Here is a 72,089-nt window from a genome sequence, read left to right as displayed (position 1 = left end):
TGATAGAAAAGGCTGCACATGAGGAAGTTTCGAAACTCTCTCTGGAGGATCAAATCTTTTAGAGTGTAATTCTTCATGTGAGCGTATTAAAACCGCGTCCCAAACACTGGGTGTCATTTGTTGTAGTCGTTTTCTGCTAAAGCTTGCAGTATTCCGAAGAAATTGCAGGCCATTTTATGTAGAGCTCTGCAGGCAGATCGCCAAGAGGTTCGAAAGCGAAGATTAAACGCGCAAGAGCATTGAGTGCATCGATCCTGCCGTTGCTTTGTGTGGTTCGGTAAGACCACTATTACAACTCATGTTTCGATTTCCAAATTGGTTGGGGAATGTTGATTGGAAAGTAGAGGGGAAAAGAGACATCCTTGATATGCAGTGGTCAGAATTAGAGTCTGGGGCAGACTTTGTGAAAAATAGATTTAGTGACATTTTCAAACCTGATATGTTATGGAAAAACTTACGGCTGGAGAAAGACGATAGGGAGGGGGGCGAAGTTTGATGATTTTTGCGAAGTTGTATTGCATCTATGCTGTTTATTAGTCTGCCAAATCAGAACAGCAGTTCTCAGCTTCTTCAAACATGAAGACAAAGCTGGGGAATAGGCTAAAGACGAAAACTGTTGATGCGACGATAGACACAAAACAAATGGTGAGCAGAGAAAATAAAAATGGAGCGGTAGCGACTTGGTCCATATCACCGCAGTAAGTGTCAAGAATCTTAAGGCGGAAACAAGTATTGTCTTCACGGCAGTTTCTTGTCTGTTAGGTACTAAAAACAACGAATAAAAATAAACTACAGTCGACTCAGATAATAAATTACTGTGCATTTTACGGACCTGCACAAAGCAACAGAAGGATCGATGCATTCGAAGTTCTTGAGTGCCTCATCGGTGCCAGGACATTATCCTGTAAGGAGATGGCAATGCCGTCAAGTACAGTCAAGGCTGACTAGGCAGGGTGTCGCTCGCAATCCGTTTTTGGTAGAGTCTTTTCTCCCAACAAGATTATAGTCTATAGTCTTTTCTATAGTGACCTCCTCATATGAGGTCTGTGGATTATCATCAGAGGTTCCCACTATAGGAGTAGTATGTCCCACTATAGAAGTAGTGGGACAACTATTGCCCTTTTGAATCCACTTCTCGCAGGCGCAAATAGACAACCGTTGTCCGACTCATTCAAGTCTGCAAGAAGTGATTTGAACAAACAGGACAGTAGTTTACTGACTGAAGAAGAAGGCTGCTATTTCTCCTTCTCCGACAGCCATGACCGACCGCAATGGAACGAAAATAGTCTAGTGAAATACTTACGAAGGAGTCATAAAAACAACCTTCAAGTTGGAGCTTGCCACTGTACTGTGCAAGGCCGCTCCTACCCTCAGCAAATCAGAAGTAGCTCCACACTTTTTGGGAAAAGGAATATTCTGCTTCCCATAACTCCAACTAATCGATTTTGAAAGCCTATGCAGCGACATCTGTAGTTTTAATTATAAGAAATTCGAGTGACAAGCAACAGCAGTAGGCTTATTTCAATGAAAAAGAAGGGAAATAGTAATAGACAGAAAAAAGGCAAAAAGAAAAAAGACAAAAATGAAAGTCCAATTATTCTATTATAGTAAAATTCGGTGGCTGACGATGTGCATGCAGCGGTAGCCGCGGGCGCAGAAAAAAAATTTATGAGCGAACAGATGTGATTTCTCCTCTCATATTTGGTAAATTCTTCAAGGTCAGGGTGGCAACACTGCTTATAATTAACCGAAGAAGCAACTTTGACAGTGAATATTAAATAATTTAATATTCTCGTTACTTAGCCGCTAAAGACCCACAAAAATATCCAATAGGAATTTTTGAGGAAATATTGAGCAAAACATTTAACTATGTATGGTAAAACAATTGTCACTACTTATAACTCACTATTTATAATTTCCCGCTGGTTTCTCATGCAACTGAACCCCATTTAACCCTTGCCCTTGTGCATACCAGCCCCTATGTAATTGAACCTCCACAAAACTCACCCTGATTCAACTCAACCTCCATTGAACTCAACCCTCATTCATCTTAACACCTATGCAATCCAAACCTCATTTAACTGAACTGCTATTGAATTCAATTCCCATTAAATTTGACACTCATTCAACTAGCCTGACATCAAAAACCTAGCCTAAGATAAGGTTAGATTGAGTTACATGTAGTTGAATCACATGGGTGTTGAGTTAAGTGAGGGTCGAGTTGTGAGGTGTTTGAATTAAAATAGGGTTGAGTTAAATATAGGGTAAGTTGCATGAGGGTTGAGTTGCACGAGGGTTGAGTGAAACACCCACGTTTCCCACTATATAGACACTCATATTATCCTGAGTGATTCTTTATGATCTCACTAGTGGCCCTTCAAATGAAACTTTGCTGCAGTGACGAATATAAGTTGGCATAAAAAAAAATTATTAAAGCCAGTAACTCTTTTTTAAAACCATATAATATTTTCTACCAGTGGAATTGCCAATTTTTACTCATCTGTGCTTTTATGGTGCTTTGAATTATTCCAATGCATTGGCCCCTCCTTCTGACAAAAAGTGTATGGTCCCTCTAATAGCTCCATATACTTTTCAGATAGCTATTCATGTTCGTGAATAGTGAATAGTCGTGAAATTTGGAATAATTTCGTGAATAGTGAGTTACTTGACTGAATTTCAGTAATTTCTTTTTAATGATAGTAATGAAAATGAAGTAGCTATTTAGGAATTATTTTAAGATGATGAAGGGGTAGAGTAAATTTGGAAAAACTGCAAAACTAAATAAAAATTTTAGAAAATAAAAAAAGCTCTAAAGATATAAAAAGCTACACCAATCATGAAAATACAAGGGAGGAAAGATTTTTTTTTTAAACAAAAATATATTTTCCAAAATCTAGGAGAAAGGCTACTGTTGATTTTTTATTTTTCACAGTGAATGGGTCAGGGAATCTTAGAAGTGTCATTAGTGGCTATTAAACTAGGGCTTGGCTCGTAAATCACAAACAGTCCCAACTGGTAACTCTGAAAAACAAATATTTAAATAAAATTTTACAAAAACAATGATGAGTGGCCACTTAAAAACCAAAAGAAAAAGAAGAAATATAGGAACAAAATTCAAGAGCACCTTATATTTCGAAAATTTGGCTAATTACATAAAAAGAAAACACACAAATTTACCAAACCACCGTTTTTAACTGAGAGTAGACACAGTATATTGCTTATACATATTTTGATATTTTTTACACAAAGTAATAGCACTGACATCATTCTCCTCTAAAGCCATAAAATAGCTCAATACAGTTCGGCTGTCCCCTGCCAAACACTAGCATCTAAAAACAAAAGATAAATTTGAGTTAAGTTTCGAGGAAAGTTTGAGATTGAGTTATACTTTTTTAAATACGACTATGCATTCACCTTGGCATAAAAATAGATTTCATGGTTTTTTAAGCCAAAACATACAAGAATGACTACAAAATACTAGAATAACAACATAATACAAACATACTAGAATGTACAAACATACTAGAAGGACTAAACGTAGTACCCATGTCCAGAACAGAATTCGTGGCGAAGACGAGAAGAAAGCGGATGGAAAACCTAGCCATGAGGTTCAGATATTTTTTTTTAATCAAAATTTTTCCAAATTTCAAAATTTAGATTCTTGACTTTGGCAAAGAACATCGAATTTACCAACTATGTTTTTTGTTTGAACCTAATTAAACACAAAATGTTTTGCTGAAGTTTTGTTAAAATTTCATTAGCTGTTACATGGGAAATAATACTATTCGATGCATGACAACTGATTGCTTCAAAACAAAAAACTACATACCATTAATTTTCCTTCGTGTACTTTTTAAATATTGATTAACTTTCTTATTTTTTTAATTATAAATTTAGAACTTATATACCAGAGTTAGTTTTTTACTAATTTAATAACTTAATTATTTTAATTTAATCTCTCTCACTTCTTATAGTAGCTATTCCTTTTTTATTTGATTATTTTAATTGTCATCACAGTCTCAGATGCCTATATATCCTATTTTATGCTGTATATAACCCTATATAGCCTATTATAAGTCTATTTTGTAATTGACAATTCTTATTATATTTTTTAGACGAAAGAGGTAAAAGAAGCTAAACTAAAAGAATTTTTCCTACTAAAGGCGTTAAACGGTTAAAATCTATTTAACTCTTTTTGGCCCAGGATTCTTATTACCTGAAAATACATTTTTTTTTTAAACACCATGACAAAGACAAAACATAAAAAAAATGAAGAGCAGCACCCAAATTTGAATTAAAACAAATATTTTAGAGGCAATATTGCTTTTATAAGCACATGTTAACACAAAAAAGCAAAACACCGTTGAAGTGTTACAGAATTCAATTACTGTTAATGATAATTAATTATTTTTTGTCTTATAAAAATAAAAAAATTGTTTCGTTGTCCGTTTTGCCCTCATAGTGCTACAAATTGCTCTTAAATCTGTGTTAGCCATTCTTGGAGAACAAATAAAAAATATATATAATTGTATTAATGCTAATAATGAATAATAATTTTAATAATAACTATATCTGAAAATAATACTAAAACAAATTAATGTTAAAACAATACAAATATGATGCATATATTATTATAATGTAATATTATATACATATTTTCATAAATGAATTATACTATACGTTATTATATTGTTGTTAGGCTATATTGTGCATATTATTATTATATTGATATTATATTATAATAATATAGCATTGTAACATACATTTTTAAAGAAAATAACATTTAAAAAGATATTAGTAATAGTAATAATATTAATAATAATTGAGTTCTGAAGCAAAATCTATGGGAAAGATTTCTAAATTACATAAAGCAGGTATCTTCAGTAAATGCACCACAAATTCTAACTTCATTGGCCTTCAAAGAGCAGTACATCCTCTGAGGGCCAGGACTGGAATTCAAAGCTGGTCGTGAAATATGAGCACGTAGAATATATTCTCTCTCTTCGCACTTCCCGAAAACTTCATCGGCAGGGGTGCTACCTGGCACCATAGCTCCATCTTGCTCCTAGGTAGGCAAGTATTTTGAACAAAAATAATGTATTAGGGGGTAATAGAGACGAAAAGTTAGAACTACGATGATTATAATGTAGAAGGTACCATAGTTACATTTAATAAATTTTAAAGAGTGTATCTTATTATACTTTATTTAACCTTATAATAATAAAAAAAAATCTGTATCTGCGTCAAAATTGACAGTGTCAGTTATAAAGAACGAAAAAACGTTGGATTTGTGTAAGATTTGATATAAAATACCAAAATTAGGCTAAATATAGATTTTAAGTTTTATATAGCTGCCAAAAAAAGTAATCTAGCATAAAAGAAATAATCCATCATATTCGTGGTTGGTTCTGTCTCCTGGCGCTATTAACTTCTTCTCAGATATTATGAATATGCACGGAGCAAGCCTTGACCAGAAAACCATTCCTTAGTAGGAGTAAGGCCACAATGACAGACCTTGAGCTGCCTCTTAAAAGTTGTTTAACATTTTGCACCAATGTACTGCCTAAGTGATCCAGTGGAGGGATAATAAGGATGCTGAGGTAGAGATACGATGAAAACAATTTGGAAGATGTAGTACTTAAGTTACTTGGATTTTAGAGACTGTAAGCTACAGCGATGACCGTAGTCAAGTATGACTCTGAAACATGGGCGCTTCGAAAGACCAAGGGTAGAGCATTAGATGTTCTCAAGAGTAATGGTCCGCTGATTGTTTTTGTTACTCGTCTGACCTGCCGTATTTCAACCAATAAGCTGTGAGAAAAGTGGTATTCTATCCCCCTTTCTAGAGCTAAAATGAAAAAGAGATTGAGATGGCTAGGTCACGTTTTGTGGATGATCACCCAGGTCACCCTAGGTCACGTTTTGTGGATGATCCATCTGGCGTCGAAGAAAACGCCAGTCGTCCCTAGATGGGGCGGCAAGAGGTTACAAGAAAGGATTGGAAGGACATTGGAGCTTCTGATGAGGGCTTTAAGAGGGAACCTTAAAATTTTCGGTGGATTTTTGCTTCTTGAAGGTCTTATTGCTTACCTTTGCTGACCAAGTGCAAGAATTGAAACATTCTTCTCTCAATTTTACAGATTTGCGAATTTTAAACGTTATATAAAAAAAGATCTACCCTCTTATTGTGTTGCGAGAGAAACACTTTGGTTTTGTCCCGTTTTTTTTTTCCTATGTGTCCTATCTCAGCTTATTCCTGGAAACTGTTATGGGTCTAAGCTTTGCGGTTTTTACGGAAAGCGTGGACCTCAGGCCGGATTGATGAATATGACATTACATTTTGGAAAGCTCCGCAGAACTCTTGCCTGGGGCCAAAAAGGATGGTTTTTGCTTGTCCACGAGCCAGAGCCTATGGTGTGCAAAGTGAAGTGGAGTTATATAGCCTATGTCAGAGAGGAGTATCTGAAGTTGTGCAGCCAAGCTTTCGTTTCATCAAAGCATGTTTCTGCCTCCGAGTGGAAAGCTCCGTTCTAGCAGGCAAGCAGGCAAGCACCACTTTCAATTTGAAGACTAAAATCTACAAGTGTTAAATATATGCGGCAGTTACCCGGCCCCACAGCCAATATATCTTCTTTGATTGATAAATAGAAAAATTTACAGAAGCAAAAATGTGGCATTTTCCCACGGGTTCGAAAGTGCTGCAATCTATTGTTTCTATCCATTTCTGTTCGTGATTTCAGCTGAGTTTATCATTCGGTTTTTCGGACTTGGGATTGTGGTAGAGAAATGGAATCAGAAGTGCCTAATGAAAGTTCTCTCATTGCTAAAGAAATTGGAGCTTATCCTTTGCTCCTTTCTAAGTGGTGATGTAAGAAGGTTGGCCACGGAAAAAAAAAAATCAACTTTTGAACTAGGACAGATAATTTTTTTTCGACGGCAATCGATAGCTCTTGATGAGCTGATCAAAGTATATGGCATCAATTTTTTGGTACAAAAATTCCTTCATGAGGTATACCAGTTTGAAAGTTTCAAGGGGTTGACAACTTCAGTAGTAAGGTTAGTAAGGTACACGCTGAAATGAAATCTAGGCCGATACAAATTGTGAGACATATAGAGGACTTGTAAGCAACAGTTGGCTACTAGGTAACAATCACCTTAAGCAATGACGGGTTAGCATATTTTGCTAGTTAGTATATCTATTAATTTTTTCCAGTGTATTTGATGGTAAAACCAATTTGGTTCCAGTGGTAAGATATATAGGGGACTTGTAAGTAATAATCTGCTGTTAGGCTACAATCAACTTCAGCGATGAGGGATTTGCAACTATGCTAGTTGGTGTACCCGTTTATTTGTTTCCGGTGAACTTGATGCCTATCACGGGAGAGGGACTTATAAGTAAGAATCGGTTCACTTTGGGCGAGAAACGGCTGTTAGCTCATAATCATCTTCGGTAATGAGGGGTTTGCCACTTTTACTAGTTGGTGTACCCATTATTTGTTTCCGGTGTATTTGATGGTTAAACCAATTTGGTTCCAGTGGTAAGACATGTAGGGGACTAATTAATAATCGGCTGTTGGGCTACAATCATCTTCAGCGATGAGGGGTTTGCAACTTTTGCTAGTTGGTGTACCCATTTATTTGTTTCCGGTGAACTTGATGTCTATCACGGGAGAGGGACTTGTAAATAAGAATCTGTTCGCTTTTGGATTTACGCAATTAAGTGTTTTTTAAGTGTTTAACACTTAAGAATTAAGTGTTTACGCAACGGGTACTAACAGTAACGTAAGACAATGAGGTAGTTTCGCAATAATTGGTGTCACCTATGGTATTTTAATCCTGAAAAGTTACGGATAGCTTAATAATACCAACTAGATTATATAAGATATTGTTACAAGTTTTCATCCGTTAAAGTTCAACTGGCTGCAAAGTCAATTTAGTCCCTTCTTTCGATACTATTTTGCTGTTTTTTTTTTTTTTTCAACGCTGAGGAATAGCCTTTGATCATATGATTACTGATCGATAGCGAAGAAAAAAAAACAAAGTGTTGCTCTCGCAACACTTTAGCTGGCGAAGCCAGACAAAGGTCGCCGCAACACTTCACGTTGCCCGGGCAACGTAGGTCTAGTATGATACTGTTTTCAAGTTCTGATTTTGTTAATAATCTCTCTCTCTGATACAGAAAGATACAATCACCAATTTAAATCTTTACAAGATAAGGATACCATTCCTTATAAAGTGCTTTCTATTATTCGTTATTAATGATAATCAAGATTTTACAAATAAAAGTATTTCTGGGATACTCACTCTCTTTTAAACCCTTCAATCATTTTTACTCCTTTTTATAAATCTGTAAAAGAGTAAGTATTTTAATTTCAGTAAAGTACAAAGGTCTCTTATGACTCTTATCCTTTTTACTCTAATTTCAAAATATAGCTAATGCTCCCAAAAGCCATAATTTAGCTGTTTGCGGTTTTTCATTATTTAATCAAAAATTTTTTATAGATTAATTATAAATCATCCTAGTAATAAGGTGAAACAGCCCAGTCCCCCCATACCATTAGTCTAATTACCTCCTATCATTATTTGTCTTTGTCTTATAATAATATACATATTCCCATAGAAGTTCAATTTTATAATGCCGTAGTAATAATGACATTGACAGCGATCGATCTATGCATATCCCTGCTACCCAACATTATGTTACCCAAACAGTATGAAAAATATAGGGCGCTTAGTTTGCCTGCGACTCCAGGAGACTTTACTTTTTTTAAAACAGTAAAAAACTTTAACGTAAAGAGCGGGGCGTTGACGAGGAAGCAGCCCCTTTCATATACGAAGTAATTTCTGTTCGTTTTAAGTTTTAATGTCGCTCCTTACTTTCAGTTAAAAAACTTGTTTTTTATTTAATTTCTGAATGTTTTTGAATCAATGCATGTTTTGATTTTGGCTCTCCGCAGAGGAATAATTAAAACAAAATTTGCATTTTTTTTTTGGCTAAATGGCTTTCTCATAATTTTGATCGAATGATTTTGAGAAAAAAAGAGCAGGGGAGGAAGCCTAGTTGCCCTCCGATTTTTTGGTTAATTAAAAAGGCAATTAGAACTTTTAATTTTCTACGAATCTTTTTATTAGTAAATATACATAACTTATAACTTATTAGGGTAATAATTTCTGTTCGTTTTAAGTTTTGATGCTGCTGCTTACTTCCAGCTAAAAAAACTTTTTCATATTTATCTTTTCATTGTTTTTTTTTTCAAATAATGCTAATAAATCCTACACTCCCTTCATGGAAATTTTCTCCCCCCATGACTAATTCCTCGATGGAAAGTTCCCCAGCATATCTTCCTCTTCTCAACCTTTCCCCCAACTAAAAAATCCTCCTGAAAACGCCTGTACACTTCCCAATAGCCATTACTATATGTAAGCACTGGTCAAAGTTTGTAACTTGTAGCCCCTCCTACGGGGACTATGGGGGAGTAAGTCGTCCCCAAAGACATATTTATAAGGCTTTTCGACTAAGTTGAATAAAACGGCTATCTCAGAATTCTGATCCGTCGACTTTGGAAAAATAATTAGCGTGGGAGGGGGCCTAGGTGCCCTCCAATTTTTTGGTCACTTAAAAAGGGCACTAGAACATTTCATTTCCGTTAGAATGAGCCCTCTCACAACATTCTAGGACAACTGGGTCGATACGATCACCCCTGGGAAAAAAAAAAAACAAAAAAAAAAAACGTGATCTGCCTTCTGGCAAAAAATACAAGATTCCACATTTGTGTAGATAGGAGCTTGAAACTTCTACAGTAGGGTTCTCTGATACGATGAATTTGACGGTGTGATTTTCATTAAGATTCTATGAATCTAGGGGGTGTTTCCCCCTATTTTCTAAAATAACGCAAATTTTCTCAGGCTCGTAACTTTTGATGGGTAAGACTAAACTTAATGAAACTTATATATTTAAAATCAGCATTAAAATGCGATTCTTTTGATGTAGCTATTGGTATCAAAATTCCATTTTTTAGAGTTTTGGTTACTATTGAGCCGGGTCGCTCCTTACTACAGTTCGTTACCACGAACTGTTTGATAAACGCAATACCGCTCAAGTTGTTCATTCATTAACGCATTATAGAAGCGTTTTTGTTGTTTTTTTTGTTAGTTTCTTTTAGTTTAGTGTGGCACAAAACAAAGAGGAGTGACAGAATAGATGGAAAATATACAGTTTGGGCTGAACATTTGCACATTAGGGGTGGGTGTGGGGGTAAATTATTTGCACAATGTGAAGTTAGAAAACAATTCTTACTACATAATATGCAGAATAATTGTACCTAACACATTCGGCATGCATACCCTCTATACTTTATCCCCCCTAATGTGGAAATACAAAGCCCAAATTTGTTTCTAAAGCATTATTCTTTCATCATACTTTGGTATTTTTCGTTAGGATTGAGTGTCAGAGAAACATATTAAAAGAACATTAGGTAGGGTGTATATCATACAAGTACCAAACTATCTTCCTTTTCAAGTATTATTTTAAGTGGCAAATTATGCTTCAAATCCCAAAAGTTCAACACACTGAATCTCTCCAGAGCTTTTTAACCAACTTCTAATATGTTAAATTATTTTTTACTTTAGTTTTAAATAGTTCTAAACAGGACCAAATCTTTCCGAAAATCCTAACACCCTTCGGAACATCTTACCCATCGTAAAATTGTCTAATAAACTGCAATGATTTTTCTCTTGACTCTTATTTTGAATAATAATTATACCTTAAACTTAAAACACTCCTGACACAACTATGCACCCTCCCAATATTTTTTTCAATTGAGTTTTAATTAGTGTTTTCACTTCATTTAAAATACTAAGAACACTGGCTTACCCAATCAGACTACCTCAAAATAGTTAAATAAATTCCAATGAATAGATATCTTTCTTTTACAGACTAATTTTAAACAATAACAATACCTAAATATACCTCGACCCCTAATATATTTAACCATGACCCTTCTCCTTCTCTTTAATCCCACTTCGAAGTTTTATCTTTTCAAGTTTAATTTAAAATAATAACAAAATGCTTTTGCCCATCACCAACCGATATTAATTTAACTTGAATAATAACAATAGCTCATCCCTCCAAGGGCCACCACACCCACGTACATCCTCCTGTAGCAGTTTTCCATCTTTTTGATTCAAGTAGAAATTCTATTTATACGTAATTCTACTAAGAAGACTTACACGGATAGTCATGCCACTCCTCTCCCGACTTCATCCCACAACATTTAATCTCCTCATCTTTTCATTTTTATTTTTTGACTTTAATCTTAAATTTTAACTCATGATAACACATTCTTCCAAGGCCTCATACACATTAATCCAAGCTCCTAATCCCCCATCACTTTTATCAACTTCAATGTTTTTCATTTTTTTTTAAATTAAAATGAGAAATAGTGATACTACTTAGACCAACAGAGGCTAAGTTAATACATCACAAATTCAAACCAAGTATTTTCACATCTGAACTTTTAAGATAAGATAATATTTATTTTCAAAAGACTATCACAAGCTCTATAGAGCCGAATTCGCTTTATATGTCGGTAAAAGTTAAGAAAAAAAAATTCAAATCAGTACATTAAGTCAAACACTTAAAATTAAAAAGAAATTAAAAAGGCAAAATCATCAAAGATATAGGGCAAATTAGTGAACTTGACAATTCAATTACAGAAACATTACAGTAAAACAAAAATAAAACGGCAATAGAGGAAAAGGGGAATTTGGCAAGTACATAATAACGGATTATTATTATTAAGGTGTTCCAGAATAAAGGGGATAAAACTTTTACGAAACCTTTCTGTAACAGCATGGATCGGAGAGTAAGTTTGGATTGCTAAGGAGGCTGACCGGGGGAGTCGGAGTCTAATGGGATTGTGAATATCAGGGAGTAAGTCCTCAGTACGGGGATTGGAAATGACTGATTTAGCGAAAAGCAGGCAAATTTTTCCCTCCTTTCTTTTAAGGTGGTAATGCGCGCTGCTTTAAGGAGGAAGGAGTATGGAATTTTGCCTTCTTTGTAAATGATCCTGAGCGTACGCTCTTAGACCGACTCGATTTTGTCACTAAGTTCATTTGAAAGTTGCGAATGCCAGACCGGACATGCATATTCCAATAACGGCCTGATAAAGGATAAGTAAACACGGAGGGAATGTATCTTAGGACAATTAAATTTGCTTATCAGCTTAAACATGGATAGTGAAATGTTTGCTTGTTTATCAATGTCTGGAAACATGTGTGTTCCATTTAAGATCATCAGTAATTGTGACACCAAGGAGCTTAACATGTTTCACTAGCATTTCACTTGGGATCGGATCGCCAAAAACAGGAGTAGATTTCAAGAAGTTGATCGTCATTATCTGTGATTTAGTGGAATTTACTGTCATATTTAAATTCTTAGATTCATCCGCACATTGGGTTAGGATTTCAACGGGATCACTTTTAATATTCCTATGACGTACTTCAAGGATCGACAAGTCATCCACATATTTCCATCTTTGGGGGAATTCTTTGCCAATTTCGTTAATTATGACAAGAAATAAGAGTGGTCCCAATAAGGTTCCTTGAGGTATTCCACAGTACCTAGGGAGGGGGTTATAATAAGTATTTTTTGTATTTTACAACTTGTGATCTGTTTGGAAGGAACGATATAACAATATTTACTAATAGTGGGTCAATTTCAAAGTTATCCTGTAGTAAACGGATTAGGATATTGTGGTCAACTAAGTCAAACGCTTTTTTGAAATCGACTAAAACCAGGTTAAGCCAAACATTTGGTTTCTCTAGTTACTTAGAATGGTGTGAATCAAGCATACAAGGTAATGGGTGGTGGAGGTTTCTCTTAAATTACCAAACTGTCGGATGTTAATGCGTGGTATAATTTTAATTTTAAGCCAGTCACAAAGGAACCCTTCGTAAAGCTTAGAAAAAACTGGAGTGAGTGTAATAGGACGCATGTTGGTTATCGTCAGACTGGAAGATTTCTTTGGGATGGGTGTTATAAAACCTAGTTTCCAGCAACTTGGGAATTTACCAGATTTTGTAATTTGGTTAAAAATATTAGATAAAGGTCCAGCAATTATGTCTGAAAAGATTATAATCAAGTCAATTGGGATGTCTAATGGGCAAGTACTTGATTTTTTGAGCTTTCGGATTTTATTTATAACATCAGAGGGAGAAATTTGGGGGAAAGAGGTGGAGGGAGGAATAGTTTGACCTGAGCAAGTGAAAGGGGGGAGACTTTGTACTATGGACGCAAGATGCAGGTTCAAATCGTTGGCTATCTTGTAAGGGGGCTCAGGGAGATGAAAATTAGCTTCAACAGAGTTTTTTCCGCAAATCTCTTTAATTTTCCTGTACCATTGTTTGGGCTTGTTAGAATACAGATCCTTAACTTTACTATTGTCATACTCAGAAGCTGCTTTTCTCAATTTTCTCTTCAGGAACTTTCTTAGATTATTAGCCTGTTTGATATGTCCTTGCTTGAACAAATTGATTTTTTTCCTTATTAGTTTTTTAAAAATCGCAGTAATGTAAGGTTTATCGGTAGAGCATATTTTAATTTTTTCACCGGAAAATGGGCTTCATAATTACTCCCAATAAATTTTGGAGGGACAAAGCCTTGAAGTTGACATCATTTGTTTGGTACACAGGGGACCTACTTTCACTACTGATCCAAGAGCCAAAATTGTAGAGTCCTGAGTCAATTACAGGTCTAAAAACGGTTTCAGTAATAATAAACGAATTTTTAACAGTAGCTAGTGGAGATAGAAGTAGGCTAAAGTGGTAACTACCTCCGAGAGGGCGAAGAATGGTGACGGGTCTGTAGAAATTTGACATATTGGTGCATATTAAATCAAAAGTAGAATTGCCTTTGGTAGTAGGGACTTTTACAATTTGTTTTAGACTAAAAGTATTACATGTAGACTCAAGTTTTAATTCATTTGCATCACCCAAGAGGAAAATTCCAGCATTTGGGCATTTAGATAGTACATAGTCGGCACTGCTATGCAATTTTTCAATAAAATTAATTTTTTCAGCCGCTCTCTGCCCAGGAGAGTAGTAAAAACATCACAGGACAATCAAATTGAAAGGACGTGGTAAGACCTTAGGTCGAACACAAACCCACAAAATTTGATCAAAGGGAGTAAGACAAGGAACTAATATTTCTGAAAGATAAAAATCATTATGGACAAAGAAAAGAATTCCACCCCCTTTCTTACCCAGAGGATAGGTTTCGATCTGAGTTTAATAAACTGGGAGAAATTATTCATTTTTAACATGTGTGTATTTTGAGCGTGTACTTCAGTAATAGTGATTATGTCTGATCTATATATTTTAGAAAAGGAGTCTAATTAATTAAGTTTTTCAAAATTAAGACTTTCAGCGTTGCTTAACAAAGTGTAGGAAATTTAAAACGACCAGCAAAGGTACCATTTTTACACTTAACTTTATTTAAATTACAAATGGGTACAGGGTGTGTGGCTGGATTCGTAGCGGGGGCCAGATTAATGTAGTCAGAACAAGGGACTGAGGGAGCAAATTTGACCTTTTGGGAATGACTATTGGAGTCAACATCGATAGATGAATTATTAGAGTAAGAGAAGGATTTGCCTTGGGGAATTTTATCGTAATAATAAACGGTTAACACAAGGTTCACTTAACTCGCCAAAACTAATCTACACCTGACACCTCATCCACATCCTAGATAAAATCATAAAATGGATAAGCAAATCCACTTGAGTCAATACAAGTAATCATCACAGCCATTATGAATACCGTAATGCACCACTGATTTTATCACCTTGATTGAATACAAAAACAATCCAAAGCACTTAATGATGAAAAATGAAACTTATCAAGTTTGTGAGGGTCAAAAATAACGAAGTTTTTGGAAACACAAACTACTCAAGAAAAATACCTTTCCAGAGAGAAGTTTGATACCAATAGCTACCTCAAAAGAATTGCATTTTAATGCTGATTTTAAATATATAAGTTTCATCAAGTTTAGTCTTGCCCATCAAAAGCTAAGAGCCTGAAAAAATTTGACTTATTTTAGAAAATAGGGGTAAACACTCCCTAAAAGTCATAGAATCTTATCAAAAATCACACCATCAGATTCAGCGTATCTTAGAATCCTAAAGTAGAAGTTTGAAGCTCCTATCTACAACAATCTGGAATTTTGTGTTTTTTGCCAGAAGACAGATTACATTTTTTCCCCCCCAGGGGTGATCGTATCAACCCAGTGGTCCTGAAATGTCACAAAAGGATTCATTCTAGAAGAAATTAAAAGTTTTAGTGCCATTTTAAGTGATAAAAAGTATTGGAGAGCCTCTAGGCCCCTCCCGCGCACAATTTTCCCCCAAAATCACTGGATCAATATTTTGAGATAGGCTTCCTTTTAAGCTTAATGTCTTAGGGAACGACTTAATCCCCCACAGTCCACAGGGGAGGGGCTGTAAGTTACAAACCTTGCCTAGTGTTTACATACAGTAATGGTTATTGGGAAGTGTACAGACGTTTTAATGGGGATATTAAAACGTCGTCAGTACCTCGTCAGTACCTCTCTCTTTACACTAAATCTTAAATTTTGTCCCAATTCGTTAAGAATGACCCCTAAATCACAAATCCGTAGAATAAATAGTTGACATTACTAAAAATACTTTAGCGTAAAGAGCGAGGTATTAGAGGAGGTGAGCCCCTCATATGGGTAATAGTTTCTGTTCGTTTTAAGTTTTAATGCTGCTCCTTACTTCCAGCTGAAAAATCTTTTTCATATTTATTTTTTTCATTTTTTTTAAATAGTGCTAGTGAATCCTGCGCTCCCTTCATGGAAATTTTTTTCCCCCATGACAAATTCCTCGATGGAAAGCTCCCCCAGTATATCCCCCTCTTCTCAACCCCTCCCCCAAACCAAAAAATCCTCCTGAAAACGCCTTTACACTTCCCAATAACCATTACTATATGTAAGCACCGGTCAAAGTTTGTAATTTGTAGCCCCTCCCACGGGGACTGTGGAGGGGTAAGTTGTCTCCAAAGACATAGTTATAAGGTTTTTCGACTACGTTGAATAAAATGGCTATCTCAGAATTTTGATCCGTTGACTTTGGGAAAATAATTAGCGTGGGAGGGGGCCTAGGTGCCCTCCAATTTTTTTGGTTACTTAAAAAGAGCACTAGAACTTTTCATTTTCGTTAGAATGAGCCCACTTGCAACATTCTAGCACAACTGGGTCAATACGATCACCCCTGGAAAAAAAAGCAAAAAACAAACAAATAAACACGCATCCCTGATCTGCCCTCTGGCAAAAAATACAAAATTTCACATTTTTATAGATAGGAGCTTGAAACTACTACAGTAGGGTTCTCTGACACGCTGAATCTGATGCTGTAATTTCGTTAAGATTCTATGACTTTTAGGGTGTGTTTCTCCCTATTTTCTAAAATAACGCAAATTTTCTCAGGCTCGCAACTTTTGATGTGTAAGACTAAACGTGACGAAATTTATATATTTAAAATCAGCATTAAAACGCGATTCTTTTGCTGTAGCTATTGGTATCAAATTTTCCATATTTTAAAGTTTTGGTTTGTATTGAGCCGGGTCGCTCCTTACTACAGTTCGTTACCACGAACTTTGATAGTGGAGAAAGCTTTCTCGTAGTGACCCTGAGAGTACTAGTCACAAAAAAGGGGCCTACTGCTTCGTTCACAATCTACCCACTAGCCATCCTCCCTAGTATATGACCATAAATCAGGGTATTTGAAAAATGTACTACCAAGAGTGGACGGAGCTATGCCAACAATTGCTGCTAAAGCAATACCCAAGGGGGATTCAATCCTCCTGTATATTTAAAGTGCCGCCAGTGGCGCAAGAAAATATACCCTGAGGACACCCTGAAGATCAAAAGTTACATTCTCTAATGGCTGGTCAGAGGAGGTGATTCTCGCCTCTTTTTAAGGGTTCTCAGAATGGATAAGTAAATTGGTGGAAACATTGACACTGCCAAGGAAAAATCTAAGTAAGGAGTGACGAGGGTCGACAGTAAACGTAACTTCAAAAGCAGAACTTTGATAACAATACAAACATAAAAAGAATTCTATTTTCATACTGATTCTAAATATAAAAAATTTATTAAATTTAACATTACCTGTCAATTTGACGAGCCAGAGAAAATATGCCTTATTTTCTAAAAAGGGGATACACTGACAAAAAAAGCAATCCCTCTTAATGAAAGTCACCTTCAGATTTATTATATCCGAGAACGCTACTGTAGTTTCAAGCTCTATTTATAAAAATATGGAATTTTGCTTCTTTTTTTTTGTTATAAAGAAGATCATACATGCGTGTTTATTTGTTTGAATTATTCTTTTTGGTTGCTATGGCTGCTGTTTTTTTCTTCAGGGTAATAACATCAAACCAGTGATTTTAAAAGGTTGGTAGAGGGATCATTTGATAAAAAAAAAATCAAATTCCTATTGTCCTTTTTAAGTGGTCATAATAATTGGAGTACAATTAACCCCCCCCCTCCTTGCCCATTTTCCCCAAAGATGCCTGATCAAATTTTTAGATAGCCATTCTGTTCAACAAAGTTGAAATGCCAAAAAACTATGCCTTTGAAGATGACTGACCCCCATAGGGCCTAGGAAAGGGCTGTAGGTTGTGCAATTTGCACATTGTTCACATATAGTATTAGTTGCTGGAAAATATACAGATTTTTTTGGAGGGGGGGTACTTTTTGCTTGGGGACCTTCCACGGGGAGAAGATTCCGCAGGAGAGTGTCCAGAGGAAATTTTACGCAGAGTGAGGAAAGGGAGGATAGCAGCATTAAAACTTAAAGCAAAAAACATTATTTTGTATATGAGAGGAGGGGCTTCCTCTTCCTCAACACTCCCTCTTTACACTAAAGTTTGACTTTTTATCACAATTCTATATGAAAGGTTACTCTAAAGCAACTTCTGGTGAATTTGAATGAAAAGTATTTTCAAAGAATTTTAATACTGTATCGTAAAGGGTGAGGGCTGACGAAGGCAGAGCCCCCTCATATATGGAATAGTTTCAGCTCGTTTTAAGTTTTAGTATTGTACAATATTTGTATGCATGAATATATAATGAGTCTGAGGTGATAGACTTGAAATTTCTTGTGCAGGATTTCGGCTCTTGTTGATAGAAGAGCTTCGCCAAGTTGAAAACCATGTTGTGGGTGACCTAGATGGGCCTAGATTTCCACGAAGCCTCCATCCAACTGGAGGTCCTTGGAATTTCTTGCTGGTCAGTTCTAAGCCGGCTTAAGACCTCTATGTAGACTTGTAAAGATGAATTAGTTCCTGTCCTGCACTAGTTGGTACCCATTGCTCTTCCTGAGGCCAAAATAGTTTTTTATGCGTGAATATATAGTGAGTTAGACGTAATAGGCTCGAGATTACCTGTGCAGAATTTCAACTTCACACTTGGCTTTCCAAAGGTGGGAAGTCTTTTTTTTGGCCAAGATAGGCCCAGGATCCCATAAAGCATCCATTCAATTGGACGTCTCAGGGGCTTCTTGCTGTCTGAGGCTTTACTTTTCCTGAGGCTTTAATAATTTTAAGATTTATATAACACTAAAATTGCAACTTTAATGTTGCAACGTTAAAAAACAACTATTGTATTGACATTTTCACTGACAAATAGAGACTTGGGTGAATACACACTCAACCCTATGTATACAAAATTGATTATAGAAAATAATCTAATTCAAAATAAAACAAAAATAGGAACCAATAAAAACAAGCCCAATCCCAAAAGAACTACAAGATTAGCTGCAGAGAAGGCAAACATCGCAATAAGAAATTATTCCAATTTTTAATATATACAGTTAGTGAAATGAATGAACCTTTTTAGCTTGTAAAATATTAGCTTTTATCTCATAGTCTTGGCTGAACTTTTCGCTAAGAAGTAATGATGCCTAGGCTATTTAAAAACGATGGATTTTTAACCAAGAACTTTTATTGTAAGTGTGTTATTGTTTATTATTTTCTTTGCTGAAGACGGCCCTTAGATATAGGGCCGAAATATTCAAATAGGTTTTGTTGATTCACTGTCTTGGGGAAAAAAGTCTTCATTATTCTCTTCTGTATTTGTATTATGGAATGGCAATTTGGCCTTCGTCATTATTTAAGGTTAATTTATAGCTAAAATTTAGGAAGATTATCGGCATTCCAAGTTTTATGATATTGGTATGACTCTAGAATAAGAATGCGAGAAACTTTTCGGGTATAGTTGAATATTAAGCTAGAGAGTCTAAAATTTGGCAGTGCAGAAGATGGATGGAATGATTTTAGGAAAATTGTGAAGCAGCAGGTTGTGTCATAGGAAGGAAACTAATAAACGTAGATAGGAATAAAAACACTTTAAGTATATTAGAAAAGAGGAAGGGTTTATATAAAAAATATTTGAATGATTGATCATATGATAATAAGAGAAATATAAGGAACTTAGAGAAAGCATTAAAATCTGAATTAAGGAGGTGTGAAGCGGAGACCATGGAGAAAATATGTGAAGATGTGGCCAGACGTCATTTAGTAAAATATTACATTGGCATGTTTAGAAATTTTGAGGAATAGTGAATCTTGACTAGTCTCAGTTAAAAATAGTGGCAGTTTCCCTATTAATGATTAAGAAAGTGTTAAAGAGAAACGGGCTAAATATTTTGAGAATGTGCTAAACTGTGATAAAGATACAGAAAATGAAATAAAAAAGAATGGGAGGAAGGATTCCTTCAATTCCTTCCTTCTAAGGGATTGAAGGAAGATTTATATTGCTAGGAAATATTAGACACACACTAAAAGGATTAAAAGATAGTAATGCCGTAGGTGTTGATACTAGATAGTGAGGTTAATAATTTTAATGTGGTCGCTGTGAAGTCAGAAACAAAATTACCAAAGACTGAATAGGATTTAAAAAAAGGAAGTGCCTAGCGATTTAAGGAAAACTCCAATTAAAACCCTCTATAAGAAAGGTGGTAGGAGTGAATGTGGTAACTATTGAGACATTAGCTTGGTTTTCGTAGGAAGTAAATTATTTAGTATGATGGTATCTTTTTACTTAGATATGCTATAGATAAAGTCTTAATAGAATAAGAGTGTGAAAAGGACAGGTAATCTGACTCCTTTAGTCCTCGGTTTTATGGATTATGAACAAGCGAGATTAAAATCGGGAATGAGGCTAGTAGCTGGTTTTGGATTGAATCAGAAGTTAGTAGGGCTGTGTTCTATCCCAATTTATTTGGATCATTTTGGTGAATTTTGCCTAAGGAGCATTGAAAAGGTTGGAGAGCATGGAATCAAATAAGAAAGTTTAACCTTCTTAGAGTTAGACTATGCTGATTATGATTATTTGAAGGTCTTTGATAAAAAAAGAAAATGAATGATTTTTTTTTTTGGTTTTAAGGGTGCTGAGTGCAGGACTAGGTTGAAAATTAATGTTAAGAAGACTACGTTGCTTAGATTCAGAATAAGTTATGGCGAAGATATGGTGTCTAGTAACGAGAGGATCGATTAGATGCCTATCTTCAGCTATCCAATTGGATAGTAATTCATGTAGGAAATAAGGTTGATAGCTGGTTTGGTATTAAAACAGTAGTTAAGCAGGGCTGTGTCCTATCCTCGTGTGTACGGATCATTTGGATAGACTTTGTCCTAAAGAGCACTGCAAAGGCAATGGGAGAACACGGAATCAATTGGGGAAGTAAAACTTTCGTAGACTTAGATTATGCTGATGGTTATGTTAGCAAAATGAAAGAATTTTTGGGGTTTCAGGGTGCAAGAAATGGTTTGAAAATTAATGTTAAAAAGACTGAGTTGCTAAGGCTAGGAATAAGTGCAGAGAAAAAGGTGACGTTTGGTAACCAAAAGATTGATCTGATGGACAGATTCAGTTTCCTTGGTAGTATCATTAGTAAAGACGGTGTGGGTAGTGAAGACGTTAAAAGTGGAATAGTCAAAAGCTCAATCAAGCTCGATGATTGGAACATAAAAGATTAGATCTTTAGAAGATTGTCGAGGTTAGATTAGAGCATTGGGAACAACATTGATGAGTATAGTCAGAAATGGTTCTGAAACTTGAGTGCTCTTGTGATTTTGTTTGTAATAAATTATGGCTTGTGGAAGATTATGGTCTGCAAATGGATAAGATTACTAGTTCAATATGGGACAAGAAATTTATTTCTCTATTCAGTAGAGAAAAGATTAAAAACCGAAAACAACGCATATATTTTGCCTGCACAAAACGAGGTGCCATCAGCAAAAAAGAAACAAAGAAAAAAAATAATAAAACACATAAAAACCACTACCAATATTAATAAGCGTTTTTCAAGGTGACGGGGCTGCAAACGTTTAGTCAATGGATTTACGAAGACGCTGTTTTCAATGGTGCATTTTGGTTAAACGTAGTGTTTGATAGGCTTCCGGCAGGGGTTTAATTGGGATAGGTTTAGATTAGTGGTAATTGCGACAACAATTTGGCAGGCGTATCAGGGACCGGACCAGATTAAATTAGAAATAGTCGTTTTCCCAATTTGACCATCTGGAGGGAGGAGTGGGGGGTCGATTAATTTAGAAAAAATAGAAAAAATGAAGTATTTTTAACTTACGAACGGTTAATGGGATCTTAATAAAATTTGATGTTTAGAAGGATATCGTGTCTCAGAACTCTTATTTTAAATCCCGACCAGATCCGGTGACATTGGGGGGAGTAGGAGGGGGAACCTAAAATCTTGGAAAACGCTTAGATTGGAGGGATTGGGATAAAACTTGTTGGGAAAAATAATCAGAAGTCTTAGATACGTGATTGACATAACTGTAACGGATCCGCTCTATTTGAGGAGTTGGGGGGGAGGGTTAATTCTGACAAAATAGAAAAAATGAGGTTTCTTTTTAAATTACGAAGGAGTGATCGTATCTTAATGAAATTTCACATTTAGAAGGACCTCGCAACTCAGATCTCTCATTTTGAATCCCGACCCAATCCAGCGTCATTGGGGGGAGGGCGGAAATCTTGGAATACACTTAAAGCGGAGAGATTAGGATGAAACTTAATGGGAGGAATAAAAACATATCCAAGATTTGTGGCTGACATAACCGGACTAGATCCGCCCTCTTTGGTGGAGTTGGGGGGGGGGGGTAATTCGGAAAAATTAGAAAAAATGAGGTATTTGTAACTTACGAACGGGTGATCACATCTTAAGGAAATTTGATATTTAAAAGGATCTTGTGCTTTAGAGCTCTTATTTTAAATTCCGACCAGATCCGGTGACATTGGGGGGAGTTATGGGGGTAAACAGAAATTCTTGGAAAACGTGAAAATTGAGGTATATTTATCTTACGAATGGGTGATCGGATCTTAATGAAACTTGATATACAGAAGGATCATATGTCTCTGATGCTCCATTTTCAATTTAAATCGGATCCGGGGACATAGGGGGTTGGAGGGGGATAGAGAAATCTTGTAAAACGCTTAAAGTGGAGAGATCGGGATGAAACTTGATGGGAAGAGTAAGCACGAGTTATAGATATGTGATTGACATAATTGGAATGGATCTGTTCACTTTGGAGGAGCTGGGGGGTGTTGATTTGGAAAAATTAAAAAAAAATTGAGGAATTTTTAACCCAAGAATGGGTGACCGGATCTTAATGAAATTTGGAAATTTGGACATTCGGGGGAGTTGGAGGGGGAAACCGGAAATCTTGGAAAATGCTTAGAGTAGAGAAATCGGGATGAAACTTGGTGGGTAGAATAAGCAAATTCACTTTGGAGGAGCTGGGGGGTGTTGATTTGGAAAAATAAAAAAAATTGAGGAATTTTTAACCCAAGAACGGGTGACCGGATCTTAATGAAATTTGGAAATTTGGACATTCGGGGGAGTTGGAGGGGGAAACCGGAAATCTTGGAAAACGCTTAGAGTAGAGAAATCGGGATGAAACTTGGTGGGTAGAATAAGCAAATGTCGTAGATACGTGGTTGACATAACCGTACTGGATCCACTCTGTTCGGGGGAGTTTAAAGGTGGGGTTCAGTGCTTTGGCGAGTTTGGTGCTTCTGGGCGTGCTTGGACGATGGAAATTGGTAGGAGTGTCTGGGAGCTGCAGAAATTGACTTGATAAAGTTGTTTTCCCCGTTTCGACTATCTGGAGGGCTGAAGGCAGAGGAAAAATTAGGTATTTATAACTTACAACTGGGTGATCGGATCTTAATGAATTTTAATATTTAGAAGGATATCGTGACTCAGAGCCTTTATTTTAAATCCCGACCGTCACTCCGCCACCGATTTTCCTTTTGAATCAATATATTGATTCTTAGATATTTGCTAGAGCTCATACCATATGAACTCTCGGCTCTTCCGGCCTCGTCACAAGTGCCATATGGGCTCTTAGCTCTTGTTAATATTTGGTATATGACGAATTTTACTTACTTACGACACGACCGCCTGTCCGTAGATTATTCTTTACGGTTGATTGTGCATGGTTATGCTGTTTGACCTATGTAATTGGATGGATGAGTAGGGTTAAGGCCTCATTCAAGTACTGATCTATATTAATTACAAAAGTAGGGAAACAGTCTTCCTTTCTCCTTATGTCTTTCTATATATATATATATATATATATATATATATATATATATATATATATATATATATATATATATATATATATATATATATATATATATATATATATATATATATATATTCTGTATTTGTAATTCTATGTATACGTCTTTATGAATGAAAGGTCTAAAGCCGAACTGGCTTGCAATGGCAAAACTAAAGAAGAAAATAGACATTTCTTTCAAGATTTTTTTTTCTTTGTTTTTATGCGGTTTTAGGGATCGATTCTATCCTTTGCTTTCAATAATTTTTTTTTCTATTAGATGTACGACGTATGAATATTAATAAACTGAGTAAAAGCCACTACTAAACGCGTTTTGGATTTCACTAGCATAAAATTTTTTTGGGTTTGTAAAATAATTCAAAAGTTAGTCCTTTTTTTAGTAATTTGAAGAAATTTTACCTGATTATGCCGAGCATCCTAAGGGTATAGGTCATTTGTATATAATTGCTAGAATTCTTTTAGATGTAGATGACAAGGATCCATTGTCACCTGAGGATGCAGCTGGCCAAAATGTCAAAGATTCCGTTTTGGAGTGTGGACCCAACTCTTCTGCCACAGATCGCATATCTGGTTGCAAAACTGAATTGGATGTTGTAATCCAGCAGCCTGTGGCTATGTCTGAGCAATCTTTAATGATTGGACCAAGTGTTGATGGTAAAGATCTTCCTTATCATATTCTTTTGGCTCTCATTTTATTTTTGAGAAACCCAATATTGACAATAGTCAGGGTCCTAGGGCGGGATTTGTAAGTTATTTCTATTGCTAGTAATTTTAAGCGACTTATATTTATTAGAGAACGATGAAAAATAGGGAATTTATTCTCGTATTCATTCGTTAAAGTACAAGATAATGTTATTCTCTTAGTTGTTTTAGTGCATAGGGTATAACGCTAAGACATTATGGTATTAAGTATTTTGAAAGAAATTGGCTTTTGACATCTTTTTAGGCTAATATATGTTAATGCTGATAAATGGACAGCGAATCCTCCATGGCATTAAATCAATAAAAATCACTTGTCTAGAAGTTGGTTTAATTCGTTTTCAGTTCCTTTTTTCCATATTTTGCATTAACTTGAGAGATAGGTTACACAAAGTCTACTATTTAGACTTTTCTAACTATTGATGTTTCTATGCAACGAATGTAGATATCAGTTATTTGTGGGTCAGGTAGTTGCGAAAAGGAGAAACAACGAACAACGAGCAGATTTTTAATTGGTCGATTTTTGCGACGATTTTCTGAAATGAATTGATATGTAAGATAGGGCTACTAAATAGGCATGTGATAGGAGAGTAGGATCCGATGGAATGGCCTAAATATAATAGGAGATTAGCAAGTTGACCTACTGAGCTTCCAAGTTCTGGGAGCGGGACAAGCTCGCAGTTCGAATAGAACAGACCAATTCTAGACCTCTTCGAGGTAACTTCTAGCCCAGTCTTCAGGTATTTGTCCTAAAAGACGCCCAAAACTTCACTTTTTTCTACAGCTTACAACTGAGATTCAAGATACCGTCCGCGAAAGACACTGATGACAGATTTGTAGGTTCCAATATCAAGGAAGAAGGACGTATCGTCAGCCTCCAAAACACAGATGTTCAAAAAATCAGGCAATGAAAAGTGTACCTTGCCGGAACCTTTTAGACTGCCATGAGGCTGTTTCCCTAAAATGAGTGGAATACATTTTTTATTCTGTCGGAAGTTTCAGACCGATGAATGGTCATAAATTAGGATCGCTGAGTTTTCGAATGAGGTTCGAGTTCAAGCCTCGTTTGCCACTTTTAAGAAGCATTGCAAAGTTTGTAATGGAACCAAACGGACATGTAACATAATGAAAGAGCATTTGCTGCTACACTAAGTGCCTCAATACTGCTAGTTCTTCGTATGAAGCCAATTGTCTTTAGGTGTATTGTGGCTGCAGATCCTTCAAAAGGGTCTCGAAAAGTTTACTGAGAGGAGTCGCAACGGTTATGGGTCGAAAACCCTTCTAAGGAATTATAAATCGGGCTCAGTTAATCATGTTGTTCAGTTGCATGGGTTCAGTTGCGCGGTGGTTCAGCTGCATGGTGTTCAGTTACACGGTGGTTCAGTTGCAATGGAACCGTTTTTTCCTAAGGAATTATCTACGGACTGTTTTGAGCACCTGTCTGACTGGCCGTATTTCAAACAGTAAGCTGTACCAAAAAATTGGGTCCATCCACATTCTAGAGCTACTTTCTAGGAAAAGTTTACTGAGAGGAGTCGCATTGGTTATGGGTCGAAAACCCTTCTAAGGAACCATTAATCATAGATCGGAGATAATTAAAAAAAAAATACATTGGAAAAATGGGTTTTTCAAAGGCAAGTAAAGAGTCCTATGAAATCCTTTGACGTGGAGAAACAAAGTTCAACGATAATTCAAGGGTAAAGTAAAAAAAACAAAAAACTATCTATGATTTAATGGGACCCAAAACCAACAGAAATTAAAATATTTAACGGGATCAAACGTAAGGGTAAAAATTACTGATTAAGTTGAATAAGTAAAACCTGAAAGACGTACAAAACATGATGAATTATTAGGTTAAATTTAAAGACGATGCAAACTACTACCAGCAGGAGCAGGTTTCCTCTCCCTCCCCCACTCAAACCTTCTAAAGGCGGTTCTTGTGCAGCTCAGCCCAAGTTTAACTCAGTCTTTGCGCGATTCAGCTCTCATTTAGCTCAGTTGTCATGCAACTCAACCTCCATTTACCCCAACTCTGTAAAACTCAACCCCCATTCAAATAAGCCCTATTCAGCTCAATCCTCCTCAAATCAATAATAGAACTAAAAAACACAATTCAGCTCATTTCGTTGTAAGTTATAAAAGTTGACTCGAATGAAATGGTCTTCATTCAATAGTTTGTCCTCATGTAATGTTTTATGTTGCTTGAATGCTAAACTATTCCTCCCCTTCCCCTCTGAAAATCTAGAATTTATCCTTTTATATTATATATTTGGCAATAGCAAAGCTTTTCGGTCCGAATACACTTGAGTCTCATGGCACTTAGTCTACTATAGCGTAGCAATAGTTGCAACTTAGTAGAGAGAAAACCACGGTCCATAGTAGTCCGATGCTTACAAAGACGTCTAAAAAAAAACAACTCTAAATTAATACTGATTCAGGAATGATAGCTATTATTTAAATTGTTCTTAATAGTAAGAGTTTATTGCGGAAACAAACTTTATGGGAATTTTTAAAAAGAGCTTGAAATGCTGATAAGTCTTCTTTTTCCCCTTTTTTTCTCTAGTTATAATGGCGAACTAGAACATGGTAGAGAGCTGTTTTGCGTCATTTGAAAGCTAACATTCATATTTAGGTGCTTTTCATTATTTCGTATTGACAACGTCTTCATAAAATGACTTATGTCACCAAAATATGATTGTAGTATGATTTGTGGTGTCTAAAGGCTCGAGACTATAAAAGATCTACCACTGAAATCTCTACGTTCCAAAACATTTTATTTGGTGTGTAAAATCCCTCTCTTGAATACTCCCCTTCCCAGTCCCATTGCGGGGAATAAAAAAGTTTTGAAAAAATCCTTCAAATAGCAAACCGATTTGTTGGTAGCTGCTATTTATTTTCTTCTCAACAACAAAATCCCTTTTTGTCTGGCTCGTAAAGCTAGCTACAGAATGGGGTAAATTGAAGGACTTGCTGAAGATGTTTCTGTGAAAGAGGAATTTTCGGCCTAACAAATCCTTTAGTATTTTCTTGATAGGTAGAATTAAATTAAAAAATGATCATTATTATCAAAATAAACATAAGAGGCAGATTGTTGGTTCCTACAATAGTTTTACTTGACTGTGTCAATAATCAGCACAAATAATAATCCAGTATAAATCTTTTCCAACAGAATGGGGTAAATTCTTCGGTTATCCTTTAAAAATAAATTGTAAAAATTAAACGAAAGAGGCTAGTTTCTATTTCCTACAGTATTTTCACTTGACTGTGTCAATAATCAGCACAAATAATAATCCAGTATAATTCTTTTCAAGAGTAGCTGTAGAGTAGTAAGTAAAGCTAGCTACCCTATTGAAGGACTTGCTGAAGATGTTTCTTGTGCTATACACTGTGTGCAAAGCTGCCTTCTTTTACTTTACTCACAAGTTACTGGTTAGTTCCAGAGCGATCACTTTTTGTCTGGCTCGTTAAGCTAGCTATCCTATTGAAGGACTTGATCACTTTTTGTCTGGCTCGTTAAGCTAGCTATCCTATTGAAGGACTTGCTGAAGATGTTTCGTATTCGTATTCGCTTATTGAAATAGCTATCGTAGCACTCAAAAGTGAACGCTAAATTACGCTACTTTTACAATCACAAAATGGTCACTAATTAGATACACTTACAAAATATGGTGCTACTTTCAATTTACTTGTTAAATGCACTTACGAAATACGGTACAAAGGAGTTTGCGAATCTGTTCGTAAGGCACTTGACTGGTTTCCCAGTCATCAGTAACAGTCAGTATTACAAATTAGTAATAAAACTTGTAATCAGTATTACAACTTGTAATCAGTATTACAAGTATTACAAATCAGTAATAGTAATTTCCCGAATTTCTTTATTAGCTCATATCTTCGATCGAATAAGGTGGGCGAATTCAAGAGCTCAAGGGCACTTTCGTAGCTGCTGAAACTGGGTCCAAGTATTATCCTAGTAGCGCGTTTGTGAGCATGCTCTAGATCATCTGCCATGTAAGCTGTGTTCTGAGTTTGGGGATCCCAACGGAGCAGCAATACCCGAGAAAAGACCTGATGTAGGTTGTATATGCTAGCAGGAGCTGACGTTCAGAGAAGCCTAACCTGCGCATGCTTGTTAAACTCTGGATTGATTAGTGACCTTTGTGCACAATATTGTCTACATGCAGCTTAAACGAGCAGTCACTTGTAAATGTTACGCGTAGGATTGTTGTAGAGGAAACAATTGGAAACAGAGCATCTGGGGTAGTGATATCTCGCTTGAGTGGATCAAATCGTAAAACTTTTTATTTCTGTCCATTCACTTGTAGACTATTCGACTTACACTGGTTGAGTTCTGTGCGAAGGAAATTTTCGGCCTAACAAATCTTTTAGAATTTTCTTAATGGGTAGAATTAAATTAAAAACTGATCATTCGTATCAAAATAAACGAAAGAGGCAGATTTGTAGTTCCTTCAATAGTTTTACTTGACTGTGTCAATAATCAGCACAAATAATATACCAGTATAATTCTTTTCAAACAGAATGGGGTAGATTCTTCGGTTATCCTTTAAAAATAAATTGTAAAAATTAAACGAAAGAGGCAGATTTGTAGTTCCTACAATATTTTTACTTAACAGTGTCAATATTCGGCACATATAATAATCCTTTTCAAACAGATTGGGGTAAATTCGTTGGTTATCCTTTAAAAGTGCGGTAAAATCAAAGTCGTTCAAAGCACAAATTATAACCCAGTATAATCCTTTTCAAACAGGTTGGCGTAAATTCTTTGGTTATACTTTAAAAGTGTGGCCAAACCAAAGTCGCTCAACTGTTTTCTTCTTCTATCCATTCTGCTCCAGGGCTAATATGATTTATCTGATGTTGGAAAATTCATAAAAATGAGTTGAGACTCCAGCCACAAAAGCCAATACCTCCCTCCCGTTAAAAAAAAAGAACTAGCGCTGCTGGGCTATTGATACCATCGTGCGTGGTATTTTGAGACAGAGCTTCCGTATTTCTTTTTTTCTTCTTTTTGTCCATCATTCTTTTCCCTCATTCCGAAGCCACCACTACCGGTTTCAGACTGGTTTAGGTAGGCAGCACTCATTCCACAAAAGAAACGGGAGAGTCGCCCATAACTTGCCAGCTATTAGTGGTTAAGGCATTCCACATAAATACGTTAAAAGTCAAGATTGCTAGGAATTGAAACTTATTTCTTAAGCTGTAGTACATATCTTGCACAAAAAATTAACCGATATCAGAAGTAAAGCTTATATTTATTGCCCTTTCTCTTTATGCCCTTAATGAATTTCTTTAGTTACATTGTCTTAGTTAAACAAAATTTTCTTGTAAAGTTTATTCCACATTAAACACGAACAACAAGCAAAATTCTTTAAGATTTTCTTAGGGAAGTAAAGAGTAAAGTTGAAACTTAAGATTGAAAAAAATATTGCCTGGCAGATTATGGAAGATGTAATCAGAAAACTGCATCAAATAAACTGACTTGACATATTTTCTATTATCTGTAAAAATCTAAATACTAGTCTTGCACTGAAAACACAAAATAGACCCCTTCCCCCCTTGCCCAATAAACGTTACCTGGATCTACAACTCGGCTTCGTTTCTTCACCTTGATCCAGTCATATAGTTCGTATTGTCCTTCCCATGCAACATCGTCTTCTCAGTCGAATACGCGGAGTATAGTGTTGCTTAGTGAGAAGAACTGACCAACTGTAATGTTTACACCTCTATCTGCTGTTGAACACCTCTTAAACCTTCTTTCATTTTACGGTCTTGCATTTGGTTTTACACGGGGGCAGGGAGAACTTCCTGTTATTTTCCAGCCTCCTATTTGTGTATCTGACAGCTCGTCGTATTCGTTTGTTCCAGTTTTAGCCTTTTGGTGACATCAATATTATGGAATGCACTTTCAGCTATGGTATGGCCTATTTTTCCTCTCGCCTCTTCAAACGTCTGGCAGTGGATTTTTTATAAGTTAACTTTAATCTGTAACTTTTTACATATGCATATTTTTATGACCTTTCTGGATCTGTAGATTCTCGCATTGCTTGATTTGGGTCTTATGTTCGTTATACTTAATGAACCCCTTCTCTCTTCTTTTTTATGAATAATTTTTAATTGTACGTGCTTAAATGTTCTTATAGCTTAATGTTTAGAAATTTGTTTCACATTCCCTTTTCTTACCATTTGAATTTTTGTGTGGATTATAGCTTTTCTTTTATATCTTGATTACTGGTACTAGCAAGTGAACTGTATTCTCCCACCTTTAGTTGCACCTCAAGCGATCTTTCATATGATCGAATATGTTCTTATAGCTTAATGTTTAGAAACTTGTTTCGCAATCCCTTTTCTTGTTATTGAGCCTTTGAGGAAATTTAGTTATTACTTAGGGAATTTAGTGATTTTATTTTTGAAGGATTTTTGTTTAAGGATAGCTTTTCTCTTATATCTTGATTACTGGTACTAGCAAGTGAACTGCATTCTCCCACATATAGTTGCACCTCAAGCGATCTTTCATATGATCGAATATGTTCTTATAGCTTAGTGTTTAGAAACTTGTTTCGCAATCCCTTTTCTTGTTATTGAGCCTTTGAGGGAATTTAGAATTATTACTTAGGGAATTTAGTGATTTTATTTTTGAAGGATTTTTGTTTAAAGTATAGCTTTTCTCTTATATCTTGATTACTGGTACTAGCAAGTGAACTGCATTCTCCCACCTTTAGTTGCACCTCAAGCGATCTTTCCCAGTGCCAAGGTTAGCAATTCATATGTCAAGAGGAGTTGACTCCCTGAATATGATGTATCTTCCCAATAAAGGGGGGGAAAATAATTTATCTTCTCAATTTACCTTTCTTTAACTAATTTCTGTTGAGCACCATAAGCATTATTCGGGCTAAATTCTTTTTTAATCACAACCCTGTTTTTTTTTGCGATTTTTCATGTTTAACTACTTGACAAAAAGCGGCACACGTGGATATCTCGAAAATATTGTTTTTGTTTCCATTAAAACTACAAAAATACGACATAAAAGGTGGACCCTCAGCTTTTGAAATTTGAAGTTCTGAGTATTTTGATATCCGAAATATGGACAGAAATTTAGTTGCGTTTAAAATTTATTCATAACATGACAAAATGACAATAACGTTACGATATTTACAGTGACGACATTTTCGAAGTGCATTTACATCAGAAAATCATGTTTGTCGATGAACTATGTTTCCATCTCAGATCCTATGTAAATAAGCAGAATCGTCACATTTTGAGATCGGTGAATCCACAGATGAATATTGAAAAGTCGATGCATCATAAATGGGTAATTTTTTGTTTTGATTTTTGGCCCAGCAGCATCATAGAGCTACAGTAAGCTGTCACCGTTACTGTCAATAACAGACTTTACCATGCTATACCAGACGATTTTTGTTTCCAACAATGGAAGAGTCACATTTATGTCTGATTTTAAGAAGAAGGGACCACTTGCCACTTAGCTAACATAAAATATCGTTTCCACACTACTTTTGGATTTCAAATTATTATTACCAAAAAATATTAGCCAAAATACAGATTTCAACTGGTTGTTTTGGAAATTTTGATTTGACCCGTTGGATTTTTTCTTTGGGGAGCCCCTAAGGAAATGGGTCTTACTAACCATCCAGAAGCGACTGATGCCTCGAAACACAAAATGATAAAAATAATGATAAAAAGGGTTGATCCGAATGACAGCTATGGAAAAACGTCATTTCGATGACTCCGCATTTTATTTTTAAATGAAAATGTCCAAGATTTCTTACAAATTTATAATTTTGAATTAGAAATAGTTCATTAGCCCAACCTATAGTCATGTTACTGCCTGAAACACACTCAAGTCCATTTCAAAATGTATAACAACTTTTATGGTCGTCATTAATATATATCTGGCACGTACGCAGGGGGGGGGCCTTCGGGGCCGGACCCCCTGAAATTTTGTGAAATATTTAATTTCCCAACGGTTCCTTGGGATTTCTGGCAAAAGTAGGACATTTATTAAGCATCTAGATACATGTGTGAAGCCTTTTTTGGATTTTACAGCATGCAATTACCTGGTCAAGTCACTGCCCAATTATTAACCCATTTTCTGTCTAACTTTTTACCCTCTTTGAAGTAATTAGCGATTGTACTGTTATTTTTTTGTAAAGAGAGTTTGCTTTCCACAGCAAAATAGAATTATCCTTGATATTAGGGCATTTATACCCCCATTTCAGGATAAAGTACAGCTTTTAATGGATCAATTTTGGAAACTGCCATTTTTCATTAAAATCGACGTTTTCGCAATAGAAGTACTACCCCCCACAGCACCCATATTGCACTACTAGCCCTAAAATTTCCCTTTCAGTGGGATATAATAGATTAATCACTGGTTCTATATTGCTATGAACATAACCTAAGCCTAAAACGTACTTTTGAGGCTTCAGTCTCCTTCCCCCATCCGCTACAAAACTACAGATTAAAGTTAATCTGTATTTTCCGATATACGTGCTTTTTGCACTTATTTAGTTACTAAATAAAAAAAAAGTGCTACTTTATATCTGCTGTTTCGAAGGTTTTGTCCCCCCCCCCCCGAAAAATTCCTGCGTACGTGCCTGATATTTATATATATATATATATATATATATATATATATATATATATATATATATATATATATATATATATATATATATATCTATCTATCTGGACAATATAATATTGTCCTCTAGAAAAATGTAAAAATGGAAACTTCTAAAAAAAATTGCTTTGTAAGGCACCGCTCCATCCTTCTATTATATACTATAATTTAGTATAATCGTCTTGACCTTCAACGGTATGCGCGTTTGGCGTCGCCGTCTTTCTTTTCTTCTTTTTTTTTTTTTTTTGGCCTACCGACCAAGGTCAACCATACAGGTTAAGCAGCGTAAGTAATAGTAGTTACTTGCGTAAGAATAAAACTGAAATAGAATTACGAATTCTATTTGAAATAGAAGTTTTTTTATATTTTTACTAAACGAAAGATTTTAATATGATACTGCCTCTAATCAGGCAAGTTAAATAAAATCTGTTGGATAATGGTTACAGGCGTTCCATTTACGTAGTTCTTGAAGTCACTTTTTGTGGAGCTAGAATCTTGGAGACTGTTTAACGTCCTTGAACCTCATCAGCCCACTCAAGCGTTGTATCATATACATCAAAATCTTGCCAAAAAAAAATCATTCAAAAGTGAGCCTGTAATTGTTTCCAAAAGATCGAACTATACCGACTATTGTAAGCTCTCCAGGTGCAAGTGACCACTTTATCGATACAGAATGTTTAAAAAGGATGCTCTTCTTTGCTTCTGTAGAAAATGATTGTTTATCCATCAAACGACCTATTACTATTACTTAAATTTTTATTTCAATGCAAGTAAGATGATTTTTTAATATGTACCTGTCTTAAAATACCAAGGACATTAAGATAAAAGTATCTTTGCTCCTGAACGCATCTTGGGTCTATTCATGCATGATAACCGAGATTAAAAACTAGGAAGTTTGTTTCTTTTGGATAACCGACGCTTAGGTTATTAGGTCCTTGTGTTAGCATCGCAGTAAGTTGCTGCAGCGGAGTTCGAACTCTGGATCCCGTTTTACCAAGATCAAATCCACTGCACCACCACAGGTCTAAACTAGGAAATTTTTAGGACTGTACCATATTTTCGTTGATATACCGTGAAAATAAATAAGCAAAAATAATTGTCTGAACGTAACAACGTTTTTCGTCCATGAAAATTTGAATCTTCACAATCTGATGATTCCAAAAGGTGATTAAACCTTCAAAAGAAAGCTATATCTTCTTAAGCTGTTTTGTACTTTTGTTTTTAGCCGGTTTTTTTTTCACCCACTTTTCATTCTTTTTATTTTTAAGTTTGCAACCCCTACAAACGCGTAGAGGTCATTTTCATTAAAAACTGAATTCCCGATATCTCCTAGTTTTTCAAAATGTACATGGTTGCATGAGTTTACATTTAACCAATTCTAACAATCATATTACATTTTCACTGTACTTGGTGCTTCTGAGCTGAAAATTTTAAGTTTATCTGGTTATATTTAGAAAAAAATAAGAAAATTTAGGGGGCATCTTGGACATCAAGATTCTCTCTTCCCAATATGTCAGATTAATGTCTATGGTGAACGGTTGGAACAACCCTAAGCAATTTCATCCAAGTAAGAGTCTACTGCTGAAGAAAAGATCATTTACGGTAGTGAAGTCAGCCATTTAATATGTGAACGTAAAACGAAGTAAAATAGTGAGCAGACAAACTAAAATAGCAGTAACTAACATAACGATAAATTTCAATTCTTGGACTCTGCAAACAATAATCTGTGGTAATTATGAAGTAACACTGATAGCTAGGCCAAATAATTTTGCCAGCTAAGTCCACCACAAGCCATAGAAACAATAAAGTATATGATCACCTAAAACAGAAAAATTCAAATAAGTCCCAAAAAATAAAAACTGAATTAAAAAAAATAATTTGGCGTCATTGCTACAGTTAGTATTTTTAACTAGTACAGTACAGTTGTACAGTTGTTAGTAAGTACAGTTGGGTTTTCATTATTATAGAACAAATACCCCAACCCATTCAAAAAGAAATAATATAAAATATGCAACATACAACAACAGTTTAGTGAATCTGAGGCAGTTTTGAGTCGGCTCTTAAAAAAACTCAAAGTCGTTATGAAACTAAGCTAAAATCTTGTGTGGAAATGTCATTCCAAAGTGGGCGACCCCCCTCCCCCCATAGCAAGTATTGCATCAGAAAACGCTTCATTGGGCCCTAATTTTGTCAGCAGACTCACATTGGAAATTTCCATACATTTATGATGAATCTAAAGGTAGATAGGCCCATAATTGAAAATTTAGTCTTTCGTAAAATGAACAAAATTTTTCAAATAATCATACAATTTTGCGTTTTTAGGTCTTATAGTAGGAAAGAAAATTTTCGGCTTGCAAATGTGGGAGGGGGACAATTTTTTCATTAAAAAAAGTATTTTTTTTGTAAATATGGGAGGAAGCTGTGGGTCTTTCCGATTAATTTTAATGCAGAAATAAATATAACTAATTCTTTTGGGAAGGGCCTCACGATTTTTGAATGAAAAAATAAGGGTGTTTTCGAAGACCTAGGGACATCTTCGAAGACATTAGGACTATTATTGGTATGGATAAAATCGTTTACTATTTCTAGATAATTACTATAAATAAAGCTTTTAAGATGACAGGTATAAAAACACAATAGCTTTTGAGGATCCGTCGTATATTATCACATGATTCTTTTCAGACCTGAGGCTTACAGACATCAATTGATTTTAGATGGTTTAAATACTAATCATGTTAGGACATAACCGTACAAGTCGTAATTTAATTAGGTTGTTTTACTTGAATAGTAGACTATAGTACTCCACGCCTCCAGCACTGAGGTGTGATATAAATTTTAAAGTTAGGTCCATGATTTTATAAGCCGTCAGTTGATAATGACATGAATGCTGCAGTAATTACCGTGGTTTTTGATAAATTTCCGGTAGGCGATGACTTTTTTAAGTAGCAAAAAAGATCATGCCACAGCAAAGTGTAGTTTTCTGCCACGTTGCGCCACAAAATATCAATTTTACCCGAAGGAAGATCAACATACCAGGAAACAGAAATTTTTAGATAACCAATTGATTTGTCACGTTTTAATACTTCAGTCGGGGGAGGGGGCCTTAGCCCCCCCCCAGGATTTTCTGGCGCCCTCATTCGCATTCCGTTCTTTTTTCTTTTCTTACTTTTTATTAAGTATACTTGTCAATTTTCGTAGGTGATTTACCCAATTAACAACAAAAAGCAAAGCTTTCCTATGAATGTAAAGAGCAAAGTTGAAAATTAAAACGAACAAAAATTATTTTTCTTCAGTCTGTTCAGTATAAATACCTGCAAGGCATAAAAATCTTTGACTGCTGCAAAGATTTTTCTACGAACATAAAACTTTCCCCTATTTCACGAAAATGAAAACACCTGTTGAAGATAAAAGGGGTAACTTCAACACGTTTAATAAACGTGGTAACACAGTTATAGCTATTTGTCTATTCACAATGATATATTGAAAAGTAGCCTTGTAGCTAAAAGTTCAAAATGGATAAAAATAAAAAATCTGGACATGAGCATAGAATGGATAAGAGACGAAGACTGATGGCTGAATGTACAAGGGGATCGAAGGATATTTCCAGATATTTTGGTAAAATACTCGGAAATCGAAAGGTAAGTTTTGACTAATAATAAACACCCTCCACCCTCGTAAAATCCTTGATTTTAGTTTTTTGGCTAATTAAACAGTATATAATTAAGTATTTATTTTAACTATGTATCTAATTTGGTTGAAATCAGATGAATGAAAGAATTAAAAGAAATTTAGGCCAGGAACAGATACATGAGGTCGGAGGGGATCAAAGGCCTGCTTTACAATTCTCTATCTCTTATAAAAACTGCTGTATTTCCACTCTTAGAAATTAGAGGTTTCCCCATTAATTAAATTTTTTTATCCAACTCAAAAGAAAAAAAAAACTAGTCTGGTCTACTCATTCAGAAAGTCTCAATGAAGCCATAGTAATTTATTCATCAAAGAATCTGCTCGCGTCTGTTGTACTGTACACATTTTACTGCTATAGAAAAATATTATTGGCTTTCAAGGCGGTTTCTTTGTCATTTTACATCAGCACGATCCAGATTCACACAAACAAACTGGTCTGACGAAAGCATTATCTACATACCCACTATCATTACGCTCGAATCATATTGGCGCCCTTAGTCCAGTGCCCCCCCCCCAAGATTTTTCTCTAGATCCACCCCTGACTTTAACAGGACGTTTTCAACCCCCCCCCCCGCTTTGAAAATAATTTGATAGTTTGGGTTGCTTTTGTAAAACAATCAAAATATATCAAGTGGCTCATGTTAATTCCTCAGGGGGAAGGAGGGGGCAAAGAGGAGCTATTTGCCTTAAGAAGTGAGGTAAGTACGCATTTATAACGTTGTTGCCATTTGACATTGATTTAGGAATCGAAACTATTTACTTCGATTAATATTTATTGTAAAAGTTTATTATAAATTCATGAGAACTTCAAAAAAAGGAAGGATTTTAAAATGCATGCATCTGAGAGTTTCCGCTAGATTTGTATAAACTAAGCTTAACAAAAAGAGACGCAAAAACACATCGCGGTACTTGACCATAAGTGAAACTAATAGCTATTATATTATAATTGTTGGCATTACACAGTATGTTGTTTTTGAATGTTTCGTTTCTAGAAATGTTCGTTTCGTATTTCGTTTCTAGAGAGACTAACAGAATTCCACTAACAGATCGCAGACAGATACCTAATGGCTTAAGTAAAAGCTACTATCTCGTACAACTTCTGACTGCCATACTGCAATGTTCATGGTACACCATAGTACATCAAAGGTACTATTGTAATCTCCATAGTTGAACGTCCTTACCTAGAGGATTACAATCCCCTTTTTTCAATACTCCCTCTCACCTCCACTCCACTAGTAAGTGAAAACTAAATAAACGCACTTTGAAAAATAACTACCTAATGAAGAAATGCCTTTAATTTATTTCCAATTTCATTAAATAATTAATATCGTTTTTTGTTCAAATTTTTGAGAGAAGCGATAATTGCATACCTATCAGATTCTTTATTTACGTGAAAAAGTTATATATAAAATTATATGTCTTGTACAAAATTTAACAAATGTAAGAAGTAAAGCCTATATTTATAGCCCTTTCTCTTTATACCCTTAATGAATTTCTTTAGTTTCACTGTCCAAGTCACGCAAAATCTTTTTGTAAAGTTTATTACACACAGAAAACGAAAAAAAAGCAAAAATTCTTTAAGACTTTCTTAAGGAAGGAAAGAGTAAAGTTGAAACTCAAGAATGATAAAAAAATACTACCTGGCAGATTATGGCAGATATAACCAGAAAACTGCATCAAATAAACTGACGTGACATATTTACTATTATCTGTTATCTATTTACTATTATTTGTGAAAATCTAAATACTAGTACTGCACTGAAAACACAAAATAGACCCCTTCCCCCCTCCCACAATAAAGGATGGTTTAGGAGCGGTACATTCTATAACTGATCTGCACCAAATCAAAAAAATTGATAAATATCTCAATAGTGTTTCAGCGAACATGATATTGGTATCTTTTAGTACGCAATTACAATTCTCTAAAAAAGAACTCATGCAGGCTCTGTTTTAGTAAAGCTCCAGTTTTTAGACTCCTATAGATATTAGAAAACAACATGAATTACAGAGTGGGCCAAAAGTCACTGACCCATTTCAATTTTAAATAACTTTTTTATTTTAACAGTTATATGCATGAAACTTTAGTATCATAATGTCAAGGCGATGGAAATTGCTTTTCTATCACTTAAGTATATTGTATCACCTTATATACCGTACGTTGTACGGTACTAAATTTCTCCATAGTTAATTTCCAGGATCTGAAAAAAAATATTAAGAAAATAAAAATATCTAAAAATAAAAAAGATATTGAAAAATATAAAGGGTCAGTTACTTTTGGCCCACCCTGTAGTTTATTTTAGCTAGTTTTGTAGTTGTATCTTACGTTCTCAGTCAAGCAATAATTTTTATTCGTTTAAACTGTCAACCTCGCTCTTCACTTTCGTAAGAAATATTTTCTTTAATTATTCTAACAAAATAGTTCTTTATTGATATTTTTGAAAAGAAGCGTCTTTTATTAAGGCAATACCTGATATCTTCAGACTTTATAGTTTACTGTTTTCTGAAACTAAATCTTACTCTCGTTTTCGCCGTCCGTAATTACCTACTACAAAAGCCTGGAAATGGTGCAATCAAAGCACCAAAAAGTATGCACCCAAGTATGCTGTAATCTGCACCGAAGTATGGTGCAATCTGCAACAAAGTATGGTGCAATCTACACAAATCCGAACGCTCCTTATAATGAAGACAAATTCAAGAATTACATACCAGTAACAGAAGACTAGAGAAAACCCAAATTTTTATATTCTTCCAGAACATCGATCTTGCCAAATGTCTACTCGTAGATCACTCTATAAAAAAAAAAAAAAAAGAAATAGAAAGAAACAAGAAAAATAAATAGATTACATATTCACTACATTTTAATTTATTATTCATGATTATTTAATTTCAATATCGACTAACATTATCTTTTCTTTTTTTTTTCTTTGTATATTCTTAAGACAAAAAAAAGCTTTTGGAATTCTGTCGAGTTCTGCTACACGCAGCTTTGGAACTTTTTTCGTACCTGGATAACATTCTATTCACAATGCAAAAAATTCAAAGGATAATAAAAATGGTGCCACTTAAACTCAGATTATTAATAGGCAACTGTTTATTTAACAGCTGCAGCTAAGACCCCTGTGCCCGTTGAAAAAATTGGTCTGGGACCATAAGTGTTGACCCTGAGGTAAAACGCAGAAAATCTAAAGCAAGGTTTAGGCTAAGCCTTTGGATTGCTTGTGATACTTTTCTCTCTGGTGCTGCTTCTATGGACGAATCATTGCCGCACACTAAATCAATTCGTTTTCCTGAAATAGACAATAATTTGAATCTCGCTGAAATTGGATAATACACTTTTTCATACATCCCAACTTCTGGGACAATCTTAATCAAAGCAGAAATTCCGTTTAAGTTTTTTCATTAATTTAAACTAATGTATTCTATTTTACGTGTGACCTTATTTCCTTTTTTCTAGAACTTTGGATAAAATGAGGATTTGGGGAATAGGCTACAAACGCTTTTGATCCAGAATGGTGGATTTTGAAGGGACCAATACCAATTCTATATTTTAAAATGAGCCAAAAATAAATATTGGTTAGTTAAGAAACTAAAATAGTATATAATAGAAATAATAAGAAAGTAAAGAATCTAAAATACAGTAGTAAGGTTTTATTTATATAACCTTTCAATGAATAAGTTTTTTCATTAATTTAAACTAATGTATTCTATTTTACGTGTGACCTTATTTCCTTTTTTCTAGAACTTTGGATAAAATGAGGATTTGGGGAATAGGCTACAAACGCTTTTGATCCAGAATGGTGGATTTTGAAGGGACCAATACCAATTCTATATTTTAAAATGAGCCAAAAATAAATATTAGTTAGTTAAGAAACTAAAATAGTATATAATAGAAATAACAAGAAAGTAAAGAATCTAAAATACAGTAGTAAGGTTTTATTTATATAACCTTTCAATGAATAAGTTTTTTCATTAATTTAAACTAATGTATTCTATTTCACGTGTGACCTTATTTCCTTTTTTCTAGAACTTCGGATAAAATGAGGATTTGGGGAATAGGCTACAAACGCTTTTGATCCAGAATGGTGGATTTTGAAGGGACCAATACCAATTCTATATTTTAAAATGAGCCAAAAATAAATATTGGTTAGTTCAGAAACTAAAATAATATATAATAGAAATAATAAGAAAGTAAAGAATCTAAAATACAGTAGTAAGGTTTTATTTATGTAACCTTCAATGATAAATATAATGTTTAATATACCATCGACAGATGCACAACTATTGTTTTATGGGACCCCAGAGACTCCGCCAAAAAAATTAAGAAGTCATTGCCTCTAGAAAAGGTCTGAACATGTTTTTGAACCAAGTATAAAAAGTGACAAAAAGTGAAAAAAAGTTGAGAAAAAGTACTAGTCAAACTTCATTCCTTCTTTTTTTATATATTTTTGCTGTTTAGATTATATTCCTTGAGGATAAAGGACACCATAAAGGACATGGTGAATTCCTTAAAGCCAGGATTTTCCCATTTTTTTTATTTAGTGGATTCATAATAATGAAGTCAGTGCCACATTATCGCCAGTGATGACACGTTGAATAAAAAATAAAGTAGCAAAACTAATTAGTCAAATTTGATTAAAACCATTTATCCATTGAAAATTAGCCAATAAAAATTTGTTCATTCGCAAGAAAAACTAAACTTTCCAGTGGCTTTAATTCATCAACATTTAGCGGGGAGGGAACAATTGTTGATTGTTTTTTTCATTCGGGAATAAAACAAACTATTTTCAATGAAAATAACCCCAAAGATATATTTTTCTGAATTTAGAAGAGGGGGGGGATCTCATACCTCCTGTCTTCCGCAATCGACTACACTGACATTTTCACAGCAAAGGTACAGCTTCTTAAGGTGTTGGGTGGCTTAATTTTTTAGCGTCCTTTTGTTAACCTGTGCTATATTTCTCTACATTTTGGCGCTAGCTACTACCAAAAACTGGATAACCGCATAATAATATTTCCGATTTTTTTTTTATTGCTCTAGAGCCGTTGGGGCCATGACAATGCAAAATTAAGAATATAATTCTATTTAGGCTAGTTCTCACAGTATAAACAAAAACCTAACACAAATTGCAAAATATATTTTTGTGCTCTATATTGGAGGTCTTGTTTGCTAAAAATTGAATTTTCAATTTTACAGAATTTTGTTAGACACATGTGGTTGAGATAAATTCAGCTTAACCAAATCTGAACAATCAAATTCCATTTTCACTATACTTGATATTTTAAGAAAGTTATTTTGAATTTCTGGAATAATAGCTCAGGACTAAGTTATAAACTTGGAAAGTTGATTCTTGGTTTTATTAACATAAATGCCCGTTCAATTATTTTTTTCAATAACAGGATTTAGTAAGCGCTAATTAAAGTCAGTCAGATTTCCCGTAGAAACTTGCTGACTGGCTGAAAAATCCTATGGAACGTCTGATTGGCTTACCTTAGCACTATGCAAGTCTCAGTATTAGTAAAAACTAATTGTGACTGGGGCATAAGAAGAATAATCATTTTTGGTTTGGTGAGTCCATTAGGAACATAAACACTTTTAAATATGATACTTTAAAAATCTGAAACAGATTTTTGATTCTGAGTATCATTTGAAAATAGCAGTAAGTTTGAGATCCTGGTCTGGCAATGAGAACTTCCAAAAGCAAATCATTGAACAAAATTTCTAAAAAAACAAAAAAACGAGGGAGCATTCCTGAACATTTTGAAATATTTAAATTTTTGACAATGAGATGGCACCTCTCCCTGGCAAGCGTTGCAGTCTAGTTGGTTTTAACTTGTCATTTTTTTATTTGAGGCTCGAAGACATATTCAAATGTACAGACGTTTAAGCATAAACCCTTTGCTGTTGTGCTAATTGCCAAGAGGATATGACATCAGAGAGGCCTATACATGTAGTTCTGTTCTTGTAGTTCTGATCTACGTAAAAGAGATGCTTTTTGAATAAGCTGATTACCAATCTAAATATATTAATAATACAGATTATGTCAAATTTATTCAATGCCAAATAAAAAGAAACAATAGAGAAACAAAAAATAGAGTAAAAAAATTTGAACAGATATTCACACATCCCAGTAGATGCGAGACATCTAGCCTTTGCATACCATTTAAATTTTTCTCACTGGATATACTTTTTTTAAAGCACGTTTTAAAATTTCTGGTTATTATGAGTGGTTACCTTAAAGAAATGGTAACTGTTATTTCAGCTAATCTAAATACCAAAAGTTTATTGCATAAGCAAATTTATTATAATTCCAAAGAAGAGCCTAGAACTCTTCAAAAATGGCGTCAAATAAAAATAAAAATTAAACCATTGGAATCACCACTGTCTAAACACCTATAAAAGAAAATTACAGTCCCCCATCTTGAACAACAAGGAAAACCATATTTTGGCTTGGGGAGCACTGATAAAAAGATAAGATTTTACTACAAAATCCGGCAGGCCATAGCAACATATCAAAACAAACAAACAAAAATTTCATGAAGAACAAAACACAACTTCAAATGATACAACACCCCCCCCCCCCAAAAAAAAACAAGACAAAGAAGTTAATAGTTTGAACTGAAAAATAACAACCATAATAAAATCCAACTCCTAAAAATTTCAAGAAACTATACCCTCAAACATAATTCTCAAGGTTGTAACCTCTATATAAATGAACTTTAAACAACTAATTAGAAGCACAGGCATTCCTCTGCCATATCTGCTCAATTAATCAACACTCACTCCTAGACACTCTTCCAAAATATTTATTCTGCGACTCAGAGAGATCTTCACAATTAGATACAAAATGAAAGAATCTCATTGACATATAGTGCAAAAGTAGAGGATGGCTGCTAGCCTTAACATTCCCAAAAATTTCTTCTTTCTCCTAAATTCAATCTATCTCGCCTCACCAGCAAAAAATTCTTCAAAAACTCTCTATTAAGCCCAAATTAAACATAAGCCATTCCCCTAGCACTCTTTAGCTCAGGAGAAAAATCTAAAAGACATGGATTGGTCTTTTTGGGCTTGCCACTCGGATATCCTGGTTGCTTATGGATTGCTGCACTTCCTTCCATGCTTACACACTCTTATCCATCAATCCTTTTTCATTGTTCTACATCTTAACAGGCCACAATGGTCCATTACTCTTTCAACTTGATTTGGCAAAAATCATATCCACCATCCTTCAAACTCTCAAAAGAAGCTAACCTACAGATCCAAGCTCTAGGTAATCTGATTATTTTTCTTCCAAAATTTCCCCATTTTAATCAATCTAGTACTCCTTAAAGCAAGAAGCCAAAAGTTTATTTTTAATAATTTTTTGGATTAATGAAATTATTAAAGAATTTCAAAAGGTTGTTGAAATATTATCTCTTTGAATATTATTTGAAATATTATCCACAATATCTCTTAATAGTCTAAAGGTATCAAGTTGAAATTTTTAATGAATGTTTAACAAAATCAAAACAATTACATGGATTCACACTGTCAAAAGAGCATACCAGCAGTATCAATTGATTGGCTTTAGATATTGAGCTAATGCTTCCAGTGAATGTTTAACTAAATATATAACACATACAGGTTGGAACCCAGTAAAGAGCCAACCAATGGAATTCGGCAGCAGAAGCGATCAAATAAGACAACACATCAAAGAACAGAAACTAACAAAGGATGCTTGTGTCAGACCATCTTGAATATAAAGAAAAGGGATTAGCCAAAACATGGATTTTATTTTAACATTATTGTTTCTTATTTACAAAAGGTAACACACATAAAAATTAGCTTTCAAATGTTTCTTAAACATCTCTTATGAAACTGGAACTTCTTGGGAGGGATTACAGAGTTAAGCTTTGAATATAGTGATGAAGGAGGGGGAAGAAAATGTACTGCTTTATATCTGCAAGGACTGAAGGCACAAGCAATTAGAGAGAGACAAAAATGCCAATCATTCCTAGCTAAAAAAAAACAAACAAACTGCAAGTTGGGTCATTCAGCTAGTCTATGTAGAAAAGTAAATATTTTGTGTGTTGTTTATACATATATATATATATATATATATATATATATATATATATATATATATATATATATATATATATATATCTATATATATATAAAAATAAGTTGTCTGTCTGTGGATGTGTGGATGGATGTGTCAGGTGACGTCACCTGAAAAAACTGGATCAGGTGACGTCAAAACTGAAAAAACTAAAAAAGGCAAAAACTACAAAAAAAACTAAAAACTAATAAAAAAAATAAAAAAGCTAAAAAACTAAAAAAACTAAAAAAAGGCAAAAACTACAAAAAAAACTAAAAACTAATAAAAAAGCTAAAAAACTAAAAAAACTAAAAAAAGGCAAAAACTACAAAAAAAACTAAAAACTAATAAAAAAAAATAAAAAAGCTAAAAAACTAAAAAAACTAAAAAAACTAAAAAAAAGGTAAAAAACGAAAAAAACTAAAAACTAAAAAAAAACTAAAAAAAAGGGAAAAAACTGAAAAATAAGCTAAAATAAAGGTAAAAACCAATAAAAAACTAAAAAAAAAACTGAAAAAACTAAAAAAAGGCAAAAACTACAAAAAAAAACTAAAAACTAATAAAAAAAGTAAAAAAGCTAAAAAACTAAAAAAACTAAAAAAACTAAAAAAAGGTAAAAAACTAAAAAAAATAAAAAATAAAAAAAAACTAAAAAAAAGGAAAAAACTGAAAAATAAGCTAAAATAAAGGTAAAAACCAATAAAAAACTAAAAAGAAAAAAAGGAAAAAACTAAAAAAAATTTTCATCTAAAAAACTAAAAAAAACTAAAAAAGGTAAAAACTAAAAGAACTAAAAAAGAAAAAAATAAATGACGAAACTCAAAGAGAAAGCGACCAGGACAAAAGGAATGTTCGATTAGCAATCAACAAAGCACCGGGAAGCACCGGGACACAGGGAGTATGAATGACGACCAGGACATAAGTAAAAAAAAAAATTAACAAAACTAAAAAGAAGTTAAAAACTACAAAAAAACTAAAAAGAAAAAAAAACTAAAAACTAATAAAAAAACTAAAAAATCTAAAAATCTAAATAAACTAAAAAAGAAAAAAAAAGGAAAAAAATAAAGGAGAAAAACCAACGGGGACACCGGGGGAAACAGGGGGATATAAATGACGACCGGGACAAAAAAACTAAAAAGAAAAAAAAACTAAAAACTAATAAAAAAACTAAAAAATCTAAAAATCTAAATAAGCTAAAAAAGAAAAAAAAAGGAAAAAAATAAAGGAGAAAAACAAAACTAAAAAACGAATGTATATACAGACCGGGACACCGGGATACAAATGACGACCGGGACACAGGGAATATAAATGACGACCGGGACACAGGGACACAACTACAACGGGGACACCGGGGGAAACAGGGGGATGTAAATGACGACCGGGACACCGGGACAGGGAATGGTCGATTAGCAATCACCATCAACAAAGCTCAAGGGCAATCATTAGAATCATGAGGTATAGATCTGAATACAGATTGTTTTCCCATGGACCATTATATGTTGCATGTTCAAGAGTCGGTAAACCTGACAATCTATTTATATGCAAAGACAATGGGACAGCAAAGAATGTTGTATATTCGCAAGTTTTACGTAGTTAAAACCATATATATATATATATATATATATATATATATATATATATATATATATATATATATATATATATATATATATATATATATATCTATCTATATTCACAGGTGGGACATAGGGACACAACTACAATGGCGCGTAACTATTATGGCGCGTAACGACTTACGCGCGCGGGGGGGGCTTGGGGGGGGCGCGAAGCGCCCCCACCAACTAGGTGTTGGGGTGGCGCGAAGCGCCACCCCAACAGCTAGTATATATATATATATATATATATATATATATATATATATATGTATTTTTTTCCACTAAAGAATAGATAAACTGATAAAGGTAGACAGGTTTTTCATGTCATGATAACAAGTATGCAAAGACAGATTCTGTACATAATTCCTTATTATTAGACTGATATATAGAATTTAGAAGCACAAGAAACTCTATTTCAGTTAAGCTTGTCTGGTAGTATGCCGCTATAATATTTCTTTTCTAAACTTCAGATTTGCACCTGCATCATGTTTAACAAAACTGAAAAGTAGGAGAGAAAAAGACTAAAACATTCCACAGTACTTTTGAGACATACCTTCATCATCAACAGAACTCGAGTCAGCTTCTAGGGAGACAGAAACACCACCAGAGAGATCTTGCTGTTTAGGTAATGAAACCAAATTTGTCATCCTAAAGGTCTTCTTGTTTTATCTTGAAAACAAGTATTCAGCTACTAAAAGATATAAGAAAACTCATGATTATTATTTCTAAGCTGTTGCACTAAGAATAAATAAAGCAATAGCATTTTGCACAAATGTATGTTCCAGGAGGCCTTTTGATGACCCAGGACACCTAATGGATTCTGCCATCTAGACCATATGTCTTTTGCTCAGCTACAAAAAATATATATCCTTCTTCTTTGTATTAAACAAACACTACTGCTTAGCCATTAATACGAATATCAGCACCAAAGATTGTGCTCTGCAGGGTTCGCAAGCTCAGAGTTAGTTGATCGTCTTAATAAGACTCATTTTGAAGTTACTTGGCATACACTGTTTCTTAGTTTTCATACAATCCAGAACAAGGGCCTTCAACATAGGCACAAATCACCTGTGACAATGAATTTTAGTAGTGATTTGATGATTGGGCCCTCCAAAAGATAGCGCTATAAAATTTAGAAAACGACTTTCAAAATTCTTTAGCCCTTGCTTATATTATTCCTAAAAGGACAATTACTTTAATTTACCCCTACTCCACTACTGGTTAAATATATACCCCGAATAGGCTACATGTGATGCATGTTTGTATTTGGAATTTCAATTCTTGAAGAAAATATATTTTTGGCAACTTTTTTCACAATTAAGGAGCAGTAGGGGTAGCCCCTAAATCATTAATCATTGCAGCCTAAATCATTAAAGAAATATATATATTTTACTACTATTTAGTGTTCTGTTTGAGAATCATAGTTCCAAATCGGTTTTTTATGCCTACTAGTTACAAAAGGAAGACACATCTAAGTTTTATGTAAAAGGAGAGAGAGCAGAGGTTAAAAAGAAGAACATGTCGTCTGAAAGCAGAATAGCTGGTAACCCTGAACCAAACCTCATTTTTAGGCTATAGAACTTTTATTCATCAAAGGCAAACACATCCCCAGTTTGTGAAAAAGTTATTGTCTTAAGTGGGTATTAGTAGGAGGTTGAAAATCCTCTCCCTGTGCCTAATTTAATCTATAGATTATTTTCATTCCTAAAAATTCTATTAAAGTGCAAAGCTCAACTGCTTTCAAGGATAAGCAAAATGACTAGATCCTTTTTAGGGTAAAAATTGAATTATTCACATAAGTGACCTATGAATAAACTGAACATACCACTCATTGCCTTTTTTATGCTCTTTCTTGATAGAATAATTGTTTTTACACAGATTCCATTATAATTCACTTATAGACTGGATAAGGTTTATGTTAACAGACTATTCAGGTAGTTAGGCAACAAACTTACTTCCATAGTCAGAATTGCATCCTGAATCCAAATCTAACATTCATTTGTGTAGGAAATGAATTTTACCCCTACCCAATATATATACCAATTTAGGGTATATATTTGAACATTTGTGAGGTGGGGAAAAGTTCATTTCTGGTTCAAATGAATGTTAAACTTGTCTTCAAGATGCAATTCTGACTGTAGAGGTAAGTTTGAACTATACCCCTGAATATATTCAGGAGTATAAATATATACCCTGAATTTATTCAGGGGTATAAATATATACCCTGAATATATTCAGGGGTATAGATATATACCCTAAATACATTCAGGTGTATATGTGCCCTAATGTGCATATATATACCCTAAATTAGCATATATATAGGGAAGGAGTAAAGTTCACTTCCAATGCAAATACATGTTAAATTTGGATTCAACCAATCTGTCAATCAATATCTAATACTAAAAAAAATAAACAATTACAAAACGTAAAGTAGTTACAAAGTTCAAGAAGTTTAGCTTGTAATGGGCCAACAAAAAAAATAAATAAAACACTTATAAATCACATACAATAAAAAAAAGCACATACAATAAAAATAAAAGCACAAAAAAACTGGAACAAAACAAGGACATTTATCATATAGAAGATATAGAAAGAAAATTAAACATATAACTGAAAAAGAATTGAAATGAAGAAAAGAGATAGAACATTTTGGAGGGAATCCAAAAATATTTTAGAATAAAGAGAAGAGAGACAAATAAATTAGGGTAAAATGATAATAATAATAAAAAAAACAACACTCAACTGGAAATACCAGGTGAGAAACTGTCTTTACAGAGAGAGATAGAGGTACATCAGGAAGGATGGAGTTACATAGTAGAACTGGTTGATAAATAGGAGACCTCTGAGCTGCTGTTGATGATCATTTGGATAAAATAAATCTACGAGAAGAGCTTCGTAAAGAAAAAGAGTACCTACCTGAGTCTGTCCATAAGAAAACCACTGCAGAGACAGTGGAAATGTAACTAGAAAAGCAGAATGCACTAAATAAAGATTAATTTTACCTACAATATGATCCAGCAGAACAATTCCAGTATCATTATAAAGATCAGAGGAAGGGTAAAGCTGAGGGAAAAGGTAAGAAGCCTCCACTGCCCTATTTTGGGCTCTTTGAAGTGAGCAAAGAAGAGATTTAGTAGTACCCAGACAGAGCAACAATAACAAAAGAAAGGATAAATAAAAGCATAATTTATTTATTTGAAAACCCGTCAATCATACAAAATGAAAAAGACGGGGCACGAACATATAAATATAAGAAAATATATAAGAACATATTCCAGTATCATTATAAAGATCAGAGGAAGGGTAAAGCTGAGGGAAAAGGTAAGAAGCCTCCACTGCCCTATTTTGGCAGTGGTTAATTTTATCCCTTTGATTGCCGTTGTTACTGTCTGCCATTTATGCTACACCTTTCCATGCATGTGGAAATAACGAGTCCAATTCAAGGCCTACAAGGGCCTCCTGCAATCTGCAGGAGAGACATAACTAGAAAGAGACTCGACTAATAAAAGGGTAAACAAAATAGCACTAACATGAATAAACGAAAACAGATCTATTGTAAAAGGAGATTATACCAATCGTGATCTACTATTTTAATATTGTATCTTTTCATTGAAACTATAACATCTGGAGGAAGAAATGGGTTAACTCAGTGCAACAATGAAGATTGGCCGAGGATGAGGGAACGAATGTGAGTAAAATGTAGTTTAAATTAAAGAAAACAGTCAAGATACACACCAAGAACTTTGACCATAGTAGCTTGTGGTATAATATCATTCCCATAAGTCAGGGTGATTGGCTCCTGTACATCTTTCATCTGGTAAGGGATCCTGAAACTGAAAATGGCACGCTTCCGGCTGTTAAGAGCCATATCATTTGACAAGCACCAATCCTTTACGTTATCAAGAAGGCCTTGAGTTATGGAAGTGGCAGATGAAAGGTCCACTGCAGCAATAGAAAATACATGCACAAACTCTGTTGCCTCTGAAAGCGCATGCAAGGGAGAGAAAGAGGGACAAAAAGCATACTGAGGATTAGGTATGAGAGAATTTCCAGCAGTCGTATTAGTACTAAATACAAATGAAGAGAGTCTACAATACACTACTTTTCAACAACCACAGAGATGATGGGAAGAAGGGAAATAGGTCTGTAGTTTGAAATTAGAGATAAATCACCTTCTCTACGCAAAGGCATAGTAGTAGCAACTTTAAATAAATGAGTAAAACACCAAAAAAAAAGAGAGAGGTTAGTTATGCGTGACATGGAGTTACAAGCTGACTAATTTTTTAAAGGACATTATTACTCAAACCAAAAGTATCAACTGAACTACTGCTTGGAAGTTGAGAAATAATACTAGAAATCTCAGTAGCACTACATGGGGAAAGGAAAAAAGGAAAACAACTTACTCTACTCTGGGGGGGGGGGGAATGAAGACTAAAAAAAGGGTGGCAAAATACAAATTGAAGGCACATGCTAAGGATTTTTTGTCCATAATAGATACATCAGCTATCCTATAAAGACATGGGGAATATTACTTGAGTTTCTTCCGGGAAAGAATTTTATTTACAGTCCAAACCTTGCGCAAATTCCCCGTACACTCATTAATTCGACGTAAAAAATACAGCTTTTCTGCTGCACAAACTGAAGAAGTGAGCACATTCTTGTAATGTTGGTACTTCCTTGAACGAAGACACATTTCATATGTGTTGCACTGATCAGACCTCTAGACATCCATGGGCATTTGGGTGTAGAATTCCTTGGCCTCTTTAAGGGAATAAATACTTATCTGACAGAGTTCCCATACGACACAAAAATAATCTAGTTGCACAATCAACTTCAATAGCTTCAAGAACACTAGACGAATCATTGCTCTGAAGACTGTGTATTAAGTTAGAGATTTTTTTTATCTGTAAAAGTTCTAAAAGAAGATTAAAAGAAGTTCAATCAGAAGGATCAGAGAAAACAAGACCAGAGGTGAACTTCAAATTACAGGAATGAGAAATGAAAATATTATCTATTAAACTGGCAGAATTTCTTGTAGAGTCAACACAAGAAGGAAAAAAATTGAAGGAAGTAGCCCAGAAGAAGGAAGTACATAGAAAAGATGGTCATATTCATCACCTGATCAAATATTTAACATATTACAATAAAATCTCTCAAAACACAAATCCTTTTTTTAGAGAAAGTCCCCACACCAGAAAGCTGATCAAGCAAATTACAGGACAGATGCGTTGGAAAAGGAGGGGAGCTTATAAAACCAGCAGTATCACATGCAAACTGGCTTTTCAGATCAATGACAAGAGAACAAACTCTCCTATTATTAGACACCACTTATGTAAACAAAGATTCAAGGTCAGATTGTCTACTAAATTCAACATTAGATTTTATAAACGAAGAAATATCCCAGAACACTTTACTACCATTCTAGGGACATGAATAGCAATACAGCCATGTATATCATAAGGTGTTAAATTATCACTATCAGATAACCATGTTTCTGTTAAGCCTATGACATCAAAAGAATAAGAATTATCAGACCACAAATATGATTTCAGGCTATCCCACTTATCTCTTATCCTTTGCACATTCAGACTAATACATTAAAGCTACTATTTAAAGAGAGTAAGGGCATAATTTTATCGCAATAGCCAATGGTGGTATGATAATTGCAGATAGTATCTACCAGATTCAAGGAGAGGGTAAAATGTGTGTGCCTCTTGCAGCACTACTTGGTTTGATCAAATATAACTGAATTAGGAACAGAAGACTTCAAAAGGAAAGAGAAATCATCCAGATTTATTACACATTACAAAAGCACACAATACCTTTACAAACGAATACAATATCAAACAGTTCGTGGTAACAAACTGTAGTAAGGAGCAACCCGGCTCAATAGAAACCAAAACTCTAAAATTTTGATACCAATAGCTACATCAAAAGAATCGCATTTTAATGCTGATTTTAAATATATAAGTTCCATCCAGTTTAGTCTTACGCACCAAAAGTTACGAGCCTGAGAAAAGTTGTGTGATTTTAGAAAATAGGGGGAAACACCCCCTAAAAGTCATAGAATCTTAACGTAAATTACACCATCAGATTCAGCGTATTAGAGAACCCTACTGTAAAATTTTCAAGCTCCTATCTACAAAAACGAGGAATTTTGTATTTTTTGCCAGAAGGCAGATCACGGATGCGTGTTTATTTGTTTTTTTCCCCAGGGGTGATCGTATCGACCCAGTTGTCCTAGAATGTTGCGAGAGGGCTCACTCTAACGAAAATGAAAAGTTCTAGTGCCCCTTTTAAGTGACCAAAAAAATTGGAGGGCACCTAGGCCCCCTCCCACGCTAATTATTTTCCAAAAGTCAATGGATCAAAATTCTGAGATAGCCATTTTATTCAGCATAGTCGAAAAACCTTAAAACTATGTCTTTGGGGACGACTTACTCCTCCCCAGTCCCCGTGGGAAGGGCTACAAGTTACAAACTTTGACCAGTGCTTACATATAGTAATGGTTATTGGGAAGTGTACAGGTGTTTTCAGAAGGATTTTTTGGTTGGGGAAGGGGTTGAAAAGAGGGGGATATGCTGGGGGAACTTTCCATCGAGGAATTTGTCATGGTGGAAGGAAATTTCCATGAAGGGAGCGCAGGATTTACTAGCATTATTTTAAAAAAAAACAATGAAAAAATAAATATGAAAAAGGTTTTTTCAGCTGGAAGTAAGGAGCAGCATTAAAACTTAAAACGAACAGAAATTATTACCCATATGAGGGGCTCACCTCCTCCTAATACCTCGCTCTTTACGCTAAAGTATTTTTAGTAATGTCAACTATTTATTCTACGGCTTTTGTGATTCAGGGGTCATTCTTAATGAATTGGGCCAAAATTTAAGATTTAGTGTAAAGAGAGAGGTACTGACGAGGGGGCGAACCCTCTCATATGTGTAATAAAAGCATGAGAATAAAAAATTCTTTACGTAAGCTAGTTTATAAGTTACATATATCTTTTACTAATAAAAAGATTCGTAAAAAATTAAAAGTTCTAGTTGCCTTTTTTATTAACCAAAATATTGGAGGGCAACTAGGCTTCCTCCCCCGCTCTTTTTTTCTCAAAATCATTCGATCAAAATTATGAGAAAGCCATTTAGCCCCCCCCCCCCCAAAAAAAAAATATGCAAATTTCGTTATAATTACTTCTCTGCGGAGAGCCAAAATCAAAACATGCATTGATTCAAAAACGTCCAGAAATTAAATAAAAAAAAAACAAGTTTTTTCAACTGAAAGTAAGGAGCGACATTAAAACTTAAAACGAACAGAAATTATTACCCATATGAGGGGCTCACCTCCTCCTAATACCTCGCTCTTTACGCTAAAGTATTTTTAGTAATGTCAACTATTTATTCTACGGCTTTTGTGATTCAGGGGTCATTCTTAATGAATTGGGCCAAAAGAAGAACATGTCGTCTGAAAGCAGAATGGCTGGTAACCCTGAACCAAACCTCATTTTTAGGCTATAGAACTTTTTAAACACTTTTATTCATCAAAGGCAAACACATCCCCAGTTTGTGAAAAAGTTATTGTCTTAAGTGGGTAATAGTAGGAGGTTGAAAATACTCTCCCTGTGCCTAATTTAATCTATAGATTATTTTTATTTCTAAAAATTCTATTAAACTGCAAAGCTCAACTGCTTTTAGGGATAAGCAAAATGACTAAATCCTTTTTAGGGTAAAAATTGTTCACATAAGTGACCTATGAATAAACTGAACATACCACTCAATGCCTTTTTTATGCTCTTTTTTAATAGAATAATTGTTTTTACACAGATTCCATTATAATTCACTTATAGACTGGATAAGGTTTATGTTAACAGACTATTCAGGTAGTTAGGCAACAAACTTACTTCCATAGTCAGAATTGCATCCTGAATCCAAATCTAACATTCATTTGTGTAGGAAATGAATTTTACCCCTACCCAATATATATATATATGCCAATTTAGGGTATATATTTGAACATTTGTGAAGTGGGGAAAAGTTCCTTTCTGGTTCAAATGAATATTAAACTTGTCTTCAAGATGCAATTCTGACTGTAGAGGTAAGTTTGAACTGTACCAAACTATACCCCTGAATATATTCAGGAGTATAAATATATACCCTGAATTTATTCAGGGGTATAAATATATACCCTGAATATATTCAGGGGTATAGATATATACCCTAAATACATTCAGGTATATATGTGCCCTAATGTGCATATATATACCCTAAATTAGCATATATATAGGGAAGGAGTAAAGTTCACTTCCAATGCAAATACATGTTAAATTTGGATTCAACCAATCTGTCAATCAATATCTAATACTAAAAAAAATAAACAATTACAAAACGTAAAGTAGTTACAAAGTTCAAGAAGTTTAGCTTGTAATGGGCCAACAAAAAAAATAAATAAAACACTTATAAATCACATACAATAAAAATAAAAGCACAAAAAAACTGGAACAAAACAAGGACATTTATCATATAGAAGATATAGAAAGAAAATTAAACATATAACTGAAAAAGAATTGAAATGAAGAAAAGAGATAGAACATTTTGGAGGGAATCCAAAAATATTTTAGAATAAAGAGAAGAGAGACAAATAAATTAGGGTAAAATGATAATAATAATAAAAAAAACAACACTCAACTGGAAATACCAGGTGAGAAACTGTCTTTACAGAGAGAGATAGAGGTACATCAGGAAGGATGGAGTTACATAGTAGAACTGGTTGATAAATAGGAGACCTCTGAGCTGCTGTTGATGATCATTTGGATAAAATAAATCTACGAGAAGAGCTTCGTAAAGAAAAAGAGTACCTACCTGAGTCTGTCCATAAGAAAAACCACTGCAGAGACAGTGGAAATGTAACTAGAAAAGCAGAATGCACTAAATAAAGATTAATTTTACCTACAATATGATCCAGCAGAACAATTCCAGTATCATTATAAAGATCAGAGGAAGGGTAAAGCTGAGGGAAAAGAAAAGAAGCCTCCACTGCCCTATTTTGGGCTCTTTGAAGTGAGCAAAGAAGAGATTTAGTAGTACCCAGACAGAGCAACAATAACAAAAGAAAGGATAAATAAAAGCATAATTTATTTATTTGAAAACCCGTCAATCATACAAAATGAAAAAGACGGGGCACGAACATATAAATATAAGAAAATATATAAGAACATATTCCAGTATCATTATAAAGATCAGAGGAAGGGTAAAGCTGAGGGAAAAGGTAAGAAGCCTCCACTGCCCTATTTTGGCAGTGGTTAATTTTATCCCTTTGATTGCCGTTGTTACTGTCTGCCATTTATGCTACACCTTTCCATGCATGTGGAAATAACGAGTCCAATTCAAGGCCTACAAGGGCCTCCTGCAATCTGCAGGAGAGACATAACTAGAAAGAGACTCGACTAAAAAAAGGGTAAACAAAATAGCACTAACATGAATAAACGAAAACAGATCTATTGTAAAAGGAGATTATACCAATCGTGATCTACTATTTTAATATTGTATCTTTTCATTGAAACTATAACATCTGGAGGAAGAAATGGGTTAACTCAGTGCAACAATGAAGATTGGCCGAGGATGAGGGAACGAATGTGAGTAAAATGTAGTTTAAATTAAAGAAAACAGTCAAGATACACACCAAGAACTTTGACCATAGTAGCTTGTGGTATAATATCATTCCCATAAGTCAGGGTGATTGGCTCCTGTACATCTTTCATCTGGTAAGGGATCCTGAAACTGAAAATGGCACGCTTCCGGCTGTTAAGAGCCATATCATTTGACAAGCACCAATCCTTTACGTTATCAAGAAGGCCTTGAGTTATGGAAGTGGCAGATGAAAGGTCCACTGCAGCAATAGAAAATACATGCACAAACTCTGTTGCCTCTGAAAGCGCATGCAAGGGAGAGAAAGAGGGACAAAAAGCATACTGAGGATTAGGTATGAGAGAATTTCCAGCAGTCGTATTAGTACTAAATACAAATGAAGAGAGTCTACAATACACTACTTTTCAACAACCACAGAGATGATGGGAAGAAGGGAAATAGGTCTGTAGTTTGAAATTAGAGATAAATCACCTTCTCTACGCAAAGGCATAGTAGTAGCAACTTTAAATAAATGAGTAAAACACCAAAAAAAAAGAGAGAGGTTAGTTATGCGTGACATGGAGTTACAAGCTGACTAATTTTTTAAAGGACATTATTACTCAAACCAAAAGTATCAACTGAACTACTGCTTGGAAGTTGAGAAATAATACTAGAAATCTCAGTAGCACTACATGGGGAAAGGAAAAAAGGAAAACAACTTACTCTACTCTGGGGGGGGGGGGGGGGAATGAAGACTAAAAAAAGGGTGGCAAAATACAAATTGAAGGCACATGCTAAGGATTTTTTGTCCATAATAGATACATCAGCTATCCTATAAAGACATGGGGAATATTACTTGAGTTTCTTCCGGGAAAGAATTTTATTTACAGTCCAAACCATGCGCAAATTCCCCGTACACTCATTAATTCGACGTAAAAAATACAGCTTTTCTGCTGCACAAACTGAAGAAGTGAGCACATTCTTGTAATGTTGGTACTTCCTTGAACGAAGACACATTTCATATGTGTTGCACTGATCAGACCTCTAGACATCCATGGGCATTTGGGTGTAGAATTCCTTGGCCTCTTTAAGGGAATAAATACTTATCTGACAGAGTTCCCATACGACACAAAAATAATCTAGTTGCACAATCAACTTCAATAGCTTCAAGAACACTAGACGAATCATTGCTCTGAAGACTGTGTATTAAGTTAGAGATTTTTTTTATCTGTAAAAGTTCTAAAAGAAGATTAAAAGAAGTTCAATCAGAAGGATCAGAGAAAACAAGACCAGAGGTGAACTTCAAATTACAGGAATGAGAAATGAAAATATTATCTATTAAACTGGCAGAATTTCTTGTAGAGTCAACACAAGAAGGAAAAAAATTGAAGGAAGTAGCCCAGAAGAAGGAAGTACATAGAAAAGATGGTCATATTCATCACCTGATCAAATATTTAACATATTACAATAAAATCTCTCAAAACACAAATCCTTTTTTTAGAGAAAGTCCCCACACCAGAAAGCTGATCAAGCAAATTACAGGACAGATGCGTTGGAAAAGGAGGGGAGCTTATAAAACCAGCAGTATCACATGCAAACTGGCTTTTCAGATCAATGACAAGAGAACAAACTCTCCTATTATTAGACACCACTTATGTAAACAAAGATTCAAGGTCAGATTGTCTACTAAATTCAACATTAGATTTTATAAACGAAGAAATATCCCAGAACACTTTACTACCATTCTAGGGACATGAATAGCAATACAGCCATGTATATCATAAGGTGTTAAATTATCACTATCAGATAACCATGTTTCTGTTAAGCCTATGACATCAAAAGAATAAGAATTATCAGACCACAAATATGATTTCAGGCTATCCCACTTATCTCTTATCCTTTGCACATTCAGACTAATACATTAAAGCTACTATTTAAAGAGAGTAAGGGCATAATTTTATCGCAATAGCCAATGGTGGTATGATAATTGCAGATAGTATCTACCAGATTCAAGGAGAGGGTAAAATGTGTGTGCCTCTTGCAGCACTACTTGGTTTGATCAAATATAACTGAATTAGGAACAGAAGACTTCAAAAGGAAAGAGAAATCATCCAGATTTATTACACATTACAAAAGCACACAATACCTTTACAAACGAATACAATATCAAACAGTTTGTGGTAACAAACTGTAGTAAGGAGCAACCCGGCTCAATAGAAACCAAAACTCTAAAAAATGGAATTTTGATACCAATAGCTACATCAAAAGAATCGCATTTTAATGCTGATTTTAAATATATAAGTTCCATCCAGTTTAGTCTTACGCACCAAAAGTTACGAGCCTGAGAAAAGTTGTGTGATTTTAGAAAATAGGGGGAAACACCCCCTAAAAGTCATAGAATCTTAACGTAAATTACACCATCAGATTCAGCGTATTAGAGAACCCTACTGTAAAATTTTCAAGCTCCTATCTACAAAAACGAGGAATTTTGTATTTTTTGCCAGAAGGCAGATCACGGATGCGTGTTTATTTGTTTTTTTCCCCAGGGGTGATCGTATCGACCCAGTTGTCCTAGAATGTTGCGAGAGGGCTCACTCTAACGAAAATGAAAAGTTCTAGTGCCCCTTTTAAGTGACCAAAAAAATTGGAGGGCACCTAGGCCCCCTCCCACGCTAATTATTTTCCAAAAGTCAATGGATCAAAATTCTGAGATAGCCATTTTATTCAGCATAGTCGAAAAACCTTAAAACTATGTCTTTGGGGACGACTTACTCCTCCCCAGTCCCCGTGGGAAGGGCTACAAGTTACAAACTTTGACCAGTGCTTACATATAGTAATGGTTATTGGGAAGTGTACAGGTGTTTTCAGAAGGATTTTTTGGTTGGGGAAGGGGTTGAAAAGAGGGGGATATGCTGGGGGAACTTTCCATCGAGGAATTTGTCATGGTGGAAGGAAATTTCCATGAAGGGAGCGCAGGATTTACTAGCATTATTTTAAAAAAAAACAATGAAAAAATAAATATGAAAAAGGTTTTTTCAACTGAAAGTAAGGAGCAGCATTAAAACTTAAAACGAACAGAAATTATTACCCATATGAGGGGCTCACCTCCTCCTAATACCTTGCTCTTTACGCTAAAGTATTTTTAGTAATGTCAACTATTTATTCTACGGCTTTTGTGATTCAGGGGTCATTCTTAATGAATTGGGCCAAAATTTAAGATTTAGTGTAAAGAGAGAGGTACTGACGAGGGGGCGAACCCTCTCATATGTGTAATAAAAGCATGAGAATAAAAAATTCTTTACGTGAGCTAGTTTATAAGTTACATATATCTTTTACTAATAAAAAGATTTGTAAAAAATTAAAAGTTCTAGTTGCCTTTTTTATTAACCAAAATATTGGAGGGCAACTAGGCTTCCTCCCCCGCTCTTTTTTTCTCAAAATCATTCGATCAAAATTATGAGAAAGCCATTTAGCCCCCCCCCCCCAAAAAAAAAAAATATGCAAATTTCGTTATAATTACTTCTCTGCGGAGAGCCAAAATCAAAACATGCATTGATTCAAAAACGTCCAGAAATTAAATAAAAAAAAAACAAGTTTTTTCAACTGAAAGTAAGGAGCGACATTAAAACTTAAAACGAACAGAAATTACTTCGTATATGAAAGGGGCTGCTTCCTCATCAACGCCGCGCTCTTTACGCTAAAGTTTTTTACTGTTTTAAAAAGAAGAGTTGAGAGAAAGAGTCAAACTTTAGCGTAAAGAGCGGGGCGCTGATGAGGAAGCAGCCCCTTTCATATACGAAGTAATTTCTGTTCGTTTTGAGTTTTAATGTCGCTCCTTACCTTCAGTTGAAAAAACTTGTTTTTTTTATTTAATCCATAGTAAACTTGAAGGTGATGGGATCATAAACAAATATAAAGAAACATCAGTATGGCACAAATTATCCAAAGTATTGGGTCAAATAATTTGTTACCAGTCAAAAATACCTGAGCTTCAAGCGTGCTGTCATGACAAGCATATTATAGAAATCAGGCTACATAAAGGTGATAAGATCTCAAAAAAAAAATAAACATTAGTAGGATGGCTCATGTTATTCAAATTGGCTGAATTTATAATATGGGACCAGTAAAATTTATGTGAGCTGTAACTATGCTGATATGACAAAAATGTGATAGAAAAACCTACATGAAGGTGACAGGAACACAAAGAAATATAAATAAATATCATTTGTATGGCACACATTGTTCAAAATATTAGACTAAAGTTGATATGGGCAATCGAAATTATGTGAGATGTATGTGTATGTGAGATATTTTGTAACAAAAATATGATAGAATCCAGGCCACATGAAGGTGATAGGATCATAAAAAAAGATAGAGAAATATCAATGAGATGACATATTTGGTCATCTGGAACAGTCAAAATAATGTGAGGTGCATGTGTACTGACATAACAAAAATATGGTAGAATTCAGGCTAAATGAAGGTGATATGATCACAAAAATAAATAAGGAAATAATAGTGGGATGGCACATATCTATCAAAGTATTGGCCCAAAGCATAATATGGAACCAGTCAAAATTGTATGAGCTGTAATTATGCTGACATGACAAAATATGATAGACAACAGCCTAGATGAAGGTGAGAGGGTCACAAACAAACATAAAGTAATGTCAGTGGGATGGCATATATTATTCATAATGTTGACCCAAAATATAATATGGGACCAGTCAAAATTGTGCAAGCTGCAGGTGTGCAGACACTGCAAGAATATTATAGAAACCAAGTTACATGATGGTATAGGATTACAAACAAACATAAAGAAAAATCAGTGGCACTAACTATAATGTGTGACCAGTTAAAATTATGTGAGCAACGAGTATGCTGAAATGACAAGAATATAATAGAAACCAAGCTACATGAAGGTGGTAGAATCACAAACAAACATAAAGAAATATAAGTAGGATGGAACAAATTATCCAAAGTTTGGGCCCAAAGTATAATATATATATAAAAAAAAAGTATAATATAGTACCAGTCAAAATTATGTGAAGACAGTAGAATGAAAGAAGAATATTGTAAGAACATAAAGTAAATGCCTACAGAAACAATTCAACATATTATAACAAAGTAAATTCAAATCCATCACTTTAGTTTTCTTCATTTGCAGCAAACAAATCAATTTCATTCTGATCACTGAACTTAACCACTCTTCCAGATTGAGTTTTATACAGGATATCACCTTTCTGGACCAAAATTGCATATGCCAAGCTTTGACTTGGGATATGAAATAGGGGTTTAAGGATAGTTTTTGTAAGCATCTCAGAAAATAGTGTCCCAGATCCTTTCAAATCCTTCTTTGGCTGAGAAGCAGTTGATGAATTCTTAAGGTGCAAAATTCTACAACTATGGGTCTGACAAATGGTTTGCCAATTATTTTGGCTGATACAATATCAGACTGAGTAATTGGTATGACAGGAAAATTTTCCATCACATAGTGACAAGAACAAACTTTCAGTGTTTTCAATGGGGTATCTTCTTTCACTCCAAAGACAAAAATTTTGTTGCACAAAGCCTGCTGTTCTAAATAGTCATTTAATGTAGCCAGGTTGGACTAAATAGGCTCAAAGAGGTTTCAAGGCCTTCCATGGATGACACTAAAGCAGTCAAAGAAGATTCCATAGAAAATGTGTGTTTATTATAGCTTTCAAGGGTTTAATCCACCAGATTACTCAAATCTAGATTGAGGCCAGCATACACATTCCCCTTGACTCCATCCAGCTTATCTGAAGAAATAGTGACATCATGTTGCATGAATGCTTGTTCCTCTTTCATTTTAGTCACTGCCTCATCCACCTGGGTAGATATCTTAGTCAATATGAGGTCATGAAATAACCCTTTCACTGAAGATTTAAGGCTGTCAGATTGCAGTAAATCTGCTAGCATTTTATGCTTGATTTTTATATTATTTATGTGGTTAGTGAGCATGAGCAGTTGCTCTGAAACAGATTTGGATCCAAAGAATTGGAGTGAGCTGTCCAACTTTAGTTAAAGGGGTGACTTGAGTTGACTTTTCATTAGAATACTTACTATAAGGTGGGTTAGGTATAAGGTAGGATATGGTCAACAATCTAGCAGCAAATTTCAAATAACAAAGCAGGAGATTTTGAGATTTAAAGAAAATAAAGCAGTTGGCACAAAACATCAAGCATCAACAGTAGCAGTGGCATTAACCCAAGAATGGATTACTCTTGGTAATTTACAAGTTAAAATTGGGGTAAATATTTTGTAGTTTACATGATTGACTTACTGATAAAGTGAACATACCACTTAATGCCTTTTTTATGTTCTTTACAAATACAATAATTGCTTCTATTGCAAATTCAGATTAAAGCACTTTTTGAGCTCTTAAAAATGACAAGTATCAATTAAAGTATGAGTTATTGGTTGTTTTTGATGAAATAATATTACATTTTCTCAGTGCCATTTTCTTGGTTGTTCAAATAAAACAAAAAACAATACTATGTTTTCTCATTGCCAAAATTATTTACAGTTAGGTTAGTTAGGTTGAGTTGGCTCAAAATGGTTAGAAGTTCAAGTATATGAACTGCTAAATATTTACCAAAATTGGTATAGGTCCCTTCTTACACCTCAGGGGTGGGGGCTGCTAAGTATGCCTGCCTTTACCCACTGGTAGGGAGACAGAACCAGTACTTCTGGCTGCTTAAAGTGTTGTTGGTAATGCCAGAAAACTTTAAATTTATCCAGTTAAATTGGTAAATTTGTAGCAAATCATATAACTGGCTTTCATATAAAGTGAATCTACCACTTGATGCCTTTTTTATGCTCTTTCCAAATACAATAATTGCTTCAACCTTAAATTCAAATTTAAGCGCTTTTTAACACAACCTAAACTAACCTTATTATAAATAATTTTAGCAGTGAGAAAATGTAGCAATATTTTGTTGAAAACAGCATTGAGAAAACATAGTATTATTTTGTCAGAAATGACAGATAACTTGTACTTTAACTGAAGATTTATCATTTTTAAGAGCTTAAAAAGTGCTTAAACTTGTAGTAGAAGCAATTATTATATTCATAAGGAACATAAAATAAGGCATCAAGTGGTAAGTTTGCTTATTGTTAAGTCAGTTATATGAGCTGTCATAATTTTTAGAAATTTTATCATTTTTAGTGCTTAAATCTCAATTTGAGGTAGAAGCAATTATTTTATTCATAAAGAGCATAATCAATACATCTGGTGGTATATTCACTTTACACAAAAGCCAGTTATGTGATTTGCTATAAATTTACTGTTAATTTTAACCATGTTTTTTTTTTTTTTTTTTTTTTATATATATATTTGGGATGCAATTCTGACTATAAAGGTAAGTTTATTTCTTAGCTACATGAATAATCTATTAATACAAACCTTACCCTTATCAACATTCAAAAATGACACTTTTTTCACTCATTTTAAACAAGGTTTAGCCTATATAGCCTAGCTTATCTCTGTTAGAATTACTCTTATCAACACCAGTTTTCCCATAAATCAAATCACAGTAACAAATTTGAGAATCATTAAACGCATGAGAAATCTATAATATAGGCTAGATATTTGGGTAAGGTTAAAATTAAATTTAACCCAAAACAATTATCATATTCAGAAAGAGCAAACAAAAGCATCAATTTGTATGTTCTGTTTATTCTTAGATCATTTGTATAATTTATTTAACATTTTTAATACCAACACTCTACTTCTTATTGAATATACTCGGATTTCAGGAGCACAAATTGGGGAGAATGATTCTCGTCAATTATCCTTACCACGACTTTGTGAATTTGAATTTTGTAATAGGTTTGCCATCTATTCCAAAAACAATACCTACTCAGAGAACGAAAGAAACATTAGGCCTTGTTTTCATTTTACCTGTATGAGGCGAAGTTTGTCATTTGTCAACGAAATAAATAGCTACATAATTAGAGAAAAAGAAAACCAACTAAATTCTAAAGAAATCTATGGTCAAATTTCAGTCATACTAATTTCTAGATTGCAATATAAGAATAAATAATAAAAACAAGTAAAAGTCCGGCCTCTAATCTTCTTTCTATATTTATATGAGTTGTCTTTAGTCTTTAGAGCTGTTATTCATAACTTGTGGTTGCTACTGTAAATATGGTTGGCAATCGACTCTAAGCTGAATGTGGGTATTATACAAAACTTGGTAAAACTACATCGAGAAACCTATGGAACTTCTTTCAAAGCGGAGTAACATAACGGCAGCAGTTTTTGGCATACTTGACGATTCAAATCTCATATAAAATATGCTGCAAATCTTGTACAGTAAATGCTAGCATTTATAAATTCTGATTAGATTTTATTTTAACTACAATACTTTCTAAAACAAAAGAGTTAAAGCACGAAATTATATCAGTCGTTAAATAATTGAATTGTTCGGCTCACCCGTACGTTAGTCTCCAGCAATTTGTTTCGGGCGTGCCAACGATGCTACTCTTCTAATCTACCTATTCATGGAATTTGTACAAGTGGTACGGTTAAATTGTGTTGTTTGAGTAATTTTTAAATTAAGAATCTGAATCTTTCAAAATGAACGTGAAAAAGGAAATTCAGTGATAAATTCTTGTAGTAAGATTCAGAGTCATTAATAGTTATAGTCAGCCTGGAAAGACCACTGTCTGTATTGTATTTGTAAAATAAGATATATTACAACAACAAAAAACTAAAAACAAATATTCAACACTCTTTACCAAAGGAACTTATTGCCTCATAGACTCATGGTAAGATACGCGTATTAGATATTCGGTCTTAGATAAAGATTTTACTTCTGCATATATGATACACACAGAGTTGGGCCAAGAAATTTTACTGTTTACTGAAGTATATGTACCAAGTACAGGTGGAATTTTTTTACTTAAGTATAAATATCAAGTATTCCTAAAAATTCTACTTAAGTAATAATCATTTTGGTGAAGCCACATTGTAAAGCAAATCGCCTTAAAGAAAATAATTTTAAAGTTAAATAATAGTTTGGTGAAATACAATTAATAGTATTTTAGATAAAAAGTCTCCCAAAATTCCCAATAATATGAGAAATCGTAGTATCATATTAGGTAAAATAGTATTTTCCAAACTTCTTATCCTCATACATAAGGACAAAAGTCAAACAAATATGACATAAAAGTTGAGGTGTGCCCAATCTAAAGGATGTTTGAATATGGATAAGGGCTGCATAATATTTGTAGACGCCCTACTTATTCGTGAAAGTGCTAGAGCAAAACATTACTAACTGCTAACAAAATACTGCAAAGAGCAAGGTTCAAGGGTGTTAGGTTTAAAAGAAAAATTACTTTTCCTCAGATTCTTCAAATTATTATAAATGCAGAAGTAAAATCTGACCTTGAAACACTGCGTGAAAGCAATAATATGCCCTTCCCAGTTCCCACAAAAAAACAATTTGTTTTTTTAATTTATTAAAATAAAATTCTTTTTTTAGCACCTTCTAATGTAATACAATTAAAATCCTGGTTCATACTCACTCAGTGAAGTAGGTTTTGATAATATAAGTCGTTTTCATTCAATTCATGAATACAGATTATTGCGTACACACATTACAGTATGGAATTAGTGAGACATTAAGGTTAAATGTATGATAATTTAAAATGTGTCCGTTTTATGCAATCTGAAAATAAATTTATTCATAGAATTGTCAAGGGCTTAAAGAATATTGAGTACTCATGTAAGTATACAAATGAGGCTCTCATGAGATGGAACTAGACCTACGTTGCCTGAGCAACGTGAAGTTTTACGGCAACCTTTGTCTGGCTTCGCCGAATAAAGTGTTGTGATAGCAACACTTTCGTTTAGTTAATTTGCTATCGGTTAAACACATATCGGTTATTCCACAGGCATAGTTATTATCCCTTTACACTGATCTGGTTAAAGTGACGATTATATAATTTTAGCTGGTGTTAAGGGGTCTGAAAAGACAAGGGGGACCTTTTCCTGGAAGCACTGTAAAACATACCCTGACACTTCTAATTTATTACCCTCAGCTGTTCCTGTGATGTTGATGATTTGTTCTTTTGACAATCAGTATTCACATAAGTGTTTTGATTTCATTCAGAATCCTCTGAAAGTCTCAAAAAAGCATTAAAAAGTAGATTTATCAGTTGTTACAAGCAGACGTTAAGTAGAGAATCTAAAAGGTACGAAGGGGAGGGCTGCCCACCTTGACTTTTTCAGCATTTCTTTTAATTTGTCACAAAACTTTGAACTTTATACCCTTAAACGATATTTAGATATTGCTTTAGTGCTCTTTTGACACCCTTCTTACATATAGTGTGTTTTGGTTTTGTTTTGGCAAAAGCTAAAATTTTATTGAGGAAGCTGTGCGGGAATTATTAGAAAGATAGCTTCAACAGATTTACCGTATCTTAGCGTACATCAGCACTCACGGAGATATAGGCAACCAAATTGCATCAGTTAATGCTTTCTATGATAGTAACACGAGTAACTGAGTCCATGGAAAACTAATTCGATATTCGTTACCGCAAAGTAGCTTGCACTCATCCCTTTCGAATTCGAAAGAAAACCTAATGCCTACTGAGATACGGTAACTGATAATATATGATGTCTTATTGAGCATACGATTATCAAGGACCGATACAAATAATATGCTTGAAGCAGTGGCTTAGTAAACCAAAATTGAAAAACTGCTTTTTGAGAAAAAATGTCGTTTGACATTGCTTAAGGAATCGTACTTTTATTTATGTTTTTATTATTATTAATTTCAAGAATGAAAGTTAATTACGAAAACAAACTTAAGGTGGTTTTAAGAAAGAGCTGCAAATTCCTCCAAAATGGTTTCAGGTCAAAACAAAAATTTATCAAGGAAACAAATTTAAGATTTTGAAAAAAAACCTGGAACTTTTCGAAAATTGGTTCGTTTCCTTACGCATTAAAATTTTAGCACATTGGCCAATCTAAAGTTTAAATAAAAGTTCTGTTAATAACTACTACATGACGCCCATGGTCTTGACTAAAAATATGGCTGTGCCCTGATTAATATAAAATCACAAACAGGAACAAGCCTATGGCTTTTCCTGTTTTGGAATAGCATGAGACGAACTACAGATAATCAGGCACTTATCAAAGTCCAATACGTATTTTTCTTTACTATATTTCAGCTATAACCGCTGAAACTTACATAGTTCTCATTTATAATGAACTATATGAATTGTTTATATAATGTTGGAAAAGCCGGTTCTAATAGTATACTTCTTTTTTGATATGATTCTAGTTTTAGGAATTACGGGCTATTTTGTTTTTATTTTGGGACGTGATCGTCTCCTACTAGGCTACTAGCTGCTGCTACAGCCTCGATGCTTCTAAATAAAATTGGTTTTATTTAAAATTTTCAAGAATTAATTTAGTCTCTGTTGACAAATCAGAATTTTTGTCAAAACCCTAAAAGCATTACTGCATTTCACATGAAAATACCTATATGCTTTTTATAATGCTAAAAACCTGTTTTCTCTCTCCCTCTGCCTGTGCGTCTAACTCTGTTTGTTTTTGTGTGTTTTCGTCTCTGTGTCTGTCATTATTTGTTCGTGTGTTTGACTCCGAGTGTTTTTGTCTCTCTCTTTGTGCCTGTGTGCCTGACTCTGTGCTTTTGTGTGTGTTTTTCCCTCTGTGTTTGTCTTTTTATGTTCGTATATCTGACTCTGTGTATTTGTGTGTGATTTTCGTCTCTCTTTTTCCTTGGCTGTGTGTCTGACTGGGAGTTAGCATGTCTCTGTGTGTTTTGTGTGTCTGACTCTGTCTTTGTGCGTGTTTTTCGTCTCTTTCCCCGCTCCCGTGTTTTTGACTATGTGTTTTCCTGTCGTCTTTGTGTGTTTGTTTGTCTAACTTTGTGGGTTTTTATATTTTTTTGTTTGTTTTTCTCTCCATGCCTGTGAGTCTTACCGTGTGTTTATGTGTCTCTCTGTTTGTCTTTGTATGTCTGACTTTGTGTGTCTGTGGCTTTTTTGTCTCTCTCTATCCGTTTCTATTTGTCTGACTTTGTGTTTACCTGTCTCCGTGTCTGTCTTTTTGTGTTTGTGGATCTGACTCTGTGTGTTTGTGTTCTTTTTGGTTCTCTCTCTCTGCCTCTCCTTATCTGTGTGTCTGACTGTGTGTTAGCCTGTCTCTGTTAAGTCTTTGTGTGTTTGTTTTTGTGACTCTATGTGTTTTGGTGTGTTTTTCCCCTTCTCTCCGTGCCCATGTGTCTGAATGATTTTGCCTGTCTCCGTGTATATATTTTTTGTTTGTTTGTTTGTCAGAATATGTGTATTTGTTTGTGTCTTTTGTCTCCCTCTCTCTCTGTGTCCATGTTTTTGCTTTTGTCTCTCTTTCTTTCTCCGTGCCTGTGCGTGTGTGTGTGTGTGTGATTGGGTGTTTGCCATTCTCTGTATGTGTCTTTGTGTGTTTATGTGTCTGACTCTATGTGTTTGTAGGTGTTTTTTCTCTGTCTCGCACTCACAGTGCCTGTGTGTCTAGCTCTGAGTGTTTTTGTGTGTTTTTGTCTGTGTCTGTCTTCGTGTGTTTTTGTCTCCGACTCTTGAGGGTTTATATGTGGTTTAGTCTCTGTTTCCGTCTTTGTGTGATCTTGTGTCTGACTTCGTCTGTTTTTGTGCGTGTGTTTTTGTCTTTCTCTGTTTGTCTGTGTGTGTTTTTGTCTCTGTCTCTGTGTTTTTGTGTGTCTTACTCTCTGTGTTTGTGTATATGTGTCTGTTTTTTCTCTGTCTCTCTACTTGTGTGTCTAAATCTGTGTGTTTGTGAGCGTTTTGTCTCTGTCTTTGGGCGTTTGTGTGTCTGACTCAGTATGTTTGTGTGTGTGCTTTTTTTTTCTCTCTCTCTCTCTATCTGCTCGTGCGTCTGACTTGGTTTGTTTTTGTGTGTTTTTGTCTTTGTGTATGTCATTGTGTGTTCGTTTGTTTGACTCGGAGTATTTTGTCTCTCTCTCTCTGTACCTGTGTGTCTGAATCCGTGTGTTTGTGTGTGTTGTTGGCTCTATGTCTGTCTTTTTGTTTTTTTATATCTGACTCCATGTATTTGTGTGTGTTTTTTCTCTTTTTTTCGTGCATGTGTGGGACTCTGTGTGTTTGTGTGTGTTTTGTCTCTATGTCTGTCTTTGTGCGTTCCTGTATTTGCGCTTCTGACTCTGTGTCTTTTGTTGTTTTTGTCTCTCTTTCTCTGTTTTAGAAGGTAATTCCTGTAATTTTTAGAAGGTTTTGATTTTACTGTGGAAAATAAATTAAACCTCGAGCTGAACGGAGTAAGGAAAAGGCTTATTAAAGAAAATGTTTTAAATTTCATGTACTTTCAAAAACAAAGGGAATGTTTTACAAAGTCAAAGAAAATATGGAGAAGAGGGTGTGAAATGCCATGGAGTATCACAATCTAACAATTAAATTGAACGTCCCACTTTTCAAATAAAATAATAACCAATGTTTGTTTATACAGTTAGTTTTGTAAGAAAATGGCTGAAAATGCTTTAAGAATGAAAATATTTGCCACAGAGTAGTCCCTTTTTTTTAACGATGAGGGCGTAAAGTGTATTGGTGGTTGAAAATCTAAAACAATATTTAAATCAACCATTCCAAAAGCCAATAGAGTTAATACATTATTTTTTATCAAATAATGTCTGAAAGTGTCTTAGGAATTATAATATGTGCAACAGGTTGCCATGAGCCAGCCATTGGATGGTATAGGCGGGTAATTTCCATGAAATATCACGATCTAAAAAATGAAATGGTGAGTTCCCCTGTTCAAATGAAAAATATGTGTCAGGATATTCAAATGTCAGAAAAAGCTTAAGTGATGATGAAGGGTGCCACCAGGCAGACGCTTTTTGCGACACTGGGATGAATTACCCATGGTTTTTCACGAAGAGATGGCTTGCTAGAACACAAGCCAATGGAGTTAAAGCATGATTTAAAGCAAGAAAATGTCTAAAAATGCTTTAGGAGTAAATGCTAAGCCTCGCTTTTCAAATAAAAAAATCTTTCAGAATACTCAAACGTGTAAAACACTTTAAAAATATGAAGGGTGCCAGATGGTGCCACAGGCCAGTCAAAGAAAGGCATAGGTCGGGAATTGCAAGAAAATAATACCAACAAAATAAATGAACAAAATATTGAATTAAGTCACTTAACTTGTATCCCCCTGAATTTACCTCTAATAAGTCACTCCTTCCTTCAAAAGATCTAGATTTATCGATCAAAAGCTGTGGTTTGCATGTAGTGTAAAATTTTTGATGTCATGGGTAAACTTAAAGTGAATTTTTCAGCATTTATGTAAACAGTCCTTAATTGAACGACTTTATTGCTGAAAATATCCCTTTCCTAAATATGTAATATTGATTTCGATGCCTTAAGAAAAAAGAGTTATAATAATGTTTGTAAATTTGATGATTGATTAATCTTGCATATGCAGTAAAAGTCTTTGTCATTATCTTTTAGCTTTCTTCTTTCACGGGTAGGTGGTCAGCATTCAATATATTTCAGTGTTGCATTTAAGGCATCTTGTAACTTGCGTACTTCTGTAGTCATTAGGTATACCTGTCCAAGATAGTCTCTAATATAACTGTCAAATTTTGTGTAACGAAGAGAAAAAGACAGACTATTAGCTATATAAGAAAGTGCACCGTATTGTGATTTCTCTAAGTTTCAATTCACCATTGAAAGCAGAATCAACTTCTTATCGAGTAAAAGCATCCAGTATTAATACAGTACTAGCTCAAAAAAATCGCAGAGCAATTGCAGAACAATAATCAATATCCACAATGATGACGCTCTGAACTATTTTCTAAAAATGGGATAAGAGGACTGCAAGATCTATCAATACAAGTCATGTGAAATTAAGTTATCCTCAGTAAATTTGTAAATATTTGAATTTGTAGATATTTTTGTGGTTCGCCACAAGGGACTAAATTAGGCCTGCTCTCTTTTCTTAATGTTTTTAACCGTATTTTAACAACAATTTGTGAGCGTTTTAATTTACTGATGATTTAATTGTTTTAGCACTGCGACTAAGCCCTCCGACTACTGAACAGTCTGACTTGATCGAAATGTATCATGATCTAAAAGCTAAATTAGAAAAGGTAAAACTGACGGTCAGTGAAACTAAGAGCTCTTATATGACGTTTTACTTCCAAAAGGGTAACAACCACTCGTCTTATAATTCCATACTGCCAACAAAGGAAACTGAAAACTGTTAAAATACTTGAGATAATTTTGGACGATGATTTAAGATAGAATTCGCACGTTGACTATCTGACTAAAAAAGGCGCCTCGCTTTTATATTCATTTTCCAACCTATGAAGATTTGGTACACCAACTGAGGTTTTAAAGTCTGTATACTGCAGCTATTTTAGGCCTTCTCCTGACTATGCACACACTGCTTGGCATCCGGGATTGACAAAAGATCAAACAGATAGACTTGAGACGATACAAAAAGAACTGTAAAAATTTTGCTTGGACAAAACTACTCACCTTACGAGGATGCACTGAAACGACTCAATTTGGACTCACTTGATAGTCGTAACCATAGCGTAAAACATAGATTTGGACTAAATTGTTTGAATTCCCCAACTGATTGTCGTCTACTACCCAACCTTGAGAGCCCCCCAACTGAAGTCCTTGAGAGCCGCCCAACAGAAGACCAGTTACTAGACTTCGACAAATAAAAAAGAATTGTCCACAGTTACTTACTTGCTCAGCCTATAGTACTGAGAGATATCGTAAATAATTTGTCCCATATTTTACCCGTCATTTAAATAATATTGACACGGCTAAAAATTTATGTTTTATTAATATGTGTTCGATGAATATAACGTTTTTTTAAATTTTCCTGTGAGTGTTTTTGAAGGTATAAATTATTTTTGTCGTGACATGCTAATGCTAGCTCCGGCTATTGTAGTGAATAAATATATTCTATTCTATTCTAAATTCGCATGGGAACACAATAACACTCCCTATAGTAGCATGTATC

General features: G+C 34.5%; 1 long non-coding RNA gene across 5 annotated transcripts; it reads right to left on the bottom strand.

The window, feature by feature from the left end:
• Positions 1-34,636: 34,636 nt before the first annotated feature.
• LOC136030459 (uncharacterized) lies at positions 34,637-63,898 on the bottom strand. 5 transcript variants are annotated; one of them, XR_010618281.1, is made up of 4 exons: positions 63,863-63,898; positions 46,975-47,112; positions 39,434-39,516; positions 34,637-34,859 (listed from the first exon to the last, which is right to left on the bottom strand). It is a non-coding gene; the product is annotated as an uncharacterized LOC136030459 (long non-coding RNA). The 5 variants fall into 5 exon arrangements; XR_010618280.1 differs by having other exon boundaries at positions 63,787-63,880; XR_010618279.1 differs by having other exon boundaries at positions 63,783-63,878.
• Positions 63,899-72,089: the final 8,191 nt, after the last annotated feature.

This window comes from Artemia franciscana, chromosome 8 (assembly GCF_032884065.1).
Source record: "Artemia franciscana chromosome 8, ASM3288406v1, whole genome shotgun sequence".
NCBI classification, from domain to species: Eukaryota; Metazoa; Arthropoda; class Branchiopoda; order Anostraca; family Artemiidae; genus Artemia; species Artemia franciscana.
Note: the sequence above shows the minus strand (reverse complement) of the source record. Positions and strands in the feature narration are given on the sequence as shown.